Source organism: Schistosoma haematobium, chromosome 6 (genome assembly GCF_000699445.3).
Source record: "Schistosoma haematobium chromosome 6, whole genome shotgun sequence".
NCBI lineage: Eukaryota > Metazoa > Platyhelminthes > Trematoda > Strigeidida > Schistosomatidae > Schistosoma > Schistosoma haematobium.
In genome coordinates, this window is record NC_067201.1 from 16,052,228 (window position 1) to 16,121,516 (window position 69,289).

Below are 69,289 nucleotides of genomic sequence, written 5' to 3' on the forward strand. Positions count from 1 at the left end.
TGATAGGTCAAACACTCTAATATATTTTTCCTGTTATCTTGAATGATCAGTTTACAGAACACTTGTAGTTGGCAGTGCACGTTGTCAGTGCACAGGGATTATGTATATTCCCTCCTGGCTGAGCTCACCTACTTAGGGATCAAGTCACTCTATATAATTACTGCCCTTAAATGTCCTTGTACGGCTGAGAGTGAGGAGAACCCTCTTTCACTCTCGAAATGTCCTCATATGGCCATGTGTATATAGCCACTATCAGGGAAGTCTTAATCACTTCCTTCTCTAAGCGGAGCTGCTGTTTACGTAATTTCGGGGACGAAAAGCGAAAATCCGCCGCTTCATCCATGTTGGTGGGTACGGAGAATCCACTCAAAGTTGTTGGAAAACCCTGATTTAAAACCAGTATCGCCCATGGGCTCCAGAATCCTGAGGGAACAAATGGAGTATGAACCTACTTTCGGTCACCAACTACCATGGGACCAAATCTCCGAACGTCGCTTCACTGCCTTGTGGATTTCAGGTCGTTGTCCCCGAAGAAAAACACTTGTCTCGGTTTGGGCAACTGAACAATATCCAAGTCCACACAACTATTTTATGTTGCACATAAATATTTTGGTGTCTTTTTGTACCAACGATTACGTGTTTAAATAAATAAACTACAATAACTACATTTAAAGAGGTATTTTGGATGGAGCTGGATAGTTTCGGAAAAACTAACCCAATTATTGCTTTCTAGGAGTGGTACTGTCTTTACTTTTCGGACTTTTGTAGGTTCGTTTGACAAAACACTTCACATGAAATTCTTTAAGGGACTTCTTCGTTTTCGAACTTAATGCTGCACCTCAACCTGTACTTAACCCACTCGAGTTATTAAAATATAAATGGTTTATTCTTTAGATAATGTGGTGTGTAACCAAAGAGTATCATTTTGGAGGAAATCGTTAGAATTATTAGTAGAAATACTTCAAAATAGCTCAAAGAAGAAATACATCACAGTATCTCAAAAAAGCTTTTTAAAAATTCATAAAAACTGTACAAGATGATAGGTGTATCAGTTATTTACAGTTATCCTTTTCCTGTCTCAATCACTATCACTATGGTCTGAATAAACCATTCCAGGTAATGGTTGACACGGCTGAGTATTATCATTATTATCATTACTGGTACATGACACCTGTTGATTAACATTACTATCTTTTGATTTATCATTTGTTAACGAATTATTCGTTGAGGAATTTGAAACATTTATGTTATTCATGGTCAATGCTTTAGAATCACCATCAAGCTTTGGAATTTTAGTTTCTGATACTGACTTCTTTTGCACCCGTAAAACACCTTGAAGTTGTCGCTTTAGATAAGATTTCCCAATCTATGACAAAAAAAAATCATGAATATTAGAGGACTATGTATTGTAACGAACAGTCAAGAAAATAGTAACTAAATAATAGATACAGGTATATATGACGATTTTTCTTGTTGTTACGCGATCCCAAGTCAGGGAAACTAGCTTCCTATACTTCATTGTGACCACAGGGTATGAGTAAAGTATGATCTAGTGCTAAAGACCAGCGTACAATCAAACATTTGGCGATATATGGTTAGTTTAAAGGGAAGCAAATGAGGGTTGCACAGTTTCGTAAGCATAAGTAAACCAGTATATTTCAAGATACATTTTACTTCAAACTGTATGTGATAAAAGTATAAGCACATATACGGCTAAGTGACATTCGAGCTAAAAAGGTTTAGCAAGTGATAGATAACAAGTTAAGACGAGCTGATTGGACTCATTAATCAATAGTACGTTTGTACGTCGACGACAAAGTTGAACAAGAATGGAGAGAGTGGGCAGCCCTGACGAACACCACTTGAGGTAATCAATTCTGATGACAGTTCGCCATAAGCTCTCAATCTACCAGTTGTGTTCGAGTAGAGAGCCTTTACAAGGTTAATGTACTTCTTTGGTACTCCTTTCAATGACAAACACTGCCATAGAACCTTACGATCAACAGAGTCGAATGCCGCATTAAGGTCGAGAAATACTACGATTGTGGGACGTCTGAATGTGTGTCTGTGTTCTAGAACCTGACGTAGTGTGAATATCTGATCTATACAACCACGTTCAGGTCGAAAACCAGCCTGATTTTCTCTAGTCTGATCATCACGAGCTTTGGTTAGGCGTCGAAGTATTATTGAAGCTAATATTTTAGACACTATATTTGTCAAACTGATTCTTCTGTGGTTGTCACAAGAGGACTTTTGTCCTTTCTTATAGACTGGCACAATCAGTGATTGAGACCAGTCAGATGGGATTACGTCCAATTCCCACATATTCACCATTCGTCAGGTTCTAGGACACAGGCAGACTTAGTGGCGTCTGGAAGTGGTGATCTTTCTTGACTTAAGGGCAGAATTTGACTCCGTAGACCACAAGATTCTGTGGCAGTGTCTGTCATTGAAAAGCGTACCCCAGAGATTATGGTGAACTGTCATCTGTTTTTACAACCCCAATTGGTGTCCGTCAAGGCTGTCCACTTTCCCCATTTCTGTTTAACTTCATCACAGACCTATTGATGGAAATAGCATTCTCGTCGACTGAATTCTCGGGTATTGATCTCCTTCCAGGAGGTTCACTTAAAGACTTAGAATACGAAGATGACATAGTCCTGTTTGGTGAAGATGCTGATAAAATACAGAGTCTTCTGGTAGCACTAAGAAACAATGCCAGAATGTTTGGAATGCGCTTCTCTCCCTTGAAATGCAAGTTGTTGCTTCAGGATTGGTCTGCTTCACTTATCTTGGAAGTCTGATCAGCCCTAATGGGTTGGTGTCTGACGAAATCTCAGCACGGATTCGAAAAGCTCGTTTGGCTTTTGCCAACTTACGTCACTTATGGCGAAGGCGAGATATCCGTCTATCAATGAAAGGACGAGTATATTGCGCGGCAGTCCGTTCTGTTTTAATTTACGGCAGCGAAACATGGCCATTAAGAGTAGACGACACTCGTAAGCTACTAGTATTTGACCGCAGATGCCTTAAAAATATTGCTGGCGTCTGTTGGGATCAACGGGTAAGTAATAGTGAGGTTAGACGCAGGGTATTAGGAAATGATGGTAAATCAGTTGATGAGGTTGTAAATCTTCATCGACTGAGATGGTTGTGCCACGTAGTACGTATGCCTGAACACCGATTACCACGACGTGCAATGCTAACCGATGTTGAACATGGTTGGAAGAAATTTAGGGGCAGCCAAACCAAAACGTGGCATCAGTTTTTGAAGTCACTAACTTCTAGTCCTAGCAATGTTGATAGATGAAGACTACTTGGTTGGGGTCCGCGTGACTATCGTAACCCATGTTTTGAGACTGTGAGTGACATGGCTCAGAATCGATCACAGTAGAGTAGGTGTATACACTCTCTGTTTTCCCCTAAACTAAGAGTTTAAAATCGCTTCATAACTTTCTTTCTGCGTACTAATTCTTTCATCTTGTACTATATCCTTATTGCGATCTTTCTTTTATATACTACCACCTCTGAATTAACTACTTTTATGAATTCGGTGTTCATCTTGTTGTGTTAATGAGGTAGGGCAACTTGGACCGATGCATATATGTGCCTGTTCCTATGTTGTAGCTGACTGACTGACTGATAAAGTCTCTACTGATTTGTGATGTACCGAGGTGAAGACTGTCCAGTAGTGTCGCCGGCAATAACCGTAATTTATGGTTGGAAACCCTACCTGACACGGCCTTGGGTCGGTCAGAGCGAAGCCGATATATTTGTTGGTTATTTTACTTTGGATTATTAATATTGTAGTCTGAGTCTGATATACACTTCAGGTAACCTTAGAAAGTAAAACCCACGATGTTAACATGCACTTAACACTTTTCTGACCATACCATTCTCATTACCATAATTACTGCACATTTAGGTCGCACATTCTGAAAGTTATAAACAATTCCCGTGGTACAAACCATTCTTTAAACTCTAAAACGAACTTTGAACATTCGGGTTTAAAATTATCCCATCTACATACGACCACTAACAAACCTGAATAATAAATGGATAGTTATCAAAAGAGAGAATCTCTGGCCAACTAACTGGATATTTATTGAATGGTTACAACCATAATTTATATACATATTATTGAAGCAAGACAGTATGACTATAAATTGATTGTAAGATAATTATGCAATGATGTAAATGAAGATTACAAAGCAACTAGTGAGACTGTACACTTGCACATAATGTCCCTTACACAGTTTTCTTAGAGTTAAGAGAAAAATCAATTTTGATCCCTAATGTTGACTAGAAATTTAGTTTAAAAAATATCAAGAAACATGGCGAGAAGTAACTAAAGTTCGAATGTATGACAAACTCCCATAAAGTTTAATTTTAATCCATTTGATTATTAACGAAGGAACTGTGACATAGCATTATTACTGGTGTGAAAAGATGTGTCTGGTAAAAAAAAATCGAACCCAAACCATATCAGTTTGTGCACTTACGACGTTAAAAAAGTATAATTAATATCCCTTTATCAAATGAGGATTAGAAAAAAATTGTCTAAACTACGTGTTGGTGTTACGCTAGTTGAACAATCAGAAAATTATTTAGGGAACAGCAAGAACAACGACAAACGTAAAGTTGACATTTTTAATACACAGTAAGTTGCGCAACAAAAGACATCCGTTCTAGCACTAACTCCAAGTAGCCAGCACTTACAGCAGTCCTGATATTTTCTCGTTACCACTTACAACGTAAATTGACTAGATCTAGCGAAAAATAAGATTCGGAGACGAAACGGAAGGATTATGAAACTTGGGAAAAAAAACTTTTGTACATCATTAAAATATATTCTACTCACTTCTACTGGTTCCTTTCTATTGACTTTCATAAGATCTTTCAAAGCTAGAAAAAATAAACAATTAGATATGACATCATGAACCTGGTATTCTGATCGGCTTAGAGGAATTTTCACCTCCAAACTCCAATGGTAATAAGTGGACTTGCTCGGATTTTGAAGCAAGTAATTCCCTTTGGAAATAAAATTAGACGGCAAGAAAGTGGTCTACTTTATTAGTGCATCGTCTGCTTCTTTTTCAGCCTCCTTGACAGCTTCTTCTTCTCGCCACATTTGCCTCAAAAGAACATGATCTGCTTCCATGGTGGCTTGACGTTGATTTAACTGTTTCAAGTCTTCGATTACTTCGACCATTTCCATCTCTTGTTTGCTTTGATCAGTTCTCTTTTCCAGTAATTTCATTGGGTTGTTAGCAAGTTCCTCTTCCTCTTCAGCTTGACGTTTAGCTTCCAGTTCTTCAGCCGTTTTTAATGCTTCGAAGTTTCTTTTAGCTCCACTTTCTAGGACGTAATCTCCGCTTTCTAAATCAGTCTATGAACAACAGTTGACGTAGAAAATGAAACTCAGAGAGCTTACACGCCAGATAATCTCAGCACAGCACAAAGGACATCGGATGTAAAACCGATAATGTCTTAGGCCCAAGTAATCGACATTTTCTGCAGTTTCCATTCGCGAATTGAATTTTTTAGCTTTGTATATATAACCATTGCACGTATTGCACCTGATGCTAGTGATATTACAGTAAACAAAGTTACCTCATGTTAAATGGAGCCATTGTTCTGATATTAAACTGTTTACGTCGGTCGCCTCTTCTAAGACGAGGTATTTTTGAAGGATCATAGTCTGGAGGGAAATATTTCTATAATTTATAGTCACCAATGTAATCTTAACTAACTTACATTTAGGACTTTGCGTTCGGTCATTATTAAAACTCAACGAGGAGAAAAGTACCTGCAGAGAAACAATACAAATATTATATGTAAAAATAATATTTGAAATAATCTCAGCGATTGAAATTTAAATAATCCCAACGTTTCGTCCAGCTAACCTGTCTGGACTTCTTCAGGGTAATAATCAATTTTGTGATATGTACTGGTTTTAAAAATTACAATGAATACGTGCAGCGAATATACTGCATTTCAAGTTGTGTGCATTTACTACGACATGAATTGACTACAGTATTGAACTTTAGAAGATGGAAAAACTACAGAAAACTAAGTCAGTCTTTAGTAATAAGGATAGGAAGTCTATCGACCTATATTAATCCTTGCAGTTTGTAATACTGTGGAGGTTTAATCTCGTTTCGACTATATCAACAGAAGGTGCTGATATTACGTGTTCCGGTAGAGCATTCCAGTAATTCACTACTCGGTGTGAGCCCCATTTACCCTTATCCTTTGTCTCCTGTCATGGAGAAAGTTACTTATCCAATATACGACTGTATAATGGATTCCAAAACGTTCCAGTTTGAATTTAAGACCAGAATGGGAGACCTTATCGAAGGTCTTACTTAGATCTATGAAGATTATATCCACAGGAATATTTCGATCTTTTTGCAGCAGCCCAAACTTTTCTGTTGCAATGAGAAGATTTGTCAAGCATGATAGGCCTCTCCGAAAACCATGTTGTTCCCTGGAGAAAAAATTATGCCCTTCAATATAGTTTATAACAGATATCCGAATGATTTTTCCCACCAGTTTTACAACTCCACTAGTTAAGCTAACGGGCCTATAGTTACTAACTAAATCCCTACTCCCAGCCTAATACACCGGACTTATCATAGCGTTTTTCCAGTCTCTGAGCAGTCTGGACTGCCTCCGAGACATGTCGGACTGTATCGCTAACGGTTCAGCAATTACATCTGATATGGCTTTCATAATCCTATGATGAACATCATCGGGACCACTAGACTTATCAGGTTTGAGATGCTAAATTAGCCTTGACTACAGGGTTCATCAGCGAGCCGCCACGATCACAATGAATCGTTGTTCGTTGCTCATTACTGATAGAAAACACTTTACTGAAATATTCCGATAGAGCTTCAGCTTTTTCGGTATCACTTTCTGCCAAGAGTAACGGATTTTCTTGTATCAAAAGTGATGGAATTCCATAGCTTCTCTGAGTTCGCCTTTTTATACACGAGAATAACCGTTTCGGAATATATCTAGAATCCTTAACCAATTGTTTCTCATAGGATCGTCTAGTCTTACTTATTAACGCTTTACAGGCATTCCTAATTTTACAATAACTGGATCTGTATTGTTCTAAGCCAGTAGAGATGAACATATTCCAGTGCCTCTTCCTTTTTCTAAGAAGTTTCCTGACTGCTTTATTTATCCATAGTGGACTGTTATTCGGTCTTCGCGGTACCAGGTATGGTGTGAACGAGGACGTAACCAAACTAAACTTACCTTTAAATACAGACCATGCTTCTTCAACTGATAAGCTAGTATCTACAAACCAATGTCTTAGCAGCGCATTCCTGAATGGCTGATATGTTAGCTTTCCATACATTTGGGAGGGGTGTAACCTGATCGTATAATATATCCCTAGTTCTAAACTTGAATGACAAAACAGCGTGATCGCTGCTCACTAACGGTGGAAGAATATTTAGGTCGACAATATCCTCAGTCTCATGAGTGATTACCAAGTCCAACAGAGAAGAACCTTGGTTAGCACCAAAACGTGTAGGTTTGGATAAATGCTGCACTAATGCATGCTCCATTATTGCTATCAGGAACATACTATCAAAGGAGTTTATAGATCCTTCCCTGGTCATCTCAGTCCAACTAATATCAGGTGCATTAAAGTCTCCTATTATCAAGCATCTGGTATTTGCACTCCAAAGCTGAATGTGCTCTAAAATAAAGTCATCATCTAGGCAGACTGGGCTGCGATAGATAACACCGAGCATAAATGTACTACATCCGGTAGCCAATTTACAGCTAATGACCAAAAGTACCGCTATCATGGGATTCGCTAACAGAGGAGCGGATATTCATATTATAACAGGACGCCACCTCCTTTTCTACACCCATGTCTATCACTCCTTAGGTAATGGTATCCGGATAATTCTGAAGTAATGTCTAAGTCATGGACTAACCAAGTTTCTGTCACTGCTACAATGAGTGGCTTTAATCTGTCCATTAATGCTTCTAGTTCATAGAACTTATTTCTTAGAAAACGAGCGTTGGTTAAAACGAAAAAACAATAAACGAAAGATATTCTACAACTAAACAGAGGCAAACAAGCCTTCAGTATACAATACATCTACATCTTATTTCGTCATTTGACGCACAACACAAAAGTGAATGCCATGTAGCATTCTGGAGCAAGTGTCAGATCTATTTGAGTAGAGCTATTAAAGTCACATAAACTCCCTCCTTATAATACAATACGACCAGCTTACCACCTGTTTTATTACGTTATAAAATCTTTATACTTACTTTAATTATAACGTTTAGATACTTTTCCAATCTCCCGATTTCGGGGAAGCGGCCATAGTAAACTTTGGGGAAATAGCACAAAAACCCCAGAATTTCCCCAGAATCTCATTACACTTTGGGGAAGTGTGTCTATATTTATTAATAATACTAAGGAATTTTAGTATTTTCATTTGTTATAACAACGTTATAACGTTTCCTTCCACGCTTTGGGATGGAAAGATCAACTTAACGCAAACGTGAGCACCAGCATAAGAAGGGGTTCATGCTTATAAATTGTAAGGGGAATGCCTGAAACCTATGGATCGATAACACATAAAGTATAATACATTGCTGTGTCCTAAAGACGACTTTTCACAGTTAACATCAATGAATACTCTCTGGTAAAAGTAGTTAAGCAAAACTGGAATACCAAATTGAGATAGAACGCACTCTTCTGTTTTTTTTTACTATCACGATGATACCATGAAGTTATGGACCTATGCCGAAACCTGACCTATTTACGCATTTGCCAAGGTCACTTTTTATACCAACCTATCTTAGCGAAATCCAACATCCAATATTTAGCCATGAGCTCAAGTAAGCAAATATTTCTGGATGGAACAGAAGAAGCTTTTGCCTAACGGGTTTCCGTATATAGTGGCAATGGAACACCAATGTTGACATCCCGGAACCCAGGTATATTTAACAATGAAAATATGAATACTGGTAAATTGTAGTGATATACTGTCCTGGGTCCTGAAGAATATGTTAAGTTACCTCTTAAAATAATGCTGTAAAGACACAAAGACTAGCCCATTCGTCGGTAAATTCCGGACGTTAGCTACTCCTAGAGAGTAAGTGATGTGACTATAGTCCACACTACTATATTGTTTTCAATTTCTGAATGTTAGCCATAGATTTTGTGCTGAAACTGAACTTGAGTAGGTATTAAAAGGATGCTCGAGAGTGTTCATGGTGCAAAAATTCACTAGAAAGCTACCTATGTGATGCCTATACTCCAAAGATAAAATATTCAATTATTCGTAGCGCTTTTCCTGAGGTTTGTGTTTGAAATTCCTAAGTGGTTTCATGTGTTGATCACCAACGTAGATAATCTGTGCCGGATGATTGGGGGGCACTATAGACGGGCAAAAATCGTGTGACCAACCAGCTAGCACCAAAGTCACACACCATGGTTAATTCCTTTTCGTCGTATCCAGGTACTGTGGCTGCTTTGATGACGGTACGACACAAACAAAGTGATTACAGAAATATATTAGTTAGAGTAGGTACAAGGAGCAGTATGCGACAACCATCGCATGGGTCAGCACGTGGAGTGTAGTCAACTGATGCGTAATCGTTATCGTTAAACTTGTCGAGGATCGGTGGATTGTTCGATATATAGTGACACAAATGCCGGATAATTTACCTAGGACACAGTGACGTTCCACTAAACCTTCACATTCGAAAAGGACAAAACAGATAAAAATAGCCTGGACTTCAAAGACTAGAATGACTGTATGGTAAACTGGGGCAAAACAACAATTTACTGGAGTAAAACTCGGAAAGAAAAGTATTCTACCGAACATTAGGTTCAAGGTAAATTCTATGGGTGAAAAAAGATATTTTTGTTGCGTAAGAACACAGCAAAAGTCTGAGAAATGCAAATCACGTTAGCAAAGATGGCGCTATGATTAGTTCGTCTGGCCGAGCATTCTAGATGTGGTCAAATGTTGATAAGAGAAAACGAGAGCAGTTCTGTCTGTTCACTCTTTGATTTGCGATCTTTTTAGGTTTGCCTTGAAGAACAAGCTGATGATATTGTTACATTATGGTGGTGTTGAAGTTGCCTAACGTACTTAATATGTTGTATGCTGCTGTAGTTCAATGAGATTGATGCTAAATGTTGGAGTCTGTCCTCGTAAGATTTGTGCATTAAACCTATCAACCACTTGATTGCATGTCTGTGCACTTGGTCCAAAAGGTTTATGTCGCCTTTAGAGACTTACCTATTCACAAATAAGTATTTTAACAACCCATACTTCTAACAGACATTCGACATGTATCTTCAGATATACAAAACACGACCCCAATCAATATATTTAGCCGGGAACATTACACAACGAATCATGTCTACTGAACTACCCGCATTTTTGTGAGCGCCCAGGTCAGCTCTCGATTAGCTAAACCTGGCAAAAAACGAACTCAGTCATACGTCAGAGTTAACAGTGATCCGGCTGTCAAAGAACAGAAGAGCTTTTCTTCACATAGCTACAATCTTCATTCAACTGAGGATTGTCGGCGACTTAACAGGAAAACGAATCCTGATCGTTACCCTCTGTCACACATCCACACCCTGAAATCTAACTTGAATAATACAACCCTTTTGGCAAAAGTCAATCTAGTTAAAGCGCATATCCGAATTCACCTGCTGCAGATGGTATTGCAAGAACGACTATCCTCATTCATTTCAGGCTTTTCGAACTCGATTGAGAGGGTGTTCGTTGTTCGATTTGTACCACATCTGATTTGCAAGAATTAAATTTTCAAAGTTTCTGTAGTTCATAGCTATCAGGCGCGGAAACGTTTTGTTTGAGAGTTGTAGCACTCGAAGTAGCTTGGACGTGCTAATTATCGTTGTGGTGAAAATGCCTATGGAACTTGATGGTCAACTCTGTAGTATGCCGTGTCTTTGAGCTTCATAGTGGAAATCACCTACTAGCTCAGGTAAGCTTGAAACCAGCACGCTGGCTGTTTCTTGGGTTTTCGCTGATCTTCTAGCAGTATATATTGCGGCTTACGGTTTATCTTACCTAATTGAGACTTGAGAAGGAAATGTGGTGAGTCCAATCTTGCCTTCAATGGCAGAAGCCTATGATTTGCTTTACTTTGACCTGTAACCGGTGCAATTACATGGCTAGTGTGGTACTCCTTATCATTGTAGATCATCAACGTAGATGATCTATGTCGAAAATGATCGAAGGCCTACTCGAGTTGGACGTGAATGGTGTGACAAACTAGCTAACATCGAAGTCACACCTCGTGGTCAGCACCTTACGTGGACTACCCCACTGACGTATCAAGGTACCATAGATGCTTTGAAGACTGTACAACACAGAGAACGTTATTACAGAAATATATTAGTCAAAGTAGATACAAGCGAAAGTGAGACCACTGCCGCATGGGCCAGTCCATGGCATATGATTAACTGATGCGCGTTGGTTGCCCCTGACCTAGACGAGGATCGATGATTTGCTCGATATTCAGTGGCTCAATTGCCGGATGATTTGGCTAGGGCTTAGTGACATTTCTCTGGCCCTACATCATCGTTGGATTGTAATTCTCTCACCGTTTCTCATTAAAGGCTCACCTACATTCTAATAAGTCACTCTCAAACTGTGGAGCACCAAATAAAATCTGGCAGATTTGTCCAACATGATTTCTCCATCTTCAGCCTTTTACTAGTTATGTTTCAGTCATTTTCGTTACCAAGAAACGCACAGACTGTTCTTTACTGTTTACAGATGCTGGACTAATAGCACCAGTCGGTAATTTCACTGGAGAATAAGTTCAAGTTGAGGTTCCATAATCGCGTTTAGCCTGTGTATGACGGTTTGGACATTGAGGTTAATATTGACACGGTTACTTGTGACGAGATCTTGTAATCCTCTTTTATTAGTTCAGTTGGTGTACTTTCTCTACACTATGAGCGAACGTACCGGAACTCTGCATCGAGTATTTTAACATAAACCTATAGTATTGCATGGGTACCGCATTATCACAAAGACAGTGAATCCAGCCATCACATAAATTGCATTCAAATATAAATTCGCTGGTTTTCACAAGCACAAGCATGCGATACGATTATCGTTTAAGTACTAGTTCTTATCAGCAGCTAGCAAGTCGGGCAGTTTGAGACCTCACTTTCTGTCATTCACTTATTTTTACTAGTCCTATTAGGAGAAGGGACTTGAATGGAAGTAAGGTCTTAATTACGCAGTAATTATTTGATTCTACTGATTTGTGTTTTGAACATTAACCTTTTAATATTGTTTGGTCTTGAGATTGCTTTTAATCTTACTTCGAGAAATGGAGATTTACTACCGAAAACCGACATCCGTATTAGGACGACCAATCCCTAAAGTCCCCCCCGTATATGAAAAGTTATTACTAGTGGCAGTGTAGTTACTTAACATGCTACTCAACAGGCTAAAAAGAAAAATTTGAGACAATTTTAGGTGAAGTGTGCTTGGGAAATGTTTTGAGGGAGAACAATAATAATGAGAGGTGCAAATATGCTTCACGAGGATAAAAAAATTGGGACATGAAATTGGAATATGAACTTTGACCGTACTAGCAATCAATTTCGCGTGTAGCCAGTAATTAGTTCACGAGTCCTGCGTTTAGAAGTAAATGGACGTGTTTATGCAACAGTTGAAGCAACTATGGTGAGGGTGGCTGATAGAATAGATTGTATCAACAGAAAAATAGTTTTATTTTGTTATGAATGTGGTTGTAAGATTTGCCTACAAGCACAGTGAAGAGGTGGCTCGTATCCTTGGTGGTGTTGGATATTGGCATGACCTTTGTACGTCCTTAAGCCGCTATGTTCAGAAGATTTGCGAAGTTCGTCTGATTTGTGGTTTTTTAATCCTCTGGCTAAACACATCAGTAATGGACTCAGCAGATAACCCTTTTGCCTCACTTGTGAAAAATTCATCAGTCGGTAATTTGTTCCATAGGTTTTTAAGGGAATTTTTACTTAGGTCTGGGTCCAGCAATATTTGGTGCCTGTGAAACTGAGGTTACTAAAATCTTGGAGAACATACTGCTCATTACCCATGATAAAGGTTTGGAGTTATTCACATGTTTTACTTTCACAGATCTTGTTCTTGGTGAATCCGGTAGACCTAGTCATTTACTTTACATACAACCTTTCTCGTGTGGAAATGTTCAAATTTCCGGGAGCAGTTTGGATGAACTTATATTTGACCGCACCCAAATGAGGAAGTTCCACGATTATGATGTTGTCAGCCTTAAGACAGGTGCAGCCATGGATATCAATGACGTTTTGGCTTCTAATCCAATTAGTTATTTGGTTTCTTCTTATCGCCGCGCGTGTGCAATTAAACAAACAAACGCTGTAAGTACATGTTGAACTATGATTTGTTATGTTAGCTTTGCTTTGTTGTATCATTGGGATCTTAAATTTCCTCCTTCTACTCCGAGATTAACGATAAAAAGCTGTTGTTGAACTGTTGCTTTCTTGTTTCCGTTTGTTACTTATCAATGAGCAGTGTCATAAACTGACTGGTTTTCCCTATATAAACTTTGAATCAAGTTCAGCTTGCCTCTTCTCCGATTGTTTCAGTGCAGTGGATGAATTACTATTTGGGATCGATGCAGTATATTCCACTCTGTGTTAACTTTTTAGGAATTCGTTTAGTTTGAGTAATAATGATGCAAAACCGTACATTACTGTATCAGTACATTGTTGAAACTCCTCCTATCATTGTATTGTTGCAAGTAAGTTGGGAGATATAGATATCAGAAATCTAGGCATTTTGTTCGGTTTGTCCCTTGACCAACTAATTTTTAATTTTTTCCTGTTATGAGATCCACCTTTAGCATCACCTGTTCATTCATAGTTGTTTCGAATGATATATCGGGCTACTGGAAGTAGTGATAATTTATGTACTATGATATTATTAGGCTAGTTAGCAGACATTGAAATGCTTAATTACGTAAAGGTGCTCATATGAAATGATGGTCACCTTGTAAGCAATTGTCTTCTCTGCAATGTATACCACAGTTTTCAGAGACATTTATCATTTCTTCACTGCAGTCTGTCTAAACAAGTCAACAGAATTCCCTGTTACTATATATTATGAAGTTTGTTTTTAATTTTATAACTTTTCGTGCCAATAGCTATAGTATACGACTTCCTACTTTAATCTGTCGCTGTCAGCCTTAATATTAGTATAAACTTGCCTTATATCTTTATATGTCAGTACTGTCATCTATATTTTGTAATGTCAGCTTTCACAGATCGTTGAAGATTGTCGCAAAAGTATTGTAAGACAAATTGTACTTCTGTTGCTTGTTGATGCTGAGTCTGATAATCCGGAAAGCAGCACGAACCTATTTGATATAATTTATCAAGCTCTCTGCACAGGTATGTTAACTTGAGGTCACTTTTCGCATGTAAATTGTTAACCTTTTTAGTTTGGAGTTTTGCGCATAGTACACTTCATTCCTCTTATAAATTAACTTAGCACTTTTTATAGTTTTTTATTGTTTTGTCTAATGAATGTTTTCAACTTTTTAATTTTAATAAAAGATGACGGCGATCAAATTGTTTATATTCAAAAAATGTTTGACGAAGTTCTTAATCATCTGGAGTCGGAATCTCTATCGGATGTAAGTATAGAAGAATCTTGTCCTCAGTCTACATTAAACAGTTTACGACCGTTGGTCAATCGCCTTCTAATTCAGTTAAGAAATATTTATTATTCCTCAGTGCAGTCACCAACAGTAGTAAATAGCTTCCTAAATAAACAGTTAGTGGGTGCTAGGGAACGTGTCTTGTTCTGTCCTCAACGCCGTCCTCTGTTGATCATGACAATTTGGTTATCTAAGTATTCAGTCACTGCTCAGGTATGTCTATTTCAGGTTATTCGGTGTGTTCAATATTCTAATCATTATTATCAAATGATGCTTTTGTTTGGGATGTTCTTCTCGTTTTGTTACTGTTCTAGTCAGTGGTCGGTTGTATTTTTCTATAATGAAGGTGATTCCTAGACGTCTATTCGGCCCCAAATGCACTGGTACGGCCGAGTGTAGGGAGAGTCCACTCTCCTTTTCGAAATGCTCTCACATGGCCATGCGTATACACCTACTGCCACGGAAGTCCTACTCACTGACTTCTTGAAGTGGGGGTTTTGATTACGAAATTGAGAGGACGAAAAGCGAGTGTCCAGTGCTTTAACCGGGTTAGTGTGTACGGAGGATTCACCTAAAGGAGTAGGAAAACTCTGATTTCAAACCGATGGTGTAAATGGGTTCCAGGATCCTGAGGGAACAAATGGAGTATGAACCAATTATTGGTCACCAGCTACCATGGGACTACATCTCCTTACGTTACTCCATTGCCTTGTGGATCAGACCTTTAGGTCAAAGGTTCCAGGTGTGGCCCCCTAAGAAAACCACCTGCCTTGGTCTGGGTACTTGGGCAGTATCACAGCCCACACACAAATCAAGTGACTTGTGTGGCGCATATGTATTTGGTGCCCCCTTGTAACAATATTTACGTGTCCAAATAAATAAATAAGTTCGCTACACGATACTGCATGGATCAGTTCTCTAACTGATAGTTGTTGGTGATCTTCATCCCTGGAAGTTTTATCATTTCTGCTATCAGTTAGAAAGTGTTTGATTACACATAAAAGTAGCACGTATAACTCTTAGTTTATTTTCTGGAACGCTCATTTAGGATTAAAATCCCTTTGCTATCATTTTGGTGTACCTAGTTGAATGTATTGTATATTTTCTAACAGGATAAATTGTAACCTAGTATCAGTACATCTATACCATTGTTGCTAGTATAAAACTTTAGTCCAAAATATAGATAGCATTTAAAACGTTTTGTTCAATTGTTAGTAGGAGATTTCTACTTGTTTTACGAAAAATTTAATTAAATTGTGTCTTAGTTTCCAAGTCTCGACTGTGAAGTTGATTATGTTTAATTATCAATCTTTTTGAAACAGCATTACCACTGTGCTTGAGGAATAACAGTCAAGTTAAGATCAATAGAGAGCTTTTCTAATTTTATCAGTTCTTTTATTTTTTTTGCGAAAACTGTATTTGACATTACCGCATATAAACGTGTACATTATTTGTTAAACTTTAAAATCTTTTCGTACCAATTTATTTTTTACAGCTTCTTATTGAGTTGTCGTTTCCTCAGAGTTTCTCCAGTGGTTCATTTAGACCTGATGAATTCGAAGGTGGTCTTTTGGGTCGACTTCTAGTTCCCAGTCATTTACATTCACCTCAAGCAGCGGAAACAATTTTCCTAACTAACCAGGCTCCAATCGGTGAATTTTTTATCGAAGAAGTACCTCTAAAATCTGTTGTAGAGTCCGAACAACGTACAATATGGCAGGTACGTTACCAACATTTATGGCACTTATCAGATATTTTCATAAGGTTCCTTCACAATAATGTCCAAAGATTAAGTTATTTTAAACTATAATGATGCAGCTATGACGCCCACTGGGATGCTATTATGTATACTGGTTATTTGATAAAATGTAATGCAACTGAGAGTGAAGAGGATTATTCTTTGTTCAGTTATATCGAGCGTAAAGTATTTTAACCCCAGTGCATGCAGTATTTACCATATTGGATGTTTACTTTGTACTACTCGTGAGGGTAGTGTTTGATGCACATATTATTTATAATAGGTATCTGAGTTTTTTCACTAATTTACGGATTCAAACCATGCTTCGTATAATTTGTACAATCCTACTTCATTAACCTTGGATCATAAACCAGTATACGTACCTATACATAGTTGCTGAGTTTTATTACATTGCTCTGTATCATTTTAGTAGGTTTGATTTTTCCGATGGATCTATTCTTTCTATGCCCTAATCAGTTGTAAAGCGTTTTTAACTTTACACCTAATTGGAAAGCACGTTCACAAGACTGGCATAACCCTCATCCTGTACTTATTCTGGGTAGTGAAAAGATAGAAGTAGTCGAGAAGTTCGCGTATCTGGGTAGTTGCCTAAGTGCTGGTGGTGGCGTGGGTGATGAGATCAATTCACGTATTGTGAAAGCCAGAGCGGCTTATGCCAATCTGGGCCATTTTTGGCGCCTTCGTGAATTTAGTTTGGCTGTAAAAGGTCGGATCGACAACGCGCCGATGAGAGCAGTTTTTCCCTATACATGTGAAACCTGGCTTCTCCGAGTTGAGGACGTTAGGCGACTATTTGTGTCTGATCATCATTGTCTCCGAAGGATTGCTGACATCCAGTAGCAACTCCGTGTTAGTAATGTAGAGACTCAGTATTGTGTTCGGACACAGCGACGATGATTCACTTGTTGTCGCTGTCCTGAAGCGTCGACTTCAGTGGCTTGGACATGTCTTACGAATGTCGTCCCTGCGAATTACACATCATGCATTATTTGCCGATTTTGGAACTGATTGTAAAAAGCAGAGAGGTGTTCAATTTATAACATGGTGTTGTGATATGAAAGAAAGTTGTACACGACTGGCTTCTGTTGGTCCTTCACGAGTCTCTAGTTTGGGTCCTTCAGTTTGTACAACATACTGACTTGAGGCATTATCAGACATGGCTCAGAATTGAAGCTAGTGACGATCCTGCTGTAACTTACTTTCTTCATATAGGTGAGAAGAGCCTTAACTGAACTTCAACTGAAAGAATCCTTTCTGGTTGTATTTTTCCTAATTGAACTGCTTTTCCCATTATTTTTTTACTTATCCACTTATTTTTATTCACCCATTGTTTCTTTAATTTATTATACTCACCTTCCTTTTCCTATCTCTTCACGATCTCCTTTTCTTATTGTGTGGCGCATATTAATCTTAGTGTTTCAAAACAAAGGTTTTCAATGTTCTTCAAATTGATCATTAGGGAAATCATGAATCGATTCTCTAACAATGCTTGAATAAGTTTGATACGGAAACCCCATGTACTGTGCTTGTTCTTACCGTAATTAGTACTGAATGTTAGGTGGTGCGTATATGTGACCGACTGATTTTTATCTTCTCATTGTTCATGTTAGGTGCTGCTATTGATCAATATTGGTTGACATATGTATATTCTGAGAGGATCACCGTGATGTTTTAACTGTCTTAAGTTTTAATTTACTAAAACAAAACTACCCTATGAAACCGTCTGTATTGCACTAAGCGTTGGGGTTTGAAAGGAACAACTTATTTCATAGTTTGAAAATAACCAATATTTTTAGTTATCATGTAGATGTTCTGCTTGTAGAAGTGATTAATCTATGTATTGTTATGGATTTCCAGTATCCCCATTCACTTGTTGTTAATCTATTTTATTTAGCCAGAAACACTATTGTATGTATTGTCTGTTTTATGTAAATCATTTCCTAGTTAACTGAACAAATGGATTTGGAGTTGAACACCTTGTTCACTAATTTACTCAGGGTCGGCAAACGACGTCCATATATTAAAAAGTTACTGTTCAAATGGTTCGGTGGATGTATTCATGCTAACAAAGGTTTGTCTTAATGTTTCGTATTTTTCATTATTTACATATTTCTATTTACAAGTATTTATGTATATTCAGTCTGAATTCCTGAGAAACTGTATTATTGTTAGGATTAATCTTGTTTATCCATTTGCAATGAGGTTTGTTTTTGTAGTTTATTTGTACATACTTATAGCTAGAGTCCAAATGTTCTATATACTTGCCAAATTAGTACTCAATAAAATAATTATATTTCTTTCAGTTCAAAGGACTTTGTTACTCAGACTAAATTATCCGGAAGGAATTTTATGCATACGATCTTTTTTAATTTAATAAACCATTGCTGCTTTTTAACTTTCGTAACGAAGGCAGAATTTTGACTTCAAGAAAATATATTCATCTTATCTAACATAAAGTTAACTAAACGCTGAATACTAAGAACACAAGTTTATATTCATCACCTTGTCTAAAATATGGTCTTTTGCGTTGCAAACTGACTAGAGTTTAAAATTACAATGCAATAATTAAAAAAATCAGTAATGATCAAATAAAAATGAAGAAAAAAGAAAAAAAACAGTCAAAACATATCACTAAGGGGAATTAGGGCCAAGGAAGGATGAGAGGTTGGACGAATCGTTTTTGCTCACAAAGTTCGGGACTGAGTTCGTGGATTGCCGATTCCTCAGCAGTGCATAAAATATTGATTCGACATCCCTTCGGTCCAATTCCTTTGACTGTGTAGATTACTTTAAAAGACTCCTTTGGAGCGACGTATCCATAGTAGATTAAATGCTCCTTATATTCCTTCCTTACCCCTTGATTATTGCGTAACCTCATTTGATATTTAGTCTCTAATCAATTTAAGATGCAATCTTTTCTATCCTTCTATAGACATATTTTCCATATAACTATAAATACGAATGTACAGCTTAAGTAAATGATTTCGTTAAAAAGAAATTTTTCTCTGAATTCTCTTTATTCAATGGCACAATGGGTTATTACAATTATCTAAAACGTTAGTTTTACTATGATTCCATCTAACTTTTATATAAACATACTTTCTTAGCTTATTTGAGTTGTTGGAAAACGAGGTGTATGTTAATAAACTCTGTTGCACATATGTATTACTTTCTCGGAAGTATATTTATTGAAAACGATTTTATTTGATTTCGTTGTGTGCTTTGGATAATATACGGAATAATGCAAAATACACTCGTTAAATCGGTGTACCTGCATCCCTGAGTTGATGTCCACTCCGGGACTCGGACCCAGTACCGTTTGCTTCTAGTGAGTTGCTATCTGGACGTAGCAGCTAATTGGTTAACACGATGGCGTTTGAAGGGTGGAGTATTAGATTCGAGTCCCGGAATGAATATCAAATTTGGGGTGCTGGTACACTCATCTAAGGAGTCCCATATAGGACGAAATGTGTGTCCTGGATTTCACTGCTGGCCAAATTTAATCTATTCTATATCAGCTTGTGTCATAATGGCTAAATCGGCAATCCGCACAGGATGCCCAGATGTCAACCAAGATTGATTAAATTTCGGTCAAAAATATCAGCAGGGTAATCCAGACCTTTTCAAATAGAGCTAAATCATTGGGCTTCTATTTTAGTGAACTCAAACAAAATCTGCACTTTACAAATTTTTGTTTCATTGAATAGTTTTCCGGTGAATACACTAAGAGAATAAAACATTTATTTTACTAAATTTTGGTCATATCTATTCTATATACTTTAAAATACTGTGGCAGTACGCTTTACTCGTCTACTTTTTTTATTACTTACCACATTCTTAAAAGTCTTCACTATCGAGGCCCTCCACCTGTCTCATTGATTCATGCTTTGCTAAAACCATATTCACTGACGATGTTCCCCGATTCATTTCACTTGAAATCATGCAATTGATAAATTGGCAATAAGAACTCATAGACAACGTGATAATTTCTACGCTATCAACAACATGAGTCATTCTCGAATTTTTCACGTCCTTTACTGAAACCCTTGATTAGTCTAAAAAGATATATTTACCGCAATGTTACTAAGCCTTGAGTTAGTTTCCTAAGCTCATCTAATAACCCAAGGCTAAATCTACACGACAACTTGAACACGAGAGAAAGAGCGCTTTACTCCAGGGTTAGTTTGTGTACAATATTTTGAGGGTGTTTATAGCATTTTAAACGGCCCTGGGCTTGTGCAAGGTTCTGGAACCCTGATAAACATACTAGCAGGATGGGCAGTCATCCAGTCAGAAATGTGACATTTGACTCTTCACTTTATAGATGTTTCTGGGAAACCTTTGTTCAACGCTCATTGGATTAAATGTCTTCTAGCATTTGCAGCCCCCCTCTAGACTTTTTCTAGGAGTTCTTTGGATCTCACCAACAAATGTATTTTCTCCGAAAACACTCCTGAAAATTTCATGAACGTCCTAAAATGTTTATTCCCCAAGTTTCACTGGAAATGTGATTGAGAGTTCTTCGCGCATTGATTAAACAGACCGTGTCTATTAGATAATCTAACTAGTCTGTTATACACATTTTTAGAGCATTAATAATTTTATTGTTGGGTTTGTTTTTTATTCATACAGCTCGTGGTCAGTTAGCACATTCAATTATGAATCATGATTTATTAAGTCGATCAAATACACCAAATCTAGCTGGTGATGGATTTCTTAGCAATTTTACAGCAGTTTTAGTTCGATTAACTGGACCATTAGTGACGTTGCCAGAGAAACCGCCGTTGGATAAAATTTGGCCAGAATATGCTACAGATTCATGTGCAGATCGAACAGTATTACCAGGTTTTTCTTTTTTCTTTTATTAGAAATGATGTAGCAACTTGCAGTACGTATTAAAAACATCAAAGTAGTATTAATTTTGAAGCTTAAATTCAAACACTAACTTTCATCTTGGTAACAGTTAATCAAGACCTGATAAAATTCTGTGACCATATGGAACACATTATCGTTCATAATGATAATGTTGATATTATATTCTTTATCTTAATAACCTAAGATGACTAGTAGATTATCTGTACTCCATGTATGTCCCAGTTCAAACGACTGTCTTCTCAATTAGTTTAATACTTTCTGTTTACTTAGTGACTTGTTTAAACTTATAGCAGAAAGGTGTAATCTTAACAAGTCAACTCTTGCTTGATGTGAAAATGAATGTATAAAGGCGATTACTAGATGCCTTGGAAAGGTATCAAATCTCAAAAACCCAAATGACTTAATGGGTGAATGAGCGATCATGTGCTTGTTATGAAAGCTCAAAATTTTATGTTGCACTCAAATACTTAGTGGTTAGTAGTTTTAAATTTTCCTAATTAGAAATACTATAATGTTAGTTGAATTTGTGCAAACATAGTAAAATGTCTGTTTACTATGGAAGGGTTCTACTGGAATGAAGTATAAAATAGTTTCATATTATTAGTTCTCAGTGTGGGAGGTTTGTGGAGATTGTTGAATGTCATTGAGATCACGAGTCGGCCTAAGTTAGACAACCTTTGAAAACCAGGAAGCACTGGACAACTGTTTGGTATCGGTATGGGACTCCTTAGAGCAGAATACCTCCATGACCTTACCGAGGATCAAGCCCAGGACCCTCAAATCTCGCAGCAAGCATTTAGCCTTTAAATCACTAAATCGGTATCTAGTGATTTATGATTCTAGCTTCAAACAGTTCGCAATATTGCGCAATCGTCTTCCATTAGTTCTCTCTATTGCTTTTGTTGAAGTATTTAGACATTATATATTTGTGTCTTTCGTGGGTATCCATACATAAAAGTCTTGTTTGTCCTCTTCAAACATCATTTCAATTTATTTTAAAGTGTGAAAAATAAAAAGTGAATTTAAGCTTATCAGTGCTCTCCTAGCCTTGATTTTTTCTTAAAAAAAAGAAATGTACTATTAACAATTAAGGCATCATAGTCAGTGCAATTTTGCTTTCTTGTTGTCTGTTCAATTATGGAAAACTAACGATACTTTCGTACAATGAACTTAGCATCTATCTATAATGTCTATAAAAACTTGGTTTTTGTGAACTTTACTTAATTACCCATTCAGTGATTGATTTGTCGGCTTTTTTTTTCAGAAAAATTATTATACTGTTCTGTTGTTTTTCAATATTATTATCATTACTATTGTCATTATTGTTATTGTCTTACTTCAGATTTATGTGGAGAAACACGTCTTGCACCTGCAAATAAAATTTTTAAGAAATCTGAAAATGCTTCACTTGTAGTAATGAATAATGAAGATTATCCTCTTTTAACAGAATTATTTTTTCTTGCGCATGCGGCTATACGTATTGGATGGACATCGTTAATTGCTAGACATTTTGAAACTGGTCAACAATTGCATCGGTTAGAAGATCAATTACAACCACATGAATCAGATAATTCTAATGATTCTCAAGGTAAATTAATTTATTCAACTTATTTGTCAGATATAGGTTCGTGTACTTGACTTTCAGTCAAACTTTCAGTGCAAGATCTAGTAATACTGTCTAGTTGCTGAGATCTAAATAGGTGTTAAGGAATTTGAACCTGAAACTTCATGACTAAAAGTAGAACGCCTTAACTAAAAAACTGCCACTCAGGTTTGAAGTTTAGGTTTTTATAAAGTTAGGCACCTGCATGAAAATAGATTCAGAAGAACAAGAGAAAAAGCATTTAGATAATGAAATACTGACTTATGAAGCATAAGTTGTTAATTAGCAATTCTTTATCATGTATATATATCTGAGTTGATTCTTTTATTCTGGTAATTTAAAATAATGAATTACAAGGGTTCACAAATACACAGTAGTAAAACGATCAATTTATTTCATTCTACGAACAAAGTTTTCCTCATCAATGTGTATTAATCTTTGATCTTTCTCATTCAATTAGTGATAGGGATTCAATATGTTATTTCTAACGGACAACTATCAGTTGAAATCATGAGTCAATTGAAGCTAGACCACCATGGAAAACCTGGAAGCACTGGACGGCCGTCTCGTCCTAGTATGGGACTCCTCAGCAGTGCTCATCCACGATCCTGCCCTCCGCGAGATTTGAACTCAGCCGGTGGTCTAATGGTTAAGCGCTCGCGCGCGAGACTGATGGGTTATGGGTTCGAACCTCGCAGGGGGTGGGACCGTGGATGTGCACTGCTGAGGAGTCCCGTACTAGGACGAAACGGCCTTTCAGTGCTTCCAGGTTTTCCATGGTGGTCTAGCTTCAATTGACTCATGATTTCAACTATTTAAATTTCTAAAATCTCCACAAAACCCCGTCGGATAACTATTAATTGATAGATAGACACTGTAATGTTTCTTTTTCTTTGTTTAAATGAACCCGTGAATATTTACATTCACGTGTTTAGTTGGATTTGATGATAATACTGCACATTATATTGTATCACATTACAGCATTTTTCCCCACTCCAATTAACTATTTGAATACCCCCCCCCAAATTCAGAATATAGTTCTTGATAGATCATTAGGCTTTAAAGTTCATTCTTGAAGTTTTACACGATATTTTGGATTTTTATTAGTCAGTCTTCCAGGTGCTTGGTACGGCTGAGAGTGGGGACAATCCACTCTCCCTCTCGAAATGCTCTCACATGGCCATGCGTATGCAGCTACTGCCACGGAAGTCCTACTCACTACCTTCTCGTTGCATTACTGTTGTTTACGAAATTGAGAAGACGAAAAGCGAATGTCCGGCGCTCTAACCGGGTTGGTGGACACGGAGAGTTTACCTAAGGAATTTTGAAAACCTTGATTCCAAACCGATGGTGTACATGGGCTCCAGGATCCTGAGGGAACAAATGGAGTATGAACCAATTATTGGTCACCAGCTACCATGGGTCTGAATCTCCTAACGTTGCCCCACTGCTTTGTGGATTAGACCTTTAGGTTGAAGGCTCAGGGTGTGGCCTCCTAAGAAAACCACCTGCCTTGGTCTGGGTACTTGGGCAGTATCCCAGCCCTCACACAAATCAAATGAGATTTGTGTGGCGCATATGCATTTGGTGCCCCCTTGTACCAATATCTATGTGTTCAAATAAGTAAACAAATAAAATCAGTGGTTAGTAGTGACCTCTTGGAAAAGTTCAGATGCATATATGTGGTATGGAAGCGGATCCTTTCTTAAATTAAAACCTGCCTGTATGATTGTTTGACATGACATCAAACCCAACTGATAGGTTATAAATGAAATTTATCCATATGTATAGTATGTTTCTTTTATTATGAGTTACACTGTAACGCTGCAAAAATTGAATAATAATTATGAACATTATTACTACTAATATTTTGTTAAAACCACGTCCTCTTTTTTCATGTTTCTTACAGTAATTTTTCTACGTCGTTTTATGCGTGAACGCACTGCACGGTATTTGGAACAATCTACCAGTTTGTCGTGTATGTCTCGATTAAAAGATCAATTGTCATTTGCTGTGACCACTTGTCGTTTTCTTGTTAAATTGGCTAAGTGTATACTAAACAAAAATAGTAGTTATAGTAATGATACTACTACTTCTACCTCTGACTCAACATCATTTTCTCATGGTTGTCTTTCTGATTTACCAGAATATTTGGTTGATAATGTCGTGGAACTTGTTAGTTATTTAAGACGTGGCAAAGATGAATTTCTTGAGGTTAGTATTTTTTTGTTTTTTCATAGTTTTCTGTATTGATATTTTTCATTTGTCGTCTTCTCTCTTCTTCGAAACATTGCTCGTATATCCTGGGACCATTGGGTAAGTAACACAGTTGTTAGGAAACGGGTACTAGGTAAGGATGGCAAATTCATTGATGAAGTAATGAAACTTCATCAGTTGAGATGGCTGGGACACGTGTTACGTATGCCCAACGACCGACTGCCTCGACGTGCTATGTTCAGTGGTATAGGAGTAGGTTGGAAGAAAGCTAGGGGCGGCCAAACCAAAACATAGCACAAGTCCATGAAGTCACTGACAAGTGGACTGAGTCATGTTGGTAGGTGTAGAATACCTGGTTGGGGACCGCGAGATGATAGCAACCGATGGTTAGAGACCCTGAATGACATGGCTCAAAATCGTTTCCAATGGCGCAGGTGCATCCACTCTTTGTGTTTACCCAAATTCTAATATTCTAAGTTCTTCGTATCCTTTTTTTCTCTTCCGAAATTTATTTCACTGTATTATACTCTTTGAATAACATCCTCAAACCCTAATGTTTCCGATTACTGCTTATACTCTTACTACCTCTACCACTACGGGATTTAAATCGACAACTGCATCTGTGTGCTAATGTGGTCTGGCAACTTGAACTGATGTACGTACTTACGAAGTTCTACGTTGTTACTGACTGACTCTCTCTCATCAGAGTTTGTGTTTTAATTTATAAAAGTTTAATTTAACCCAAAAATAAATACCTGGTTTGTATTCACTTTAAAACAATGCTCTTCAATAAGAGGAAATTACAAACCCGAACTAATTACTTTCATACACCTTGAACAAGCTAGTACTTATCTATACTCAATAACCCAGTGGATAAAGCGTTTGCTGTTTTAAGCTAGTCTTTGTGTGAACATCAATTCTAGGATACATGTACATTCACTTGACGGGATCTGAATAAGATAAAAATGACTTTTAGGTTCCACTCCTAATTACACACCAAAAACTTCCCATAAAAAGGCTATGCTTGATCGGCTTCTAATAGTTGTCCTTTGGGCTTTGCGGTCACACCCCAAGGTCATTAAGACCGCCACTAACTCAGGCTTGTTTTTAGGTTCCTGAAGAAGAAATATGCTTCCACTATGTGGACAGTCATGTAGTGGCAGTCATCCTAATATTTCTAACAGCACCTTTGTTCACTGAGATATTGATCAGATATAAGCGATCGATCATTTTCCAAATTTCTTGTGTAATAAAGTAATTACTACTAATAAAATTTACTTCCTACTGTCTATGTCTTAAATTATAATGAATAAGAGGAGCAGTAACTCTTTATTACATTTAGTACAAGCCAGCGGCTCAATTGCGTTCAATGTTCTGAATTACTAATATTTTCTGTTAACTATGCTGTTTGTGACTATCAATGTAAATAGTGATTAGGCCCCCAAATGCTTTGGTACGGCCGGGAGTGGGGAGGATCCACTCTCCCTCTCGAAATGCTCTCACGTGGCCACGCGTATATAGCCTCTATCAGGGTAGTCCTACTCACTACCTTCTCGTTGCATTACTGTTGTTTACGAAAACCACTGGTGCACATGGGCTCCAGTATCCTAGAGCAACAAATGGCGTATGAACCAATCGTTGGTCACCGGCTACCATGGGACTACATCTCCTTACGTTACTCCACTGCTTTGTGGATCAGACCTTTAGGTTGAAGGCTCCGGGTGTGGCCCTCTAAAAAAACCACCTGCCTCGGTCCGGGTACTTGGGCAGTATCCCAGCCCTCACACAAATCAAATGAGATTTGTGTGGCGCATATGCATTTGGTGCCCCCTTGTACCAATATCTATGCGGTAGAATAAAATAATAAATAGTGATTAGACAGCTGCATCCCTTCAAGTTCTTTGTTATTCATTTTAAGGATAAATTTTCTACTGAAAACCAGTCACTTTATAAAATCACTGGATTACACTGTTCCACACTACACATTCCCTCTGTAAAATGCAATGGAGAGGGACAGTTTGTAGAAATTTTCTTTGTCTGTCTGTTTACATTAAACCAATGTTTGTATGGTATTACATATATTCATGTGTGTATATCACAGATTAGATTGTTACCACACAATTAATACATACTGAACGATATTTAGTGTATATTGAAATTAAATACGTATATTGAAAATCAATGGCCCTTGTAACACATACCTATATCTTTGTTTTACTACTTATGAATATTGACAACTGTATTAAGTAATAAATAACTATTTTGTAGACTTTTTCATAAACTGAACTATATAAGAATTGTTGTATAATATGGCCTGTATCGTATATATCAAGCATACACCGCACGATCCGATATGTGGTTAGATTCATAACTACTAATATTAATTAACGATAATCGATAGAAATTATTCTTTGTGCTTATTTATTTATTTTATTGACGTATCAGAGTAAAATTCTATACTAATTATTGAAGGTTTTCTTCTAGCCAAGAGTACATGAACTGTCACTGATTATTATTTTCACTGTAAATGGTTTGTAGTAATTGTTGCATTTCATAGTTAACATCACACACTGATCTTAGACAATTTTTGAAAACCAATAATGACTGAACAGCTGTTTTGTCTTTGTATGAGACTCTAGCATTGTGCATCCACGAACCTATCGAGAATCAAAGCTCGAACTTCTAGAATTTATGGCGATCAGTTAACAATTAGAACTTTGTTTTGGCATTTATTGGTCCAATTGTCTAAATCTAATTAATTTTTGGTGTTGCACAACCATCTTCCAGTGGCATTGATGAGTAACTGCTTCACAACCAACATGCTCGACCTGCTTTGATCACGGCACTTCACTAGAACTCCTGGACTTATCTTTAGAAACTAGTCACTAGTGAACACATGTTTGTTATTTGTATAAGAGGTTTGTGCAAATTGTTGGATTTCATAGTATACATCACGAGCGATTGGACACTTCATATACCGAGAGTTTTCAATAATTTAATTTCTTTAATGTTAGAAATAATTTTTGTCGTAAAACAACGACTTAATCCATTGATATAATAAATGAATAGTGTATATACTTAACAAATCAGTTATTGTCGAACGACCAAAAAAATTATATATGATATAGTTGCATCAAGATTGTAATATCAACTTCACAATAAAAATGAAATGGCTTATTAAAGTTGGATTAGTAGCTAGCAATAAAATGTGGTACTCGTTAACTGGATATGCCGTGGTCCCACTGTTAATATTCCCGTTAATACTCAAATCAGTATCTTTCATTTCAAACACTAACACATTTCTACTAAGTCAACATAACTACTAACTCGTACATTCAACTAATGAGTTCTGAATAAGACGAAATGCAGGTCTTGAATTTCACTATTAGTGACTGTCCAGTTTAAGTGAAAACTTGTTACTAAATAGCAGTATCGATGCAACCCATTCGAGATTTATGTATCCCAACAGAGAGTGTTCAATCGCAAAACTTAACATCAACACTGACAAAATTCAAATCTCTACGAATAGAAATCACTTTATTCCACACAATAGGATCCAATTGAGAGTTCAGTCGACAATACCCAAAATAATAATAGATATGTTGTTTTAATTACACAGTTCTCAGTTCATTTGTATTTCATTGTTGATCAACAACAGATAAAAAGAATTATACTATTCATTAAGATAAATTCGCCTAAGATTTTTATAGATTCATTATTTATTTATTTGAACACATAAACATTGGTACCAGGGGGCACCAAATGCATACGCGCCACATAATAATAAGACCAGTAGTAGTTATCACTAATTTGTATGAGGGTTCTGATATTACCCGGGTACTCAAACCGTAGCAGGTTTTCTTAGGGGGCCACACCCTGAGCCTTCAACCTAAAGGTCTAATCCACAAAGCAGTGGGGCAACGTTAGGAGATTCAGACCCATGGTAGCTGGTGACCAATAATTGGTTCATACTCCATTTGTTCCCTCAGGATCCTGGAGCCCATGTACACCATCGGTTTGGAATCAAGGTTTTCAAAATTCCTTAGGTAAACTCTCCGTGTCCACCAACCCGGTTAGAGCGCCGGACATTCGCTTTTCGTCTTCTCAATTTCGTAAACAACAGTAATGCAACGAGAAGGTAGTGAGTAGGACTTCCGTGGCAGTAGCTGCATACGCATGGCCATATGAGAGCATTTCGAGAGGGAGAGTGAACTCTTCTCACCCTCAGTCGTTTTGTAGGTGGCAATACGTTCTTTTAGAAGTTTGTAATTTCTTAATTTAGTCTTCAAAAACATTGGTCGTTAATAAATGTAAATCTAAAATTCGAAGTATTGCAATATTGTGTGAGTAGTTTAACATTTCTTTTCAATTGGATATAATTTTTAAGATGATAATTGCGATTAATAAATGGGAAAAGTACAATTATTGTTCTCAACGCCGTTATCATATCTTCTTTACTATATTTACCTTTGAAATTTTTCTACGTTCTCTTTCTCTCTCTCTCGATTAGTCTGTTGAAGTGTCGTCAATTCCATTGGAACCATTGTTAGAATTCAGTATAATATTTATGAATCATACAGGATTATTAACTAATCCACACTTAAGAGCTCGTCTTGCTGAAGTTCTTGAATCATTAGTACCACAACGTGATGATGAAGCTTGGAATACAAATACTAGTGGTTCTGGTTTATTGAATTCATTACATTTGTCTTTGTAAGTTTAAATTTTCTTTTCGTTTGAAGGGATTGTTTTTCTTTTTGCTATCTTTCTCAGTTTTCACCATTTTTATTTCACTGTTGGTATAATTAGCCGCTTTTTAATGATAAATATACTAGAATATTGGGTGTATATTCCATGTAGGTACAACGTTTTAGTATAATATGACCAATTACACTTCATTGTTGACACATACACTTGCGAAGATTAAATTTTTGTGAGATATAACTTATTGCATTTGTGAAAAGCTGTATTATGAGTGAATTCCTCCGTATTTATAATATATAATTGACCTTTAAACGATTCAAGGAAGGATAACGTATAAAAAGTGGGCAGGCGTTGTAAATTTCAGGTTTATTCTGGAATTTCGGAGAGCGAAATTCGTATAGTAAAACTAGTACATATCTCTACATAGTTTCGTGGTAACTAAATATTTGATATTTTGTTGTGATTTTCATATTTATTTTGCTATAATGGTGGTTGTATTTGATACAAACTGTGTTTACCGAAATCAAATTCATCCTCAAGGAAACATACTGTTTATGTGACTAACGAATCACATATTGATATGTAACTTTTCATATTTACATCATGATGATGGTGTCTCTATACTTCTGTCGCATAGACTTATAAGAGTTTTGTCATTTACTCAGATGTACAATACATAAATTTTTAGTTTACTTCGTGCAATTGTGAAATATAAAGTGATAAAATTCTGTCAACTGTTCACAGTTTAGTGTGTACATCGTACTTGATACATGGGCTTCAAAATTGCAACTTTTTTATATATTTAAACTGAGATTTATAAGCAAGAAGGGGGCCAAGATGCAACTTATTGGTTGAAGTTCAGTGCTTAATCCATAGAGCGCCATGAAGCATGCACATATTATATCTATCTTTGTGTTGTCGCTTTGAACATCTTTCTAACCGAAATTGTCTTCACAATTGTGAATCCAACTTCAGCAAAATCCATCTTACTCAAGCAATAAATGTTTGATTTCATCACATTGGGTACTATTCATTGAACGATTGGTGTAAAATTCATGATTGTTGAGCATTGGATTACGTGAGAAATTTGTTGCACACGATGGATTTTATTTCGTACGCTTCACTACTCTTGTAAAATTCATTCTTAGTTGTACATTTCTTCCCAGTCGAAATAAATATTTTATATCAAGATATAAGATTGTTGGATTACGAACCAAAAAATTATTCTAGGTTCAAAATAATGTTTTTATGCAAAAACATTATAGAGTTTTGTGTGTGTGTTGTCGATTGGTGCTGTATATTTGAGTTGTTTTTTTAGAACTTTTTCCGTGTAGCACATCATAGTTCACAGCGTTCGGATATATGTATGTATAATGAAAATCCTGATTGACAATTCAAACCAGCGAAGTTTTATCTACGATAGTTCCTTTCTCTGGATCTATACAGTTTAAATAATTATTTTCATTAAGATTAGAATAGATAATGTAAAACATTTCAGCCTTTAAGCATCAAAAAACAGCTGGAACAAATTTAAGTGTATATTTACTGTGAAATAATTTATGCTGATATATGAGATGAGTCTTCTAAACGAATCAGTTTCTGAATCATGAAACCTAAGCTTGGGATTTAAGAATCAAATGTTGAAGGTTGATTTCTGTTTAACAGATTTAAGATTATTACCTGCGATACGATTTCGCCTTAAGTACATGTTATATTTGAGTAATTTAACCAATTATTTCCTCTCTGTTTTACTTTTTTCGTCTTAGCCATAGACGTGAACAACTTATGAATCGAGATTCAGAAATCACAGATGATCCTGTATTGAGTAATGCTGTCAGAGCATTGCTTACTGCATTTGTCTCTATAGAATTATCACCTGGTACTGGAGTTGTTGGCAGTGCTGGTAGTGCAGCTGATGCGGTGATAGCTGCTTCTTCATCATCTACATCACAAAATTCTTCACGCCAACCTGATTCTCACTTAAACAGTAGTGATAGTCAAACAGATACCGGTAATAATAGTAATAGCAGTGGTGGCAATACTGCAACGGACACTCAAACTGCTGCTGTTGGATTTGAAGAAAAATTTCATTATCGACGTCCAATGTATGCTTGTTTAAGATATTGGTACGGTAAACCATTATATGATGTACAGTTTAAGGTAAGAACGAATGGAAGTTTCGAAGTATTAGAAAGTTATGTACACAGATATTTTGTTTGAGGCTTATTCATAATGTTTTCAAGGTTCAACAGGTGTGTTATATTCGGCATTTTCGGGAAGTTACGGCTAAGTTCTATAAATCAGTACTGCATATCACGGTTTAGTTTTCATGTCATTTATCTGGAGTTATCCACAATTCACTTCTATAAGCACGTCAGCGTAGCATGGACCAACAAGTTGGATGACAAACAAGAATATAGTGAAATCTAGTGTTTGAAATGAAATGTCTAGGAAAAATCACAGTAATTATACGTTAAATGAACTGAAAGATAACTGATATTGTTGAATAGAGCATTGTGATTGAATATTTAAAGCGTTGCAGACAACCTCTGGCGGTTATTTTAAATTTTACTTGACAAAATAATCAATTAGATTTGCTATTTCTGGTGCATTTTCTTCATATCAGAATCACCAGTCGATAAATTTTAACTGATTCTATGACAAATTGATATGTTATACTAAGGTAACTTCGTTAGCTAATGGAAATAAATCATATCTTTTTGTGACAACTCACACCGTTCTCTTTTCAAAAAAAAGCAGGAATACTCATGTGATAACACTTTTGATCATTTAGTTTGACTGATGTATATTCTGACTCTTCAGAATTTTAATCAACCGTACTGTGTAAATCTTAGGCAATATGATGATGTACTGTGGTTTCTTGGCTTCTTATAAAAGTATGTTTATACTCTTGAACTGATAATTCACATTGGACCATATCATGACTGTATCTTTCTTTTTGTAATCATTTTTTTTTCATTTCTGTTATCTACATTTCTTGGTTAAAATGAAATAATTATAATAACTCAAATACATGCGATTACATTTCTTTTATTTACACTGTATTAAAATTACGGAAAACTGGCACTTGCTACACGGTACTGTAATTTCCATAACACAATGCTAGAGGACAAATACAATAGATGAGAATTGATTATACACCGAAAATATATCAAAACAATATCTGACTACACTGATATTTTTGTTTGATTTACACTGGTTATTAGTCAGATTTTAAGTACATTTGTCTGAGTATCCCTTAACATTAATTAATCAATTACTTACTGTACAAACAAACAGAGATTTACAATATTACATAATTGAACTGCTGTAACTAACAAATATAATTAATTTACCTCGTTATGAAATTACTCCTTAATATATGATTACATGTTATGGATGATTAAAGAAAATTAATTTCATAAATCATTTACACTCTAATCAATATCCAGATTTTGCTTCGAGTCATATCACGTTGCAAGTTCTTGAATGTAGAATGTTGTAAATCATTTAAATCACTTTATTTTGTTAATTTAAAAGTAGATTATTTTGTAATGATCTTGAAATAGGATGCTTGACCATGTTGTAAAATTTTATTACCTATAGACGTTGGTTTTATTAATCGTCAACATACCTGAACTATCTATCACTGATATTATGAAATTAATACAACTTTTTAAAAAAAAAATTTCACATAACTACTGTAAAATAAATTCTGGAATGTGTTATCATTAAATTTAAAAGAAGCATTTGTTTACAATAGCGTTTCTAACATATAAACAGTGTCATACTATGTAAAATTTTAGCATATTACATCGGGAATAATATACCGATTGTTTGTTGGATGCCGGCTCAATGGTCTAATGGTTGAGCGCTCGCGCGCGAGACTGATAGGTTCTGTGTTCGAACTTCGCGGGGGGGGCGGGACCGTGGATGCGCACTACTGTGGAGTCCCATACTAGGCCGAAACGACTGTCCAGTGCTTCCAGGTTTTCCATGGTGGTCTAGCTTCAATTGACTCATGATTTCAACTATTGAAATTACTAAAATCTCCACGAAACCACTTCTGATATTAATATTATTTCTATATTTTTCTTTTCTCAATTAGTAAAGTTAATGATTCTTTTTATAACGCATCTTGAATTGTTTAATCTTCGTACAAGTTAGATTGTTTGTGGAGTTAATTTTTAGTACAGACTATGATCACCTTAAAAAAAACAGGAAATACTGATCAGTTGTTTTTCTTTTGTTTGAGAATCCTTAGTAATCCACTTCCATGAAGCGACACAGGATGACACTCCGGGTCTTCAAGTCCAAAATCTAACAAAATTGAATTTAAATATTAGGCCTCAATCTAGTGAACGGCGTTCCTCACTTCAGTCAATTGGCAGTATTTTACGACGGTTATTCAATGCTAACCTTGATATCTGCCTCATTCTTGATGGGGTTGAACACTCCAACAATAATTTGAACGTTAGGATTTTGTGAAAAAGTTTTCCATTACCTTCTATGCTTAAGGTTCCTGGGCTAAATTGTTTAGAAACAGCATATATACATCATAATAATGTCATTAATTGTTTGATTTGATCTTATGTAGCTGGAATCCTGATGCTATGCTATTAAAACCTCATTATGTTTTCAGCAATATATTCACTTTTTTCTCCAAATCCCCTATTTAGTTTTTCATTTATTCCATACATATCTGCCCAATTTTATTCATATTTTTGGTTGGTAGGTTTATCATTTATTGACTTTTTCTTTGTGAGCTATATAAAAACGTTAACTAATTCAAGTTTTTACTTGAAGCTGTACTTGATCGTTTTTGCTTATCTGGTTTAAATTAGGTTGTTTTCGTTGCACTTTTCTAATGACTGTTAGCTTTATTAATGCTTTTTTTAAGTAAAAAATCTATCATCTTGTGTTTCTTTAGTGTTTTTCACTTACTACATAGTTCTCTAATGATGTATCTATCTTAAAACAGTTTCACTGAGTGTATTAAACATGTTATTTTTGATACGTCGATCCCAAGTCCTTAGTAATTTTCTACTCTTGAACCATCAAAAGAAATATTGTTGTTTATGCAAGAGACTTTATTTCGAAGCTTCATCTATTTATAAAATTGTACGGCCTTGTGATTGGAAGCTTCCAGAAAACTTGCTCAAATTTGTAGCAAGTTCGTTAATTGTTCAATTAGGATACTGAATCCAGTCATTTTCTAAAGTTATTTTAGAATTTTTTAAATGACTGATTAGTCGATTCTTTTCAATATTCGTCTGTATTCTAACGATTTTTTTCTTGGAATTATCAGGTGACTTCTAATTATTTCTCGAAGAAATAAGTAGATCCGTTTTTAATATTTGTTCAATAAACTTTAATCATTTTATGACCACTGAGGTGTTTTCTTCTTACGCGGTAATATCTATTTGAATTGATTTTCTCTTTCAAAATCACTGTATTTCACTCTACAGAGGGTATCGTTCGATACACGGAGAACAAATTTTTTACGTACGATTTATTCACGTAGATATTATAGTTCTTAAGTTTCCTTAAACTGTATGCAACTGATTGCAATAAATTCACATGTTATTATCCATTAGTTTAATGTCTCTCTATCTAACCATTTGTACATTTTTTTTCTAAAATATCAAGCGTTTAGAAAATGAAGCTTTAGCGCATATCGATGATGTGAATCCTCCATTATTTCTACAATTTTTATCACTTTTGGTGAATGATGCTATCTTTTTGTTAGATGAAGCCCTTAGTTTATTGGCCCAACTTAAACAAACTGAACGTGAAAGAGACAAATGTGGTGGGAGGTAAGCTTTTTTCATTAATACATATGAATTATATCATATAAGCCAATATTAAATTCATGAGATTATTATCCATTATGCGTCTGTGATATGATGTGATGTGTGAATCGCGAGTAAATCTTTATGGATATGCAACAAATTAAAATCCCTTATTTCAGTTCAACTAGATAAGGTTTTATTGGTTTAGTGTAACAGTTGATAAGATAATATGTTATATGTACAGGTAATTAAATGATAGTCACTGCCATAAGGATTAGAATACTCTCCAGTAAATAATTCTACAACAAACACGTGAGTAGTTGTTCGACGGTGAACTGTCAAATATTCTAATAGTTTAATAAATCCTGTCGTCGATACTAAAACCACATCAATCAAATATTAATCAGTGCAATCAATACTTAAAAATAACCGAAAAACATATGTTCAAAAGAAATTTAACTGGTATCATAAAAATCTAACTTTCATTGCGGAATTATATTTTTCTGGATGTATACATCAATCGAAGCTATAGCTGAATGCCTGAGAGTTGAACTAATCCTTATCTCGTTAAGAGGTAACTTTTCTTATCATCATTTTAAATTTATACATGTTAGTGATGTTCAACGATTCCAAACAATATCGATGTTCATCAAATTTGTAAAGTACTGGAGTTAATAAAAGTATACTTGTGTTTAGAAACCTGCTATCCTACTACACAACCTCAATCACAAATAAATATGTGGATAGCTTAATAACTCCGTTTTTCAACATACCCTTAATCATACCATCTGGTCTAGTCTGATAACAAACCATTACCCAATGTGGATATTTTTAATAGGTCCTTAATCGGTTGTATCAATGTCGTAATTAACTGGCCCTTGTTGCGATTTGTCATTGTTTGTGCTGGTAATCGGTGACACTCTACTCAGCCTATTGCTGCCTGCCAATAATTATGTTCAATAATCCAAGGTCTAATCACGAGCTGTAGAACTTTCCAGTTACTGCTGCAGGAGTTGAACCCTGTGAACCCTGCACCTTTGAATCGTCGTGCTGCATAGTCACTCTGTGCCTAAAGGATTTGGGCGAAATCATTGACCAATTGGCATTTCTAAAAAAATTGTTTGTATCTTTAGATTCCATAGTATGATCTTTGTTGCAAGTCGTGGCAGATGGAGTTCATACATGTCATAAGTGAAACAATAATCAGCAATTGAACCGAATGATCCAGTTTTTTTCCAAAAGTTCATTGGACTTGGGATCGTACCATTTGACCTTGACTCAGTGGTCCTACTGGTCAAGCGTTCACTCCGAAACTCGATGATCCCGGGTTCAATCTCCGTTGGTATCTAGGGTGTGCACTGTTCATATGTCACATACTAGAACAAAACAGGTGCCCGATGCTCCCTGGTTTTCAGTTATACTCTAATTGAGATTAATCTATGATAAGTAAAACCTTCATGTTCAGTATATTTGTATATTTATACTTAACTTCATTTTTTTGTTATATTAGATTATCCTCTTCTTCAGACGAAGCATTATTTGCACATACAGGTCGTTTAGCACGACATCATATTATGCTTGGATTAGATACCATTGCTACATTACGTCGAGTGATCACTTTATGTTCACAATTAATTACACATCCAATATTGGTTGATCGAGTTGCTTGTATGCTAAATTATTTCTTGACAAGACTTGTAAGTTAAACTCGTGATGATGATTTTTCTTATTTCTCATTCATGTTTTTTGTTCTATTTCTAATTGACCACATTTATTGGGTAAATATATAAACAAAATTATGCTTTTTATAATTCGTAAAACTGGCCACAGGATCTATGGAATATGCCTTTTTTGTCGTAGTGCCGTGAATGCACACACTGGCAATTCTTTTGTTGAGTTCAGTTATATGATTGGTTTAAGTTGAAGAAATTCAGACTATTGGATCCTTATGGTCCGTAATTCAATCTCTGATGGGACTATAAATGTACATACTCTTGAAAATACTTATATTAAAATGAAATGATCATATAGTGCTCTCTAGTTTTAAGCACCTATCCATTGATTACTATTTATTGATAGGATCATATGAGTAGCACATTAGTTAATATTTAATCAAGTATCATGTATACATATTTATGCCTGACAGAGTTGTTATAGCGATTTTCAGGTACCTATTGCATAAAGCTTATATATATATACAAGTGTTGGACTATTTGTTTTTGTACTTTTTTGATTTTGCAATTTAGTGAATTGTATTTCTTCATTGTCAAATTATTAGATACGAATTCTAAATTTATTATTTCTTTGTCTCCAATAAAAATTGTTAATGTAAAACTATTTAAGTTCTAATAAAAATATACTAATCCGATTAAGTCATGATTAAAATTTCTGCAGTTAGACTTTACAACAGTGAAAGGGGAACGTAAGTTGAGGTGGATCAGTGTAAAATACAAATAGAAAAGTAGGTATTGTATTATAGGTGTTAGACTAGCATAGTTAAACAAAAAACTGGGGCATAGGTTCAGCTCTTGACTTTCAATCATTTGGCTGCACGTTCTAACCTTGTCTCATTTAGTTCAATTTGAACAGCTGGGTAACTTTCATATTCTAAAACTGGTATGATTCAAGGCTCGCCAGTACATAAACCTATGCTTTGATCGATCAGTGAACTAGACAATTTAAATTAAGAAGCAGAAAATTATAGAATAATAAAGAATAAATTAATTTGATAATAATATGATATAATGTATTTCTATTGTATTCATGATAGGAATAAATAGTTCTTATATACACGTGTCCTGTCTGTCACGTTCGTGGTACTACTGGTTTTGTTTGACTATCAGAAGCTATTGCAATTCCCGCGTCACAAAGTAGAAAACACAAAAGACTAGTACAATCAGAATCTATTGATTCTCTAAAAAGATGTCCCTAAACAACTCCCAAAATTCATGTCAATAAACTAACAGACAATCATTTATCTACTAATTTTTACTCAGAATTATAAGGAACAGTGCAGAATTACTGTAAAAACATTGAATATTGTTCACCTAAATCGGTACGGGGAAAATAAGTTTCTAAGTGAACGAAAATTCACACTTGTCATATTGAGCGAAGTTTACATTAAATTGATATGAGAAATGTAAACACTAAAACGTCATACTGAATAAAGTTCACACCTATCACCCTGGCAGAAATTCATAATGAATCGATACCAAAAATATTGACCTAAATAATGTCATCTTTTCACCCCGTCATATCTGTAATTTTTATAGTTTTTTATTACACATTGTTATTAAGAACAGATTGTTTAAATTTTCTGTTAGTTCTGTGAAACAGTAATACTCGACAATTGTGTTTAATGGATGGAAAATGAACTACACAACTTTATCAACAGAACCAATAGACTGACAGATATTAAAGGTAGTTCGAACTTCCCTCCAGCTATTTCGGTTTAGATAACCGGCTGGCATCACTAGTTCTCATACTTAAATTGTGTCTTGAAGTTGAATATTCTAATATGTATCTGATTGATGGGTTGAATAAATAAAATATGTTGTGAGAGAGTAGCATTGTTGCTCGTCGTGATTCATGATTGAGAGAGATTTGACCATATCTTTCTCATAACTACTTGTATATGGTATAAAAATTGAATGAGTTTTATTTGAAGAGTATTATGTATGTAATGAGAGATAATCCACTTGATAAGAATCTAATTCATTTATTATACTGATCTTTGCTATACCATATTCTCACTTGGGTTCTCTAATTTTTACCTTTCGTTTTTTTAACTTTGTTTTTTTCCTTTTAAGCCCCTATCTTGTTTGTATTTTGTAAGGGAGTTCAGATTGATGTATTGTGTTGTTGTTATTGTTCCCCTGTTACAAGATATCTTTAACACGTGCAAATGTACTGTTCATGGTTTCTAGTCTTTGATACAACATAAATTTAAAACTAGAAAATTCGATTGAGTTTAAAGTCAACATATTAATTATTTACTACAATGATAATAGAATAATCCTAGTTCATTTCTGTTTTGTTTTGGTTGTGATATCAGTTTTGAACTAAATACAATTATCATAAACAGATATATCTGCCTACAATGTATACATTTATATCTTAGGTTATAGTCTTATTTGTTTAACTCATCAATTCTCTTTTCTAAACTTGTAACGACTTGTTTTCTAGCCTTACTCTAATTTTTATTAATAACATGTAAAATCAGTGCAAACATATAGATGAATCAGTTGTTGAAGTCTTAAACTATCATCCAGTTGATAAATAACTTGTCTGATGATTACGTTGTAATAATTTGATACTTATGGATGAACAATCATTCCTTTCAATATTATTTTAGTAAATAAATATATAAATGTATATTCTTTCATTTCATATAATAGGTAGGACCAAAACAACGTGATTTAAATGTACGTGATAAAGCTGCTTATGGTTTTAAACCAGATTTAATGGTACTAGAAATTTCTGCAATATACCAGATATTAGCTCGTGGATCTGATTCAGCAGTTGAAACAGATACTGAAACAATCGGTAAATTAATTATTGATTTTATTTAATTGGGGTGTTTATAGACAAGTATAATTGTCTGCTATCCTCTCTCATCCAAGATTATTATTCTTACTGAAACCATTTCGATATTTGTTTTACCTATCCCTAATCAAATATCTCAATTTCTGCTCCATGTTTACATGTGTCCACACATATTATAGACTGATAAAATTAATAGGATGTAATATAATAGTCTATGTGATGTCATAGTCTATATTAAATGATTATTTTTGGTTTCTTCTACATAAATAAGCTTAAATGTATAATATATCTTCCAAACTACTATTTTTAGTCTCTTTTAAAATTACACTATTTGACTTTCTTCTGTATACCTGATTAAGGTGACTAATCTATTCAAAATGGTAAAAACAAATGGTTTTGAAAACTATCTGACTTGTTCAGCGATTTACAGAACTCAATAAGTATTAATTCGTTATCCATCCTGTTAATACATTGAATTTCGTTAAATTAGTATTATATTAAGCTACGTTCTTATATTACAGTTGGATAAAACTATGAAACTTTTAGATATGATACTACTCAAATGGATTTCTTTTAAATTAATCTTTTTATCTGATCATCGTCTCTTTTCGGTTTTGAATTATGTCAAAGAAAGCAAATGCTTTTTTCACTAATGGCTGTTAACTATGGGATACATTTATTAAGAATATATTAGTTCTTACTTACAATTTTCCATTTTATCAAAGTCATCCTTTTCCAAATTTGGTCAGTATAATGAATAGATAAAAATTGATCTACAAAACTATGGTGTATTTTAGGTAAGATATATTTCAAATAATTCAATGAAATATATAAGATGATGGGACGGCTTTAACTATGAGAAATTTTATTTACTTCTGTAATTTTCATTTTCATAATCGAAAATCGTCTTGATAAGTAAAGATGTCATTAGATTATTCACAACTAGATTTAATTGAAGGGCTTTTGTGGTAAATGGTTTAATTTGTGGGTTGCACTGATCACAAATTGACTTTAAGACGTTCCTGAAGTTCTAGTGGAAATTTATGAACAGTGCAGTTTAGAAATAACGAGAATGAAACAGTTGTTACCTATGACATTGTATGACTCCTGCTCTGTATTGCAAACTGACGAATGCTGGAATTATACGATTGGATGTCAACCTAGTGATCCCATTGGTTAGGCTTCCGTCACCATACCCGAAGGTCCTCTCTTTTACCCATCATGGAACATAGATCCTCACGCCTGCAGAGTCCCTATTTGGAGCGAAATGGCTGTCGAGTGCTTCCTTGTCTTCAATGGTACACTTATTAAGATCAATCTATGATAAATACAACTTATATGCTCATTTGTTTTTCCGATCAACGTTTTATGGTACTAAATTCTATTTTCTCTAGAATATTGCTTTGGGTTCTTTTGCTCTTTGATAAATTATCTTTAAATACTTCCTCAGCATCATCTTCGCTACCATCATCATCGGAATCATTTCGTCGAGCTGTTGTTAGTGATGAAAGATCATTTACACCAGATTTGTTGGACCAAGCTTGTCGTGTATTAGATCGAATCGCTGCACCAATAGATTTATGTAATAAATTCGCTGAAGCTGTTCGTCTAATTAAAGTATGTATATGATTTATTGTTTACTTATAATTCCGTTCGTATATGTATTGTCGATAAACCATAAGTTTGTTTTAGTGGTTTATCTGTCTGTATGACTAGAAGAATTAAAATCCACTTATTTTGTATTTATGGGCTCCAGTATCCTGAAGGAACAAATGGCGTATGAACCTATTGTTGTTCACCGGTTACCATCAGACAGCATCTCCTGACGTTGCTCCACTGCCTTGTGGATCAGACCTTTAGGTAGAAGGCTCCGGATATGGCCTAAGAAAACCACCTGCTTCGGTTTGGGCATTCGGGCAGTATCTCAGCCCTCACACAAATCGAATGATTTTTGTGGCGCATATCTATTTGGTGCCTCGTACCAATGTTTATTTGTTTTAATAAATAAATTAAAAATTTGACTGGCTATCTTAACGATGATGTGACCTCATCAGCACAATTTGTGTGAATGAAATGTTATGATGAATGTAAAACTTTATCTTCGTTGATCCAAGTTTATTAGTGGATTATAACGCCATTATTTACAAGGTGCTTATTTATGACGTCAATAACAACAAAACATTTGTCAATGACTCTGTAGTTTTGTATGTTTTCCTGACTAACGTTATTACTTCATAGAAGAATAGATACTTTTCGAGATGCATCATTTTGTTATGTCCGATTAATGATCTCACGTGATGCGACCGATCATTAGAGACACCAACTTATAAGACCAGACTAATGACACATAAACCAGTATGGGCAGTCCAGAGTCAATTCTGAGTTTTTATTGGTCCATAGAGATAGTAGGTTCTCTCTAAACCCAGCCGGTCTAGTCTAGAACACTTTTATCAGCCTCCGTTACACGAATCATATATTTCAGATATACTGGGTTTATATACTTACAAACCAGACTGGATCATAACATAAAATAGAAAATACCAATTACATAAGATCAAGTCCGAAAGTGGTTGTGATTGTGATAGGCTGTTACTAATAAATTGGGAATATCTTAAGAATAGAAAATCGTATGATAACAGTCAATAGGTCAAGTGAAAGCTTATGATAAAAGGCCGTCCAGTGCTTCCAGGTTTCCAGCGGCAGTCTAACATCAATCGGTTCATGATCTCAATCATGAAATAAATTGTTCAACAAACTGTACATTTTCTTACTCATTCACTTTATTATAACACAAATCACTTGATTTGTGTCGATTTTATTATTATTATTATTGAACTTGTATATTAATATAGAACTATAATGAAAAACTTTGTTTAAAAAATGTCCTTGTTATTTTCATCTTTTCTAAATGTCCAATCGGGAACTTATGCTTCACTAAAATCTTCTAAGTAAGCATTTGCGTTGAAGATTCCCAATCAGTATCTGAAATTTAGCGTAATGCTCGATAAAGCAAGAACAAATGTTAGATTTAACATCTGTTCATTTTTTCTTTTTGTTGTATGATTAGGCTGAAAATGTAATAAAAACTAACGAAGAACTAGATGTAGATGATGCACCGGATGAATTTATTGACCCAATTATGGGTTGTTTAATGGAGGATCCTGTGAAATTGCCCACATCGGGTCAAATAGTTGATCGTAAAACTATATATCGTCATCTGTTAAAGTATGTTTCATTTAATGATATTTTATATACTTATCTTTTTGTAATCAAATATAGATATACATTTTACCAGTTACTTTTCCCATAGGATTACACTTACAAATAATCAGTGCATGCTTTACGAAATCTTTCCTTAATGATATTCTCTAACGAAAGAATATGATGAAACTAAGTATAAAAGAATGGTTTTTAATTAAATTTGAACGTTCATTGGGATTGTGATCCAGGGCGTGGGTTTTGTCTTATATAGGACTCGTCGGTTGGATATTGATGTTTTTACTGAACTCGCATCCGCGCTGACAAAGTACAGAGCGGTGAGAACTAAAAAAATCTTGGTTGTTTTTACTGTGAGAATTTAGACGCATACGTATTGTTGTGCAGTGCAATGATGCTGAATTCGGTTGTGTAAAACAACCTACTTGTTTCTCATTACTTAAAACCCAGTGTCAAATATCATGGAAATATTCGCTTTTAGAAGTTGGTTAATAGTTATCGTAAAGACCCTGAATGCTCAGAGATTGCTAACGATCGTAGTGATATTTTTACGATTTTGTAACTAGATAATGGTGGAATTTTCGCATCACTAACTGACATAATTGTTAAAAATTTGGAATTACTGGACGTAAATGATGTAAGACAAATATTACTAATGTCAGTAAGCAATATTTGCGCAATATCACAAATTATCTGGAGATAAAAATACAAACTATTGGGATGCTTACGCTGTTCTAAAGGTCAAGCATTCTCTGTGAGACCTTAAGACCCTAAATTTGATCCCTAGTTTGTTCGTGAGTTCACACTACTGAGCAGTAGTCTCATACTAGGATGAAATAACTGTCCAATTTTTATTGTTCATCGTTAACGCTTTTTTTAGATGCATGTTAGACAGTAGGGTACATTTAACAAATTAGTTCCAACTATTTTGAACTCTAAAGGAAACGAACAAACAAAAACTCAATCGGATTAGAAAATAAGTGGTGACTTAAATTTAAGTAATCAATTAGGTTGTTAATGTGTATGAAGTGTTCGTAGAATACATATAATGTGTAATTGGAAATATTAAAATAAAGAATTATCATTGTTCTGTTTTTTTTTAATACTAAATAATGGTTATACACTACTGCAACGGTGTGCACGTCAATTAATATTTTCACAGGATGTAAAATTGTGGTTCACTTGACTATCCATCTGTAAAGCCCAGGTCTCTTTGAATCGGTCTGCCTTGTAGTTGAACAGAATGACAATTAGGAGATTGACATATTGCTTTCTATATATGAGGACCTGTGTGTTTTGATTTTTTTGTATAATACAAAGAGCTCTAAATCAGAAGTGTGTACAATTACCCAGTATTTTAACATTCGTATAGTAGAGTGAAACCAATTTTGTTACATTTTAAAATAACACAAAATGGCTTAATTTCGAAGTAGTATAGCCTAGTGTATTCTGCTTTTTGTACTTGAAATCCCAAAGAGTACTACTACATAATTGCTTTCACTGAATAATTGTTTGGAGAAGAGTAGAGACTAGCTTGTGCTTTAACCACTAGGTCGTCATTTTATCACTCCTAACCAACCCGGAAATTTTCATTAACAAACGCGACTTCGTCAAGCATTCTATGACTTCATGAACTAATGTCATTTCGTGCTTTGGCCATTCCTAACATTCTACCAACCTAATTTTACACAAGAAAACATCATGTATCAAGGCGTGACAACTTAAACAGTTACAGGTATGTGCCAAGGCCTACGTTACTTAGATCTAAGTGACTGACTTAGTGTTGATTTATTTGTGTCATCGAAATAATTTGTAGTATTGCCTGATTTTATAGGATAAGCCTCCAAAGTCTGTTAACTTCAGTGTCATAGTTGATTTCTGTCAACCACTAAATATCTATCGTGATAATATCACATCAATTAAACTGGTGCTAATTACATAGCAACTGCTCATTAATAGGGTTTGATCAACACACTAGGGACTAGACAACGTAACATTGATTGTACAATCTATAATAAACTAGTATATGTATGTAATTTTTATCAGTATCAACTCTTTGAAGTTTATTTAATGGATTGATCTTAAACACTAAAAACCAGGAAGCACTGGACAACTGTTTCATAATTTACTATTTTAACTATAATCAGTTCTCGGAATTGGGCAACCGTTGGGGGCTAACTCAGTAGTCTAAATGACTAAGCTCCTGCCACAAAACATTAATGTCTTTGGTTTGATCCTCTGTGGAATAATGGATGTTCACTTCTGAAGTGTTCCATCCTAGTACGAAACAGCTTTATAGTGTTTTCCAGTTTTCAATAATTGTTTAACTAAACTTAGTCTGTAATACAAATTACGAGGTTGAACAACCTCCATCAATCCCTTTATACTAAAAATATTCATTTTATTTATTTTGAATTTAGTGATTCTACTGATCCATTTAGTAGAAAACCATTAACAATGTCCCAAGTTGAACCACAAGAAAATTTACGTTCAGCTGTTCGTATGTGGATTGATGAACGTCGAGCACAAAGGTTATCAAAGAATACTCAGGGTAAAGAACAACAGTCTTCTTAATTTATACATAATCTATACATATTCATATGTTGGGACAACACATTATTATTATTATTATTATTACTTCAATCTATAGTTTAACAAACAAAGAAATAAAATAAAAACACGATTTTTTTTGTATGCAACATACAATTTTGTGCGTATAAATGTTTATGATCTGGTCTCTTCATACTTTATTGATATTGTCCAAACTCAATCTTCCACCGCTCCCCTCTTTTTTTCTTCTCTCATTCACTTAATTATTTTTTCTTCAGTGATATCTTTGAACTAATAACAATACAATATAGTAATAACAGTAATAATACTAATTAATATGTGAATTTGTAAAAGACAATTAAATTGTGTATAAAAAAGTAAGAAATAACAAAAACAAAGATATGATTGTATTGTGTAAGTTTGAATTTTATTTATTTATTTTAACACATAGATATTGGTACAAGCAGGCACCAAATAGATATACACCACACAAATCTCATTTGATTTGTGTAAGGGCTGAGATACTGCCTGAATGCCCAAACCGAAACAGGTGGTTTTCTTGGGAGGTCACACCCGGAGCCTTCTACCTAAAGGTCTGATTCACAAGGCAGTGGAGCAACGTCAGGAGATGCTGTCCCATGATAGCCGGTGACCAACGATTGGTTCATACTCCATTTGTTCCCTCAGGATCCTGGAGCCCATGTACACTATTGGTTTGGAATCAGCCTTTTTCAACTTCCCTAGGTGGACTCTCCGTGTGTACCAATCCGGTTAAAGCACCGGACATTCGCTTCTCGTCTTCTCAATTTCGTAAACAACAGTAATACTACGAGAAGGCAGTGAGTAGAACATCCCTGGCAAAGGCTATATACGCGTGGCAATGTGAAAGCATTTCGGGAGAGAGAGTGGACTCTCCCCACTCTCGGCCGTACCAGGGCATTTAGGGGCAAGTTTGAATATCTATATATATATATATATGCATTATACTAAGTTAATAAATTGAAATTGATAATTTAATAAAAAGCATTTGGCAACTTTTAACTATTGGATTATATGTTTGGCGCTTAAAATGAAATACACAGATTTTTATTTAGTAATTAAATTAAATTGGTATTATTTATACTTCCTATGAAATAGTTCAATATATTTAATATACAAAAATTTAAAACTAAGTTTCTTTGGATAGTGATTATTATCATAATCTATTTTTGGTAGGTAACATTAAATAATTTCTTGTATATCTATATTTGTCATTAGCATTCAATCACATACATTCAACTCCAAGAATGAGCAAAATCACGTTGATGACAAACATTGGAAGCTTACTTAATCAAAGTAAATGCCTTAACAGTGATTATTGTGTAGAATGAACAAAGAAAACTCTCTTTCTTAACCTTAAATAATTCAACAATATATTGATTATCTTTGATAGATTTAAAACTCAATCACTAATCGATCTGAACTTTTGAACGGAAAATTATTTCCTTAGCATACAACCATTTTTTTAAAAATTTTAATAATTTGTTGTATATACACATGTATTTGAATAGTAACCAATTCGTTGACAATTTCGACTACTTAATATTAAACTGATACTAATTCGCTTCATCATTTAACTGTCCTCCATTCATTATCAATCACGATACATAATAATCATTCTCATTAATTACATCCATACGTTAGTTTAGTATATTTATGCCTGATAAGTGATAAAACAATTTATTCTGCTGCAGTAGTGTGTGATAAATTCACCCAATATAAATTTTATTTATTTAAACACATAAACATTGATACAAAGAGGCACCAATTATATATGCTCCACACTTCGTCATTCGATTTGTGTAAGCGCTGGAATACTGCCCGCGCGCCCAAACCGAAGCAGATGGTTTTCTTAAGGGACCACGCCCGGAGCCTTTGACCTAAAGGTTTAATCCACAAGGCAGTGGAGCAACTTTAGCAAATGTGGCCCCATGGTAGCTAGTGACCAATAATAGGTTCATACTCCATTTTCTCCTTCAGTATCCTGAAGCCCATGTACACCATTAGTTTGGAATCAAGGTTTTCTTATTACCTAGATGGATCCTCCATATACACCAACCCGGTTAAAACGCCGGACATTTGCATTTCGTAAACACCCCCACTTCAAGAAGTCAGTGAGTAGGACTTCCATGGCAGTGGCTGTATACGCATTACCGTGTAAGATGATTTCGTGAGGGAGAACGAACTCTCTCCACCCTCATTCGTATGTAGGCATTCGGGGGCACCCAATATAAACATGAATAATGACTCTATACAAACATTTTGTCATCTAGTTCTTGAATCATTTGACCGTGTAATATAAATTAGTTATCTATTAATCGATCAGTATTTTATGATGCACTTATAGAGGCACAGGATATGTTTCTTATCATTGAAAGTCATACTTTGTCTCTAAAGTTCTGTAGGAAAATCACGCGGTATAACTTCCAGGTGCAAAAGTTTTATGAACTTTACGCATAAAGAAATCAAATGTCTGTGAAATTAAAAATAAAATATACTGTTGTTGAATGTTAGCCAATATATAACTTTTATGTTTTAATACGTTTATTCCAGCTGGTTGTATATTGACTAGAAGCTGTGGTAGTTCATTACGATCAGTTTTAAAAGATATGATCCACAACCTTTTATAAATACTTATTCAGTTTCAACATAAAATAGTTGACTTTATAGTGAGAAAGTAGATGTACTTACATTCTATCAACAGCTTCTACAACCAGTGTATTCTAGAAGAAATGTTAATAATCTTATTAACTTAGAAGGTTTTCTAGTCAATGATGCGTAAACATTAGACATTGCTTTTATCGAGGCATTCAATACCATTAGTTCTTATAGTGACATTCCTTCCCCGTTTCTTTGAACACTTCAAAATGCATATAAAAGGCAGGTATGAATTTGTTCTCAAAATTGGTATAAATGAAGTTCATAGTGTTAAATGTTGCTGCTTCGAAAATAAGTAATCATAGAGAATAAAACCTTCGAAACTGTACAATCGCAAATATATATACTTAATATTTTAGGATGATAATAATTACAATAATAATGATAATAAACTTGTGTCAGACATGGTGAAAGTGAGATAGTATAAACAAAGGTATTAAAAAAATTTTAAATAGGAAAACTAATAATCTAATAGTTGAACTCATGAGTCAATTGAAGCTAAACCACCATGGAAAACCTGGAAGGCCGTTTCGTCCTAGTATGGGACTCCTCAGCAGTGCGCATCTACGATTCGAACCCAGGACATATCGGTTCCACGCGTGAACGCTTAACCTCTAGCCCACTGCTTATCATACTAGGACGGCTGTTCAGGTTTTCCATGGTGGTCTAGTTTCAATTGACTCATGAATGCAACTATTAAATTACTAAAATCTCCACAAAACCCTCTCTGATAATAAAGTAATAGTCGTTTGATTGTTAATGGCTTAATTATTCAGTCGAAAAGAAAACATTATACATGAATTTCGCTTTTAAGGGTGACATAGCCACATATATCTTAAAGAGGAGAATATCTGATTCTCTAAAAAGAACGTTCTTCGCAGCGTTATTTGCCAGCCAATCATTGTTCATGAATAATTTTAAGGATAAATTATCTCATCTGATCAACTCAATGTGCATTTACCAATTTACCTGCTCATGTGGAGCGAGGTATACAGGTCGTTCGATGCGTACTTTATCCAAAAGAATTCAAGAACATTACCCGGCGTGCTTAAAAAGAGGAGGAAACAGTTCAATAAGAAGTTCAATAATCTAACATATTCATATTCTTCTTTCTTTAGAGCCATTTGCTTCCCCTTTCATCTTCTTAATCCTTCTACCATCATCTGGCTTACTTCTGCTTCTATGATCCTCCTGACTACATTTAATCTTTCCCTGTTTTAAAATTTTTTAACAATACCTTTGTTTATTCCATCTCACTGTCACCATGTCTAACACAAGTTTATTATCATTATTATTGTAATTACTATCACATGTATACGATTGTACAGCTTTGAAAATGAATTCGCTGAAAAGAGAACTCTTCACTGGATCAATCTTTCTTAATTAATGTCTTAATGGGTATATTTCGTTTATTCAATAAAATTTTCGTTTAATGTTTTACACAACTTACACATTCCATATACAGGATTGCTTACTGGATCAGATCACACCACAATTAATCCTACTATGATTATATTTGAAACTTTGTTTTCCATTTAAAAAGTCAAAACAAATTCACCTTTTCCCTAAGTTTCATTTAAAGAGCTAATACGAATCTTGGAACTTTCAGTGAAACAACTAACACACTTCGAAATACTTAATTTTGAATAAAAGACAAAATACCATCTATACGAATATATGTATTTACAAATTAACTCATGTCGATTAAGACGTAATATATATTGAAGATTCTAATGTAATGTTAAACTTTACCAAAGAACATCTGAGAGATCTAATAATAATAACAGTATAGACCCAGTCTATAATAGCAGCTGTACGCTGTTTTCAGCAAACATTAGTTCGGTTTCAGATAATATACAAATAACTTAAGCAGATAATTAAAGTTACTCATTTTGTCATTGAGTAAAAACAAAGAGAGGTCCGAGATTTTATTCCCTCTAACCTCTCAATCATTACGCAAACGTCTTTCAATATATGAGACATTGGATCACTTTTTCATGTAATCTCTTTTCGGCCTTCTATAAAATTATACATTTACTAAATAACTATGGGTATGTACGTGAATGATTTTGTCCAAAAAGATATTTTCTCCGTTGAATTCCCTTCAACTTAAACGGACTTCGAAGAAAAGTACCTAAACATTTTGTTTTACACTAAATCCGACTGCGGTCAATATAAGCGATCTTATTACCAAACCAATTCACATTTAGCTCGTTTGAAATCACACTGAGAAAACACGAAATAGTTCACTGAGTCACAGTCTAATAATCATACCTATTCATACACGAGTACATAGTAGGACGTTTAATATAAGGTCACATCCAAGCTGAATGACCTAACAGTGATATGACCAGGCTTGTTTGTAAGTAGTAAGTGGTTGATCTCACTTGTTCCTTGTTTTATTGATATTTTGTTAACTTAGGAGAGTTAGTCATCCTTTGAGGAAGCACATCATATTTAGTTATCAAATTCCGAAAACTCATGTTTCTTCTCGTTCGAATATGCCATTTCTATTTTAGATAAACGTTCTAATTAACCACATAGATATTCCCCCTAATTATTAGGTCATGACTTTGAGCTTTTACAGTCGCTTATTTTTTATTAAAATACATAAAAGTTTATATAAAATTTCGATGATTTCACGTACAAACACTGCCTGTTAACTAGTTCAAATGGATCAACACTATAGTTGTATTGATTTAAGGACTTAATTTTCAAATATTTGAGGTACATATTCCAATATTACCTTTGCCTTCTTCGATTTATGTAATATCTCCGACTATGACACAATAACTTCGGTTTAGAATATAATGAAACAAAACAATACAATCATAAATCTTATTTGTGATAAGTATATTATTCATTTGTAAAAGATTCACGCTTCAATATGAATGAATTAGGCTACAGTATTTGCCTAAATAATTTCTCATAAAGTATAATGATGTACATGAACACTACTAGAATGACTTAGATACTTTCGGTTCTACCATACTAAATACAAGATCGCGAATGAAACAGTAATTATATCGACGGTTGGGAAGTGCAATATTCAATTAGAATAAATGAAAACGGGACTTTTAAGAATAATTTTAAATTCTTCAAATTTCACACGTACATTTGAATTCTATAGGGTGCCTTTAGAAATCCTATTCTTAGTGATTGATTTTCAAGTACACCTATAGTGTCCTTATGAAAACCTCATGGATTTAACATTGTATCACCGCCGGATAGAGCTGTATCGGAATTTTTCATTTCTGGTTACCTCGCTTCGACTTATTGCGTAAATATAAAGTACTTCTATTGTATTCAGTTCACTAAATACTGTAGATGAATTAATATGTAGCATGATTTGAGCGAAAATTTGTTTTCAAACAGCTGTAGAGAAAATAAATCATATAATTCTGTTTCATATACATATATTCTGATATATTTACATTATGTAAAGTTTCAATATAAGCTTAATCATTAGCGTATAAATGAATAAAAATATGAAAACAGACGAAAAATCTCATGAAAAAGAAATAATACGAAAAGTTAAAACAATCATTCATTATCACAAGTATAACAGTAAGCGTCGGGAAACAAACAACATGAGAAACAATGATGAAGGAATGTATTTTAATGCTTTACTCAAAGTGGTAAGACACAAGAAAAGGATTATGTAAAATTGATAGAAAGGGTTCAAGTCAGTTTCATAATTAAATAACACAAGAGTATTACATATTTACAAAAAAAAAGATGTTGAAACAACACAAACATTTCCTAGACACAAAGTTATAAATGAAGAACTATTAACAACACCTTAATTCAAGTTATTCTAAATTGATGCTATTAATACCAAGTTGGTTTAGTAGTATATGAACACATTTGAAAAATTTGTTCAGAACCAAGTATGAAAGACGAATGACTTAACAAGACAACCTTTTATCACATATTTATTCATGTTAAATAATAATTTAGAATAATGCAGTAAAGATGGCGGTCATTTCAAAAGTGGTCAGAACAATCTCTGTGGTGAATTATCGAAATTTGGTAACAATCAGTAGAACACCGAATATAATGACCAATCCAGCCAATACAAGGATAACAATCATTTTACGATCCTTCGATTGGTGACTTTGAGCTTTTGTCAAGTGCTTCAAACCCTCTTCAACTCGAATTTGAGTATGTTCCACATTATAATCGATACGATCCACTAATGTCCCCTAGAAAAATGTATCATATCATCCAAATACATTAAGTGTAACATGTTATGACGCAGCTTACACATAATTTAATATAAACCTAAGGATTGTTTTCAAAATATTTAATTTATAGATCGTATACTTTAATTAACTGCAAACAGTTCACGCAGTTCTCGTCATACTTGGGACACGTCAGCTGGATGTACTTGGAACCTAGTTTTTGTCTTTTTCTGCTCATTTGATCAAAGTGGCAAACGTCGTTGCATTTAATGAACGCTCATTTTTATACGAGATCTATAAAAAGCATGAGAACTTACTACTCTAGTCTTGCAATGTTTAGTAGTATGAAGTGATAAGTTGTAACGTTCATACAATAATATCGTTTTACGGTACTTAGGATTAGTAACTATTTTATGACAAACTTTGGTTCGTCCGGAACTTCCTTTCTGTAGAACTACAATTTACGGACGGACCAATCATATTGAAGATGGTCGATCTTGAGATTTTTAATAAAATTTGAGACCCGATGACGAATAACTATTACCTTGTTGAAAGCTAAGTAAAGTTTTTTTAATACTTCTTAAGGTGCTAGAAATTAATACATAAATCTATATCATTGGCAGGAAGGATTTGGAATTATCCCTCCGTTGATAAGTTTGTTCGGATTTCAACCAGTCTTGGATTCTTCTATTAGTCACGAACCAAACTACGTAATAAACATATTTGCTGTGCAACAACATGGTGAGCATGACATGATATGGAAATCAAATTACACGAGGCTCCTGTCATGATGCAGATTGTATAGGTAATGTCAATCGCTACTTAAAGGTACTTGATGTGACTTAGGGGATAACTAAGAATATTTATGAGGTCTCTCGTGAAGTACGACTTAACCACTGGGGGAGATTTTTTCAAAGGATACCATCTATACGGATGGTTAAAAAGCGTAAATGTTATTATTATTGGGTCACCATTGGGATTGAAACCCTTCTATTACATTTTGTGAGAAATACGAATACTCTTGAAAGGTTTTCCTAACCCGAGTCGGATCATTCACCAGTGCAATAACCTTGGATTATTAATTTTCAAACTTGGAATTTCTGAAACTGAGAAACATTTTAAGCACATTAGATTGTTTAATTTACGAGAGACAATTATGATGTGTCATAAGTACAATTGATTTGATTATTATATATTTTTAGAAGGCTTTGGATAGTTTAAATTGGTTCTTAATCTGTTTAGTAAGCAGTTTAGAAAGAAACTCTAACATCAAACAGGAAATTAACTGTCAATGAACAAGCATAACAAAATATAATTTCGAGAGGAAAAGTTCATACTTCTGATATAATACCATCATATTTGTAAGAATTTTTTTGTTTCACCAATTCTACAATACCTAACAAGATCTTATTTTATTTATGATGCTTTCAAATACATAGAAGAGCAAGTCAGAAAATGTCATCGCAAGTGAATTTCATTTCATCTAACCATACTACTTACAAGTAGTCCTTTTTTAATACCAAATTTTCTTGTTTGGATCTTATTGGTTGGCACAATTGCTAATCGTTTGATCATATTGAACCGATTTGTTTCTTCGCTAACCGTACTTAACGATCTTCGTATTTATCATACCGAATATAACCTAAAAATATTTTTACTGAATATATTTATATATTCTTCAAAAACAAGGCAGATATCACTCAACCTTTAATAGGTTTATTCTGATGAAAACAATACCATGATCATGTGGAAGATTGGAAGACGCTAATCATTAATCTGCTTTAGAAGTTTCCATAAGTAGTGTCACATCTCATGATGTGTTTTGCTATAAAACACCATCTAAGACTTTTGTTTGCTTGCTTTTAAACATTTTGTTCCCATTTTTTAAAACAAAAATCATAAAGACTTAACTAATGTAAATTTAGTCTACGTGTTTTGAGCTAGATAGTAAGTTGATCCGAAAATGTTTAAAGTGCTTACTTGATCCACAACCATTTGTGCAACATCGCGAAAAATCTCATTCAATTCATGAATAGACTGAACAATCTGATGAATTTCTTGTTCACGTTGTACAACCATGTTTGTATTTTCTGTAAGTAATAAACTCCGTCTTTGTTTTTGTGATTCCCAAACCTAAATTCATATTGTAACAAGTAAAAATTTCGATAAGCGCAAAAGTCACAATGGACTGGATAGCATTACAGCATGTATGATGATCTACAAGTTAGATAACTAATATTAATACTCAAACACGAATAATTAGTTGATATATGATCATTTTTTAGTGATAAAACGAGCTGTAGAGATATCGAGTTCGGTTGATTCAGAATACCTTATGAACAGTCAAGTCTTACATACGACCGTGCTTTTTTGACTATACAAAAATATTTCACATCGTATGTTTTACCCTAAATAAGTAAATGACAAGTTGTTATGAGTTAAATATCCTTTCAATATTTCAGTTGATAGTGATCTTCACTTCTCCTAATTAATTTGCATCTTCGCTTTAACTATTTGCATTTCTTGCGAGCAATTTTATGTGTCAATAGAGTTAGAAACGGTGTAAAGTCGACAGATATTAAATACTCCTGTACATTTATCATGTTTTTTTTATGAGGAAAAACACCAATGAGGTAATTCGACCGCTCAATCGAAATCAAGAAATTTAACGAAATCGGGTTTTCAGTAGCAATTAATGTTAAAAATGAATTTTATCAGAAAAAAGGTGTATTGACTTACAGCATAATCACCATCTTCAAACTCATTTACCAGGTTGTTTGATGTTGATGATGTATCTCCTATATTTAAATCTATATTTAAGTAACTACGTATTCGTTCATCTCTGGATCGAAGTTCTGGAAATAAAACAATTACATAGTATCATATATTCGTAATATTGTGCACATAACATATTAGTAACATCTACTCATTGGGATATTACAAATATACTATTTATTTATAACAATCTACCCAATGCTCAACTTATTCGAAATTATCAAATCAAACCTTGGTAATAATACCTATAAATTACATGGTACCACTTTTTAAACTTGACAGAATTATCAACTTCTAATTGTCTGTAACTCTACTAAACCACTGTATACACTGTATAAACTACAAACTATTTACCTATAAAATGTTGAAAAAGGTTTACTCCATTGTTTAGTGTTGACTTTTAAACTACTTATTGATGCTTTGGTAACGTTAAATTTATTATTATTTATTTATTTTAATACACAGATATTGGTACAAGGAGGCACCAAATACATATGCGCCACACAAATCTCATTCGATGTGTGAGGGCTGTGATACTACCCGGGTGCCCAAACCGAAGCAGGTGGTTTTCTTAGGGGGCCACTCCCCGAGCCTTTGACCTGAAGGTCTGATCCACAAGGCAATGGACCATCGTAAGGAGATGCAGTCCCATGGAAGCCGGTGACCAACAATTGGTTTATACGCCATTTCTTCCCTCAGGATACTGGAGCCCATGTGCACCATTGGTTTGGAATCCGGTTAAAGCGCCGGACATTCTCTTTTCGTCCTCTCATTTTCGTAAACAACAGTAATGCCACGAGAAGGCAGTGAGTAGGACTTCCCTGGCAGAGGCTATATACGCGTGTCCATGTGAGGGCATTTCGGGAGGGAGAGCGGACTCTCCCCACTCTCGGCCGTACCAGGGTGATAATCTTATGGCCAGGATTTTGACAGTACATTTAAGCTTTGTACTCAGCTCCACCTACTTCAATTTAAGCTCCCTGGTAGTAGTTTTATTTATTAAGTTAGTTCACATAGTTTCATACTATTGGGAGCTAAAAATAATTTGCACACAAACTATATGGCTCAAAGCCGAGTATATAAGCTTTGATTTGGATAATCACTTATATTATTAGTAATCACAGTAAAGAATAAATACGTAAACATGAAAGATTAAGGTGATCATTCCGTCATTTAAGAGTCATATTAAGTGTGGTGATTTTACACTAGTAGCCTACTAGATTATTACTCACATTAATCAGTCGCAATTTAAAATGAGGGATATAAAAGTTGTCGTGTTCAACTATCATATCCCTTGGTAGCAGTTAGTCTTATCATTATATAACCATATAAGATAGGTTTTTTGCTATTTGATAGAAGCGTTAACAAATAATCATATTTTATTCATTCACTTACTATATATAATAATCAGTCCAAGCGTTTAGTTTATGGGCATAGATATGTTTAACGCCTACTTGAATGACTCAAACGCGAATGCAAGTTGAAAAAAAAGCTTCATAGTTGTAGCGAATGTGAACGAGCCGAACTTAGTTGTGTGTAGGCAGATGTTCATGTGAAAAGACAGCAATGTATAAATACCATTTTTATGATAGTTCAGGTCGAAATAGATTGTATTATCCTGTTGTTGATATTTCTGAATGGAATTAAATCAGTCTTGGTTGATATATGTGCATCTTAGACGGATTGTTTTGATATAGCAAATGTGATACAAGTTAGTATCCGATTAATGAAATGTGACTAGCAGTGGGATTCAGGGACACTGGTACATCCATCTGACGAGTCCCAAATAGGACGACACACATCCTGGATCACATTTCATCTGTTCTATTTATACGATAGCTCAGTTGTCCGATGAATTCTAGTATGGATTTCACAAAGGAAACTAACGTGTAGCAGACATGTGAAAACGAAAATTATTAAACCTAATTTAGTGGCGTAACGTATAATCCATGCATAACAGAAACAGCAAGTAATATGGTAGTAATACTGATAACAGTGTAAAAATTATATGAATTATCTGCTCAGATTCGCCTTACAGGACGGTGCCATCATCTTAGTATGTAATGTTTGTTGCAAGATTTCACTAGTGCTGAAGAAGGAAAAATATTACGTAGTGGTGTTTGAGCATAAACAATAAAGACTAGTAATGGCAAGCACCCATAAAAAATTTAATCTGTTCCTCTTCGGGTAATGGTACATGTTATTACTGAATAGTTAACAGAGTTGAACTATAAGTAGCATTGATATCAATCACACTAAAACATTTGCAAACCGACTTAGAAACGCTTTAATGATAATTATATTATTGCGCTTATATTGGTTACTAGACAGTGACTAATTAGCATATACATCCCAGTTCTACAAGTCAGTTGCTTTTCGAACGGGTCGATGGAAACACCTCTGGTTATGACAAAATTTTGGACATCAACTCTAACATTTCAGATATCCTGAACTGACGATAACAGGTCGGTATGAAACCTATATCTGAAACATTCTGTCAAAAGCTAACATTATAATACACTATCTACAAGACAGGAAGGTACACAGCATAATTACACGTAATTTTTCTTGGATTTAGGTTAAAATTCTATTCTTCGATAACTAAAAGTATGTTTTCAAACAAATGAAGATGGAAAAAACGCCAATTACTGTTTAGATATTCTGATTGTGCCTTTCGAAATACTACTGAGAGATCTTGAAGAGTTCGCGCCAGATTACAAACAACGTTTTCTGCCAACTTGGCTTCTTGCGATTGTTGCCACATAGCTGAGGAACGTTTCAATTTGGATAACTGGCCAAGTTGGCTATGTGATAGATTAAACAACTGTCAAAATAAAGAATAGAATTCGAAAGTTAAATAAAACAACCAAAGCACCAAACAAATTATATTTCTACCAGCAGTATAGCTTTAGAGCCGTATTGGTTGAATAACTTGTGCAGAGTTAGTCAGTCAAAAGCAACGTATAAACTTGGCACATGTATACATCCGTTTAAGATGCTCCATCTTATTAACATGAAGAGTTGATAATGTCAAAGAAAATCGTAGAGTAGTAAAGGTAGTAACATGAACGACTAACCATCGAAGATTTAAAAAGAAAATATGGATCAGTAGTTTCCTTACAACCAACTCTCACGCCAGATATCATCGTCCTTCGAGGTAGTTGGTGAATGGGAATACGTGATATATGTCCTAGCCACCTCATCAATTGATCTACCATCCCTACTATCCTCAGGATATCTAACTCAAGATTTAAAGGGTGGAAAATGAATGAAACTATTGAGCTGCGACCGAACTTATGTCATATAACCAGAAGTCTGCAACCATTCATTAGGAACACCGAGCGTTCGAACTTAAAGGTTTATTCGTCACCTTTGAAAACTTACAAAATCAGAGTGAAACAACTAAGTTGGTGTGACAACTAAAACCGGTTCATTGAAACAGATAGTCAGTTAACTGTACATACTTTTGTAACAAACTGTGAATCACCTACTCTGCAAACGACCAACAAATTTCGTTATTCCGCTCAAGGAATAAGACAGGACCTTCACGATGAAGATCAACATAAATCGGGGACAAAGCATATGACTGTAATGAAGAAAACGACTATTAAAATTATCTTTTATGAGACCAAGACCCCAACGTAGTAATTGTACTATATGAAGATATATATAAACGAAAACTGATCAGCATGTGAAATAAACTTAATCGCCAAGTACCTGAGTAAGCTCTTTAGTTTGAAACTCTATTTCCTGATCTTCATCTAAGTTGTCATCCAAATTCGAAGCCATGAGATGTCTATCATGAAGAGCAATAACTTCTTTCACTAAAAAAATTCATAAAACTTGATAAATGTACACTTACTTTTTTGTCGTATCATGCAGAACGTATATTGAAGTGAATTGACTGTGGTTTGCCTACAAGTACAATCATCACTGAAAAAAACTAGACAGACCATTCATTACGTAACTTTTTAGTAGAGTTATTGACAGGAGCTTTATTTTTAGATTTGGATACCAATGATTCTTGATCAGATTTCTAAGGGAAAACGAAAGGTTAAAAATGATGTTACGGCTTAATGAAAGCCAAAATGATGAAGGAATCAGTGTTGATTGAAGTCAACAAACTTCCAAGCATCTTAATGACCCAACAGAGACATCCAGAAAAGCCTATTATAAAGTGAAATGCGGTCACATAATTGCTAGAAATTGTGTAGGTCACTAATCACAAAACCACCAGCAGTCTCATACAAGCCTCGATGGCTGATACAAGGTACCGAGATGAGATCAGTCAACAAACTGAAACCAAAACCTTTTGAAAAACAACCGTTTTAACCTCCCATATAATTTCTGGCTGCAAAATCTTGTCCAATCATGGAACTTAGAAATTGTAAGGTCACGCTCCAGTAAATTAATCAGTAAGCAGTTATAGTTGAGGCCGTAACTTTATTAAATTAGCTTGCAGGTCTTGACACTGCAACACTTAATTTGGTTTAGACAAACGGAGCATAACACTGACTACCCTAGGTGCATGGTTCGAAGATAAGTACATACACTCACTTAGTGGACGTTAATGCTATCAGAGCTAATTCTACACCACCTAATACATAATTCGAAATACTCTATTATCTTATTTGTCGTATGTAAACCAGGAATACTCGGCTAATTTCCAGGACATCCTCTTTTAGTATACAACCGTAAAGTGTTAGCGCGATTTTGTGGCTTTTGAATGTGAATGTAGTAAAGAAACGAATCAAATATATAAATCAGTTACAAACAAGCAGTTCCTATCATATTTTAGTAATCATACATCTGACTCTATTATTTAATATCTTTGTCGCGAGCTTGTATAAACCAATTGACTAATCAAAGTGGAGTAAAATAAATTTGGGATACAGACTTACATCGTCACGATAGAAACTTCTGTTTTGGAATGCATTATTTCTCATAAACGTGAAGCTTTCTGTCAGAGACCTAAACGCCATCACGTATTTATATCAAGCGGGGTTTCTCAAGGCTAGACCTAACGCTGTCATCTTAATGTTAAGGAACTCTAAGAGTAGCTATCCCATTTACGTTGGACTGTAAATATGTACTTATGTTAAAGCTTCAACATTATTTACATTGAGGCTGGCTTGACTTAAAATGATCAATGCACCATTGATAGACCACTATAAATCATTCTTTTTCTTCGCGAAAACATGCCAGTTGAAGCCTTTTTTAGAGTTTATTGTATACGGTTATAGCAAAACCTAGTGAAATTTGCCACAGTGTTGCAGTAATTGACTTACTCAAATAATTCTTCAATGTACATTGCAGGTCATCCTGATTATTCTCAAGAAGTTATGTTAAGTATCCAAGTAAGAATGTGTTTTATCTGAAAAGCAGGACGGTTTGGGAACAGGTTATTTGCGTTTCACAAACTTATTAGCAGCTCGTGGAATTCAGACTACTCTGATATGTCAGGGACTGTTATATGATGTACTCTTCATTGACTTCAGTAAATTCTTCATAAAGTTTCACATAACAGGCTGTCATGTAGGTTAAGTAACATCAGGATCGGCGTTAACCTAACTATATGGATAAGGGGTTCCCTGGTTCGTCTCCCATAAAGTGTAGATTAACTAACAGTTATCTAGCCGAAAAAACTAGGAATAGTGGAGTGTCCTGTGGCACAGTTTAAGAATCAGTGTTATTCCTGTATGTAAGTTACCTTCATCATCGGTTTTTATATGCCGAAAACATGTAGATATGAGGAGGTATAAGAAGGCGAAGCAAATAGTTTGAATCTCTAAAACGACCTACAAAAATAACTGAATAACCTGTAATTTGATAGTTCTCCGCAACGCTTCCAGGTGCATTATGATATACTTTGATCACCGATCTAAGGATAGGTACACGGATGGTGCTGTTGGGCCACCTGTTTATAGACACATACTGATCTGGGAGTCAACGTCCCTCAAAACATGGAAACCACTGCGCACTAACGCGCGATAACCGACATACGTTTCATAACCCTCCATTCAATACATATGACCTTTAACCGCACAGATTTTAAGAGGTGCTCGGGTTTCCATGTAGCATATATTTGTCATACTTTTTGGTGCTGGTGCAGACAACGAATCTTTGCCCGAAAAAAGAGGATGAGGAGTTTGGACACGTTCAGAAAACCTCAAATGAGTTGATTTTCAGGACCGCGAAGTCACAGTATAGCTACAGACTTGCTAAAATAAACGTATTTCACCTGTTAAGTAAAAAGAGTAGAGGTTGTCATGATACATTTGCATCAAATATGATCTTACTTTTCTTGCCTCTCACAGAATGAAAGTTACGAGGTTGCTCTAAAAATGTTCACAATTCCAGAGTTAATCACTAACCAGCTGATTACCGACTTTCATGTAAAATTATCGATGGATGAAGCTGCTTGCGTCACTACACGACTGAAGCTCCACCAGTCGAAATATTGAAAAAGTCTTTCTCGAAATAAGGTTGAAATTTAGGTTGAGATTTATTATTCGTTTCAATTATGTAGACCACGAACGTTTGAGGCAAAACCGTTCGCTTTAGATGCCAGTCAGAGGTAAAATCTGGCATTCGATATGAGTAATTTAGTTTCGTATGACAATGTGTCGCAGAAAGCATACCAGTTTACAGGTAGATTAAAAATCTTGCAAACATTACAGGGTTTACTATTATAAGTCATTCAGTTGGATTTATACGTAAAAGAGGGTTACATTTAAGTACATGAGAATATGAATAGTGTTATGATCAATCATAACAAATAACAGGTACAAGCCACTCTTTTAAGTATGACCAATAATTTAGAACACGGACTTTAAGATATTAACTAGGTTAGGAAAGTAAGTAGATAGGGAGACTGAAATTTTTTCACAGAATCTTCATGCAGACAAATCAACAAGTTAACAAATACGTTTTTGTGTTGGCACTGTACTATGAATTTACAGTCGTTATAACTCGTTTACCATTGGCACGTCGCGCGTAATCTTGAAGAATGACCATCTCTCCGGAATTTCACTTTTGATTGGTACATTTTTAGCCTTGAAAAGAAGCGAAGAACAACATGCAGGAGAACTAGCAACAAGATAAGTTTGACAAACCAAGTATCTTTCTATTTTTTAATCAAGAGAGGTCAAGACATGTCTTTCATCAGGCAGAACACAAATGGATCAATAAGGAAATTTTAGACGGACCATATGAACTAAACACATTGTGCGAAGAATTGTAACAGGGAAACAGGCGTTAGTTGATAGAAGGTTGAAGAGCGAATTGAGTTAAACGATTGTTGACCCTGAAAAGCCATTGGTAACGTATGGTTTCGTCACAATAGCTTCTATTTATTTTTATTGTTGTTACTGAATGCCGGTTTCTGTTCTATGCTTAAGCGTCTCAAATTGCCTGTTATTGGACTTGGAAAAATAGCAAGAAGAGTGTAATATAGAAAACTCGAGTCCAAGGGGCAGCAAACGTCAGCGAACAACCTCAATATAATTTAATGGATGGCCCATATCGATCATTAGGAGCCAAACACAACAAAAATATTCTGCCCCACAAACAAGTGCCGGTTGAATTCATCACCCACACCATCAATGTTTGCTAGTCAGCAAATCCATTATAACGACCGAAATACCAATATTCTGTTTAAATACAGAGCTGGCGAGCCTAAGTTTAAACCGACCAGATCAGACAACGTCCTTCTGTATAGTATATGAGGTGTTTTCGACGACTCCAATTAAATTAAATCGAGACACAAACTGTTTACATTTAAACTTCTCTTAATTAAAACAATAATAGGCCGTATCACAAATACAAAGTGCCTCAAACGGTACAGCCAGTGTTATGCAGTCAAGGGTTTTTTAACACTAGATAACATGTTGACAACAAAGAGAATAAGTAATAAACAAAAGTTCGATGCCCGAAAACCAGTAGAAATATTCTCAACAAGATGTGATTAGACGTCTATTTACAAGGATCCCGGCAACCTTTCCAAACAGACAGTCTGGGGATAGTAGTCATAAACTGAACCATTCTGTGACCTTAGGTTTGGCCAAACATGACCTTGCTGTCAATAGCCCAGCAACATGCAACAGGAGGACTAGGTAACTAAAGACACGTCTTTAACGAGGGCCACATGATAAAGGCTCAGGCGAAAAAGACAGAGGAACCCAAAATGTGGCTAAAAGAGAGCTGAATGAAGGTTAAAATACAGTGCAGGGAGAAGAAGCGAATAAATGACAATACTGTCCAATATAATGCTCTAAGGGGAATTTCAGTGTGTTCTTTCCGTTGCAACCACCCTCTCTTGTCCTTTTTCATAATAAGCATTTTAAAGTTGTTTGCTAGATAACGGTTATGTCTTATTTCCACGGTTTATGTTCTATTCATTGTTAGAAAAAAATAAATCCTTAGTTACCTTGAGCAGGCATATCGGACAATCAATGCTGGTAGACAGTTAGTGTAGCATCGAAACAATGTTCCCTAGTAGCACAGGATAGAATGTGGAATTCCGAACATAATAAGGTTGTGTCAACAAACAAGTAGAAGGAAGAGTGATGGAATCCAATAATTTTGAGTCAATGAGTAAGTATTTGTAAGAAAGTAGTTGAACAGTAAGATAGTAAACTCTTCAGGGTCCACCAAAAAAGCCACTTGAATAATATTGTCTAAGGAGATTTAATATTAAAGCTATTTGTTTCGTTTATTCGTAACGGATGTTTTCCTTCTGACACTTAATCTTCCAACCTGGTTAAGTCTGGTGGTGTTAAACTCTATAACATGAAATTATCTATTTCATCCTTGTTATGAAGAGGTAGGAAAGAATAGTGAACAGAAGTGGTCATACTAAATAGCATTATTATTGCCCAGGTTTTTACCATTAAATGCATTTATTGTCGTGCTTATGCTATTGGCGTTTGCAATTGTTGTGAAAGAGTTTCTTTCCTGGGCGGCTTCTCAATCGCTTTTAGTTCATGGGGACGGTAAACAGGTTCGTTAAAATGCAACAGCTAGTTTTCCTAGATTATGTATTACGCTAGAGATGTAGAAACTTCCTCCGACAAATCTTGAGTATTCTTCGCATTATGATCATAATAATTTATAGACATCCTATACTGCTTCACAAGTAATTGCCAATGTGTTTTTCGAAAACATCCTGAAATTTTTATCTTACGGCTCTTTCAATACAAAAGGCAGTTTAATCCAGAATCTTGAAGTCCGTTAAGTGTTCGTTGAACGTCGTTTCAATTACTGGGGCAAACTAGAAGCCTACGAAAACCTTTGTACCAGCCTGAAACAAAGTTATAAACTAGTTGCCAAGATGCGTGATTCTCCCTACTGAGTAGGTTTTCTCATTATATGGGCATCTGGAGGGAACGCAGCTCACTCCTCTGGAAAATGATAACTGAAAACCTTGAGAAAGAAAAAACTTGCTCAGGTTAGTTTGTTAAAACCATGGAAAATAAGATATCATAGTGCAATTTTAAATAAACACCATGAACTGTAATCTTAGATATCAACTAAAAATTTGACTAGGTACACCTGCATAGTATGTGTTTATGGTTTGTTTGTAAAATCTACTGTACCAAATCTATTAGTCTTAAGTATGAGAAAAATGGGATTTCCTGGCCTATAAAACCGTTAACAATCTTACCAAATCCGAAGAATTGAAAGTTTCTTTCATTAGATGAGAAGCATGATGGAAGTTCCATTCGTGCGCAATCTAGTGCATTGTCATTAGGTTTATGGAATTCCGCGATCGGTAATGACTTTGGACATACAGTTTACAAAGTGCCCGTGAAATTAAGAAATGATTGTGACAACGCTTCATTCAACTCTGAATGTATTATATCTTACACGCGTAAAACCAGATGGTTCAAATGTGTTATTCGTATTTTCTGTTTTTTGAAAGAACGCGAGTGAATGAAAGCCTTGCTAATTAAAACACCTTGTTCCAAATATCGGTCAGCCGTTTACACTTTTTAAAAATAACACTACTGCATTTTTCCATAAGTTTACGATATCTTTTGTCCAACCATTACTACTCTCTATTAGCTTATCAAAAGGTGGATATTCTTGTTCCGACTATCATCACAGATGTCAAAATTTTCACAAAGATGTGATCGGATCTTTTTTATAAACAGCGTCAATCAACACAAAGTCACTTATTTGTGCATATTTCACAATTCATAATTTCAGCGAGTGTGAGTCTGGATCAACACCAAAATGTATTTAATTTATAAAGCTGTGAGTAGCTCAGACAATAAAATTTTTGATTAGCCATTTGCCATAAAATTCTTGAATTAGTCCCAGTAGATCTTCAGGGGATTTCAAATTTTTCAAATTGGAGAAAATTGGAGCACTCAACTTCGGCACGAAAACATATGTATGTTATACACTTTTCACTACAGATGAGTAGTTGTAGTGGCATTGGACAATATCCACACAATCCACAAAGCTGTGAACACGAGACTACTCAGAAAATAGATATTCAATATTTAACGCGGAGAAATACCTAACAATGGAGAAGGCGCGGAGAATGAATTGAATGGACTGGAGTTGATCGAGCGGCATGGCTCGGCCATGCAGGCGTGGTCTCTGCCGAATGTTACCTTATATCTTCTGTTCATATTAAATATATTGTTCTTTTTCTAGCCTAACCTTGTTCTACATCATGTATTGGTAATTGATACGATACAGTGAGTTGGTGTAGTCGATGGTGTGACTTCCACGTAAGATCTTATGGATTAGGCAGTTATATCATGACAAATCTACAAATTTAGGATTAGGTCTATTATTAAAGCAGTACTAATATCATAGTAGACCATAATTCTACATAGTAAGTCATAATTTCATGTCGAGGCAACGCAGAAAAATCGGTAGTGTCAATAGTCCACAAATTTCGCAGGTCCGAGAGAACCATTTTCAGGTGGCTAATGTGTCCATCGGACCTAGATATTCTATCATTGTTGAGCACTCATCCCAGGAATCTGACATTGTAAATGAGATCTTATCGGATCAAAAAGAAATCAGCAGATGTCACGTTAACCGGCCTTCGCGATCGCGTTATTCAATCCGATTAAATGGAATTCTCGATTTATTTGTAAATGCGATACTTCGGCTAACTTTTGAGGTATGAATGGCCAAACATGAGATTTATGAACAGAATATCAAACAACCTATCAATATCCATAAGTGTCTGAATTCCAGTTTCCGTTGTTAATTTTAATAGCAACAAATGCATTCAGTACACAGTTAGGGAGACACATCGTGAGACTAAGGAAAATAAGTACAATCGATTTGAAAAATTTAAATTCTAATTTTGGCTGTGACGGATGTGGTATTTGTATGAACTAGTGATTCATAAGCACTTGATGACCTGCTAATTACGAACTGTTAATATAATAGGTTCATTTGTGCTCTCTTAGTTTTACTCACTGTTAACTGTACTATTTCAGGAAATCCCAGTTATTGTATCACTTAGTATGCTTTTAATTATCATGGCTGTATATGAAATTAGATGATGCATAACATTCAGGTGAGTAGACAGATGGATAAACCAGCTAAGCGTCCAAGCATATACACTCAAAAAGAGCACATAGGTATGTGGATAAGACATAAATTAGGATCAACCCAAGGAAATAGTAATAATACAAGGTGAAAAAGTGCTCATCCAGATTGTGATGATTTCAACAACAGGAAAAGGTTGCACAATGTTATGTTAATAACTGATACAAAGTTTTGTAAACGATGAGCATTAAAATTTTTTAAAAAGCATTTTGTACTATGTGGCTAACCTCTTAGAATGTTAAACAACCGGCGAAGCACTCGAATAATTAAAAGGCTCTGGTCTTCACCACCTCTTATTGGGACAGAGATAACCATAATATGGTATATTGCTTGATGTAACTGAAGCATTAAAAATTGTCCTTTCTTCGTCAGAAAGCAAACCAGTGCAGTAACAGCTTGTCAAACTGACAAACTGAACATGTGTCTCAAAAGAAGTTTCGGACGTTTTTGACCGTCGTCTGGATTTCATACTGGCGTAAAATGACCGGTGATCACCTTCGAAGCCCAATTACAAACGACATCACCACACTTCAGCTCCGTGTGTTTACTTTAGGTCAATTTAATACAGACCATCAAAAGCGCTTGAGACTTCGTTTGGACATCACCATTATTACTGCTTCTCGTCTGTGATATCATGACTTCTATATTTTAATAGTAATGGTATGCTATAAAATGGGGCATAGAGTGTACGCGAATTTTAAGTCTCTTTCTGGTTGATACAGACTAATATGTAAAATAGGAGCACTCCGTCAAATCGCCCATAAGTTCTGGGTAATTTAAATAAACTGTTTGAGAAAATCCTGTTGATGATATGCAACATCCGATGTACACAGCACCATTCATCATCTCTTGGGTCTGTGGAAGATAATCGAATATAGTGATGCAGTGAAGTGATCGGTCGTAAAACTCTTTAACCATCTTACCATCCATCCAGAAGTTTAATAGGACTTCTGCTTCAGCTGATCACATGATCCTATCTTACTCCCCATTCGAAGGCAACATATGGGCCAGGCTCCACGAAAGTATCTCAGTTTCAGTTTCACTTTGGGAAGGACAGGAGGCTTGATGGCCTATGTTAGTCCTGGCAATGCTGGTCTCTCAGTTGATCCAACTTTCTTTTGAAAGAGTTGACGGATGGAGCCTCAACCACGTGCTGAGGTAGTGAATTCCACTCGTTGATGATTCGATGGGAAAGTCGATAGTCAGCTGACAAGTAATTTGTTCTCGGCATATGAACTTTTTTGGAGTGTCCTCGTAAATTCTCTGTTCTGGAAGACAAGAAAAATGAGGGCATATTAGGTGCAAATTTATCACTAAGCAATTTGTAGACTGTAATCATGTCTCCTCTAGTTCTAGGTTCAGCTTGGCCAGTCGAACTTCATACGGAAGCTTCGCTATTCCGGGAATCAGCTTAGTTGCCGTTCTCTGAACCTTTTCCGGGAGCTCACTGTCTTTTTTTAAGCAAGGGCTAGTCGCTTGTATGCAGTACTCAAGTTTAGGACGAACGAACACTGTATACAAAGTCAAAAACGTCTTAGCGTCGACATGACTAAAAGCCCTACGTATTGACCATGACGTTCTAAAACTTTTGGCGGCTATTGCACGGCAGTGTGCAGTAGTCTTTAAGTCTTGACTAACGATAACTCCTAAGTCATTATGTCTGGACGACAGGTAGCTCAGTGTTATTCATCGTGTATGTATCTGTGCCTTGATGACCGATATGCATCACAACACACTTGGAAGTATTTATCGGCAACTGCCAGGTTTGAGACCATTCAGATAATTTCTTCAGGTCATTTTAAAGTACCAAGCTATCACTCTTTCATCGTATCGTTCTCCATATCTTGACATCGTCAGCATATAGCAAGACCGAAGATGATAGGAGACAAGGAAGGTCATTTACATACAAGAGGAATAGCACTGGCCCCAAAACTGTACCCTGGAGCACTCCACTAAGCACAGTTTCCCGGCTAGATAACTTTGAGTTCACCCTTACTCTTTGTTGACGCCCAACTAAGAAGTCTTTTATCCACATCAATAAACTGCCCCCAATCCCGACTTTTCT

General features: G+C 35.1%; 3 protein-coding genes across 6 annotated transcripts; 1 reads left to right on the forward strand and 2 right to left on the reverse strand.

The window, feature by feature from the left end:
* Positions 1-844: 844 nt before the first annotated feature.
* Positions 845-8,832, reverse strand: CCDC94_1 (Coiled-coil domain-containing protein 94). 3 transcript variants are annotated; one of them, XM_051216958.1, is made up of 8 exons: positions 8,734-8,832; positions 5,758-5,809; positions 5,614-5,717; positions 5,435-5,579; positions 5,070-5,389; positions 4,943-5,031; positions 4,862-4,905; positions 845-1,366 (listed from the first exon to the last, which is right to left on the reverse strand). In XM_051216958.1, the coding sequence occupies exons 2-8, from the start codon at positions 5,779-5,781 to the stop codon at positions 1,079-1,081; spliced, it is 1,014 nt and encodes a 337-aa protein (XP_051065591.1). In that variant the 5' UTR covers positions 5,782-5,809; positions 8,734-8,832; the 3' UTR covers positions 845-1,078. The 3 variants fall into 3 exon arrangements, with proteins under 3 accessions (XP_051065591.1, XP_051065592.1, XP_051065593.1); XM_051216959.1 differs by having other exon boundaries at positions 881-1,366; positions 5,070-5,579; XM_051216960.1 differs by having other exon boundaries at positions 988-1,366; positions 4,862-5,031.
* Positions 8,833-12,682: 3,850 nt separating this feature from the next.
* On the forward strand, positions 12,683-50,293 carry UBE4A (Ubiquitin conjugation factor E4 A). The gene is made up of 18 exons (XM_051216961.1): positions 12,683-13,009; positions 13,050-13,133; positions 13,167-13,426; positions 14,323-14,458; positions 14,624-14,940; positions 16,223-16,447; positions 18,431-18,557; positions 21,119-21,331; positions 22,704-22,949; positions 24,874-25,178; positions 29,692-29,894; positions 31,652-32,045; positions 35,535-35,701; positions 37,188-37,374; positions 40,075-40,222; positions 41,673-41,839; positions 43,290-43,447; positions 45,859-50,293. The coding sequence occupies exons 1-18, from the start codon at positions 12,787-12,789 to the stop codon at positions 46,010-46,012; spliced, it is 3,714 nt and encodes a 1,237-aa protein (XP_051065594.1). The 5' UTR covers positions 12,683-12,786; the 3' UTR covers positions 46,013-50,293.
* A 76-nt stretch (positions 50,294-50,369) lies between these two features.
* On the reverse strand, positions 50,370-60,718 carry STX16_1 (Syntaxin-16; the record flags this gene model as incomplete). Of its 2 annotated transcripts, XM_012937577.3 has the most annotated exons (8): positions 60,546-60,718; positions 59,598-59,680; positions 59,507-59,559; positions 59,362-59,468; positions 58,294-58,468; positions 55,609-55,724; positions 54,850-55,002; positions 52,705-52,890 (listed from the first exon to the last, which is right to left on the reverse strand). In XM_012937577.3, exons 1-8 carry the CDS (start codon positions 60,624-60,626, stop codon positions 52,705-52,707), a joined length of 954 nt encoding a protein of 317 aa, XP_012793031.2. In that variant the 5' UTR covers positions 60,627-60,718. The 2 variants fall into 2 exon arrangements, with proteins under 2 accessions (XP_051065595.1, XP_012793031.2); XM_051216962.1 differs by having other exon boundaries at positions 50,370-55,002.
* Positions 60,719-69,289: the final 8,571 nt, after the last annotated feature.

Coding starts and splice junctions, on each gene's coding strand:
- UBE4A (XM_051216961.1), top strand. CDS start 12,787: ATGAATGTGGTTGTAAGATTTGCCTACAAGCACAGTGAAGAGGTGGCT. Junction 29,895..31,651: donor AATTCATTACATTTGTCTTT/GTAAGTTTAAAT, acceptor TTTTCGTCTTAG/CCATAGACGTGAACAACTTA. Junction 41,840..43,289: donor AAGCTGTTCGTCTAATTAAA/GTATGTATATGA, acceptor TTGTATGATTAG/GCTGAAAATGTAATAAAAAC.
- CCDC94_1 (XM_051216958.1), bottom strand. CDS start 5,781: ATGACCGAACGCAAAGTCCTAAAT. Junction 5,580..5,613: donor ATGGCTCCATTTAACATGAG/GTAACTTTGTTT, acceptor CACTAGCATCAG/GTGCAATACGTGCAATGGTT. Junction 4,906..4,942: donor TAAGCCGATCAGAATACCAG/GTTCATGATGTC, acceptor TATTTTTTCTAG/CTTTGAAAGATCTTATGAAA.